Here is a 72,089-nt window from a genome sequence, read left to right as displayed (position 1 = left end):
GGAGTTGGGCCTTTTCCTTTTGGGAGAGGCTAGATAAATTTTGCCACCGAGCTCTCTCCTAGGTGATCATCAGGGCCATGGCTCTTCCAGATGCCTGGACAGCGCATCTGTGCAGACGCAGGCAGAGGTCCGTAACTACGCACAGCTCATCTCATACCGCCGTGGAAGGTGAAGCCACCATGTCATCCTCCAACTCAGCCTGGTAGGCGAGCAGCAGCGAAGAGGCGTTCAGAGCTTTCACCGATGTGGCTACCGCCTTGTAGCTCTTCTCCGTCAGCGACGACTGGAAACAGTCCGCTTTGGAGTGCAGGGTGGGGCCGGCTGAGGTCATGGTGTACCTCTGAGTCAGGTGGAGGTGAGTTTGACCGGGGGCAGGTGGGAGAAGCCTTTTCCCTCCATATCAGCCCAGTCCAACGTCGCCCCTCCCTGGACGGGGTTCTTGGCAGAGAGTGGATTACTCCAGGACCGTGTCGCCTCCTCCAGGCACTCGGGAAACGCAGGCAGAAGCTGTTTGGTGGAAGCTTTTGCTCTGGGGAGCCTTTTACCCTCATAGCAGGACATGGTGGTCTCGGTGAGGGCTTCAGGCCACGCAATTCCCAGTTTAACGGCCGCTTTCTTACAGACCTCGTGCAGGTCGATGCTGGAAGCCGGTGGGCTGCATGCACCATCTTCGGACGCCAGCCTCGCGGCTGGAGGGGTGAAAGCGTATTCCAAGCCCACCTCGTCATCCTTGGAGCCGAGGCTAATAGACTCCAGTGAGTCGGAGTCACCTCCGACGGTTACGCCCTGCCCTGACATTAGGTCGGTCTCGGGCTTGTCGGAGTCATGTAGTGGTGCCACGGCGTCGAGCTGATCGCTCCAGCTGGCACCCGCAGGACAGGTGTTTCCCAGGTGTCTTCCGCACTATCCTGTGGACGGGGGACGGTTACCCCTATCATAGGATCCACCGCTGACAAACTAGCTTGGCGCGCTAGCCTGCGTCAGCGGGTTTTTGTGGAAAGGTGTGCACAGTGCTCAAAGGTGTCCGGGGATGTTAGCGATTCTTGGGCGTGTTCCAGCCCGAGGCACGTCGAACATACAGAGTGGGTATCTGCCCCCGAGATTTTGTTTCCACATGTGCACAACCTCGGGGGTACCTTGCTCTTGTCCATGGTGAGGGCAGGAGCAGGGTCCATGTTTGCCATCTCTTCCGATAAATTGGAAGCGGTGAGTAGCTAGTATGGTGACTATCAACTCAGCCAGCTATGCAGCGTTCAGGTAACGCTGCTTAGCTGGCTGAGTTAATGCTTCTGGGAGCGAGAAGAGGTTTTAGACTGAGGCGATGACGTGACATCCGGTCTTATATAGAAGGAGGAAGTCCCTCCTCTAGTGACAGACGACACGTCTGCCTGCCAGTCAGGACTGGCGTAGTGTAAAATTGCTTCTGGGGGACAGCGCGGAGAGCGTGTCCCATAGTGAGATACCGAAACGAATGTTGAAAGAGAACCAGACTTGTGAGGATCAAGAAGGTTGTTCTGGTGAAGATAGGAGGAGAGTTGATTAAGGACAGCACGTTCGAGTGCTTTTGAAAGAAAGGGAAGAAGAGAGGTCTGAAGTTGTTTATTTCAGATGGGTTGAGGGTGGGTTTCTTAAGAAAGTTAGGGAAACAGCCAGTTGACAGGGAAGTGTTAATATGATGCTTCCTCCTCACTCCCCCTCTGACCTGTGCTTACTTTACACTTTAACATTAAACACCATCACTGATCACAAGTTATTTGGACATGTACAGTCAGGACCGACGCGTTCACTCTTGCCACACTAGGCAAAAAAATGCGCCAATATGCCTTACACTCAAAGTGCTAGTGCATTAGATCACTAGTGCAATTTAGTACAACGCTAGTGTGCTTAAAGTACCAACAGTATTAAAGTATGCATGACGAAATATATGGCACATATTGCTATCTTCCAAATAATCAAATTACAGCTCCTCAAACTAAATATCGGGGCAAATCTCCCCTATACACCACTCAGTTTGTTTTTTATTTAGATGACTAACTTACGATCATGTATTTCGTTATTAATGTGTTGGATCAAGAATGAGTCCTGACTGAGCGTCATGTCTCGTGTTGTACTGAGCGCACACAAAATGTTGCCGGCTCATTTTTCATGATGTTTAAATGCAGCCTCATAAACTCTGGAGTGAAGTTAACTTCATGTACTGATCAGGTCCTGATAACTTGTGGATCAGAGAGAAACTCAGTGTTTTCACTGTTTGTTTCCACTGTTCTTCAACAAAGTTGTTTCCCGTGAACGCTCCTCACTGTGTGTGTCGCTCATACATACACACACACACAAATTTTCCCTCACTCCTGGTATTTCACATGATGGCCAATATGATGATGACAAAAAGCGTTTACTCTCGCTGAAGTGAACGCCCCTCATGTTCACATTCATCATTTGTAAACTGATGTTACGGCCCTGGCCGTATGTGTTTTCCTGGCTGTTTTCTTTGTTGCAGGTTGTTTGTGGTTAGTCTGCTATGCCCTGGTCTCCTGCTTTGTTTTGCCGGACTTCTTGGTTCCTGGGAGACTCACTGCACCTGCAAGGACGTGTATAAAAGCCAGGCTTCATTAGACTGATCTCTCTCTCTCCCTTGACAGCCAACCTTTTGCTTTTCACCATACAACACAAGTTACACACACATGACTTTCACTACATCCCACAGCTCCACCACACACTGACAACTGACTTGACATTTCATAAACATTGTTATTCTTTTGATTATATAAAAAAAAACGTGCTTTGATTCAGGCTTTCCGTGTAGACCTACCATAATTGTTTTGACCTAAAATGAGCTGGTCATAACAAATGGGGGCTTCCCTGGATGATGTGATCGGTGTGTTTGCTGAAGCTAGGTAAGAAATGTTTGGGGGGCTCATGGCAGCTTGTGGCTTTGTTGAGAGTGAATAATTGCTTTCCTGTTATCTCTTAGAGGTTAATGGTGGAGTAGGAATGACTAGACCTTAGTTTTTATTATTTCTATTAGCATTTTGGTACCTGAGGTGGGTTAGGGTTACGGGTTGTATTTTCAAAACGGTGCATGTGCTCATACAATGTTTGGCTGTTGGAGGGTGGTGGCTGGACAGTCCTTTCATTCTGGCTGGAGCATTAATTTTGTTCCCCCAGATAGGCTGTAGCAGCATCAGGAGGGATTGTTGAGTTTGTTGTTTTTCAGGGCATTTTTTAATTTTTCTATGTTGTCCATGTGGTTAGTAGCAGTTGTCTCGGGGGAACCATCTTTAACAATGGCTGGGGCAATTGGCCTTCCCCAGTGCAAGAGGGTTTAAGGTGCATAAGTACCCACCACCAGTACACATATGAAGATTAGGGTTGAGCTTGTTAGATTTGGGTGAGGCAGTTTAGGGGGGGAAGCTCCCCTAAGAAATCAGGTTTTGTTCAAACTTTTGATTTAAACATAGAATTTTGGCTGTGAGGTGTCTAATTTAGACTGTTGGTTGGTTGCAGAGATCTTGCAGCGGCCTGTACGTAGCACTTTGTCTCAGTTTGCAAAGAGGGATTTCGTTGACTTAGTTGTGTTAGGCTGGAAAAAGCCTGATCAAGGACCAAAATAAAGCTGAATTAAGGTCTATTGTTGAGGGGTTTGCAGTTTCCGGGGGTATGTTGGAGCCTGAGAAGAGTGAGGGTTCTGATGTAGGTGATGAAGGTTCCAGGGGTACTTGAGCAGCTTTTACATTACATTACATGTAATTTGGCACATGCTATTATCCAAAGCGACTACAATTAGTAATTGCTATCTTTTTTTTTTTTTTTTTGAGCTTGGAATCGTTATTTATTTATTTATTGTTCATCTTATTGTCAAACCCTCAATCTTCAATACCATTTACTCGTCCATCCAAACCATTCAAGGCTTATTTTTTGTGTGTTATGGTTTTCTTTTCATTTATATTGTTACGGTAAAGCTAACTAGTTCTATACAAGACATGCGGCAAAGAATATACTGGGTTAGCAATGTACAAAAGTAAATCATCGGCATAAAGCAAGAGCTTGTGTGTTGTGTCCACTCGAGTTATCCCTTCAATTACCTGGCATTGACGAATAGAAGCCGCAAGCGGATCATCCGAACTGGTGGTAGTATAAATAATATCGAACAGCCTACGGATATTAGAATAGGAATGTCTGCTTCGAATAAATCCGGTTTGGTCAGGTAGCACCAGCTTGGGAAGAATATTTTCAAGCTGCAGAGCAAGGGACTTAGCAAGAATTTTACAGTCCACATTTAGAAGGGAAATCGGTCTGTGAGACCCGCACAACAAGGGGTCTTTGCCCTTTTTAGGTAGGAGACAGATGGAGGCTTGGTTCAGGGTTTCAGGGAGATGGCCAATTGAAAATGATTCATTAAACATTGATAGTAGTATTGGGGATAGGTCTTCTGCAAATTTCTTCAAGAACTCCACTGGGAACCCGTCTGGTCCAGGGGATTTGCCAGATTGCATATATTTAATGGCATCACAAACCTCCTCCAGCGTCAGGGGGGAATCGAGGGCATCTTTCTGAGAGTCCTCAAGGGTTGGTAGATTCAAATTCCGAAAAAACGACTCTGAATCGGAAGCCTCATCATCATATTCAGACGAGTATAAGTTTGTATAAAACGCTACAAAAGCATCATTAATCTCCTTGTGGTCTGTGGTCACTGAACCCGAGGTGATCTTGATTTGAGTTATCTGGCGTGAGGCTGCAGTTTGGCAGGCTTGGTGAGCGAGAAGGCGGCCTGCTTTGTCGCCAAACTCATAAAACGAATGTTGGGACTTTAATAACAGCTGCTCTGCTGCTGAGGTAAAGGCTAGATCAAACTCAGTCTGTAGGTGAATCCGCTTTTGATAAAGTTCTGGAGTAGGCGTCGAGGCATACTGATTGTCCAGCTGTGAAATTTTGACAGAAAGCTCTTTCAATTTGGCCATCCTCGCCTTTTTGGTATTTGAGGCATAGCCAATAATTTGGCCTCGCAAGTATGCTATAAAAATTTGTATGTGGGTCTGGATGAATTTTACGAAAGCGCCGTCAGAGAGTAGAAGAGGGTTCAGGCACCACTGTTTATATGGGGCAGGATGATCAGGGAAATCTAGTCCAAAGGATAGGGGGGCGTGGTCAGATATAACTATACTAAGGTATGGGGGTGGGCTAGAAGAGGGTATAAGCCGGGCATCTAGAATAAAATAATCAATCCTGGAAAATGTATGGTGAACTGGTGAAAAGAAAGAAAAAGCCCTTCCTGTAGGGAAGTGTAAACGCCAGGGGTCAACCATTCCATTATGCTCAATAAAGGTACTAATAGCTGTGGCCATTTTAGACAGTAGTGCATGTCTGGTAGAAGACCGATCAAGACTGGGGCAGAGAACACAATTAAAGTCACCCCCAACAATCAAGTGGTGGCTATTGATCCCAGGGACAGTAGAGAAAAAAGAGTTAATAAAAGCGCTGTCGTCACAGTTTGAAGCGTATACACTGGCGAGGATGACAGGTTTATTGAAAAGCTGACCGGTGACTATGACGAACCGGCCATTCGTGTCTGCAATTACCTGATCACTATTAAAGGTAACACTTTTGTGTATAAGAATAGCTGCGCCCCTGGCCCTAGCGTTGAACTTGGAATGAAAGACTTTCCCCATCCAACTCCTCTGAATACCTGAAACATCTGCCCTTTGTAAGTGTGTCTCTTGGAGGAAGGCTACCCCTACCCCAAGTTGACCTAAATGTGCCAGTACCTTGTTCCTCTTCACAGGGTGATTCAGCAATTTCACATTCCAAGAGACGAACTTCACTTTTCTACCACTATTCCTAACTGTACTCATACTTTACAGAGTTGTGCTGTACTAGCATATATAGGGCAGGAAGACAGAACATTGCGCTTTGTAGTACAAATGGAGTGTCACAAAAAAAAGGATGGCCATAGATGATAAGAGTAAGACATTCAAAAAAACAAAAAGATGCAACGTGTACATTACAAAAAGACAGCAAAATAAAAAGGATGCTTCCCCCCTCCCCCAGCACTTACCCAAACTAAGTGCATTAAAACCCCAGAAAACAAGTGCAAAGAGGTGCATCTTAGCTAAACAACGCTTGCACCTAACTCTCCTCATCTAACAGAGGATAACGAAACACGTTTAAAAAGTCAATTATTATGTTGTTTACCTCCTTTGATAACATATCTGTCTGGTATTTGTCACGAGGCTATATTCTGCCTGACACATTTTGCCATGAAACATCCCACCTTCTACAAACAGGCCATTGAGCATTAATATTCCAATATAATTAGGGCAGGCTACTATTCCCAAATTGGCCCATTCAAAAAAAAAAAAAAATAAGGAAAAATAGAAATATAGAACACAGGGCAGTAGAAATTCTGAAGTAGCATTAACGTAGACAACTGTGCATTTTGATGTAACGTTAGCCTACATTTGTCTCACGGAGTATGCCCTCAGGCTATAGATTGGGTTACATTGTCACAGTCTTGTACTGGCTGTAGTGAGCCTACATACCATCACTCTCCGTCGTTTTCTGATGTCACAGCTGGTAGAATCTTGACAAAAGCAGCCGCCTCTGTTGGGGTTTCAAACTCGTACTTCTGCTGGGTGTAGCAGAGAGTATTTCACTCCCACCTCCCGAAGCTGTTTCTTGACTGGGAGGAACGCGGTTCTTCTACGCAGTAGGTCCGCGCTGAGATCGGGGTAAAAGCTGATCTTTGCTCCTCGGTATTTCAGCTGCCCTTTCTCCCACGACATCCGCAGAATCTGCTCCTTCATCTGGTAGTAATCAAGGGGCAACATCCCGGGCTGAGTGATGAGGCCAATACGGAAGTGTAAAAAGCTGCAGTTCACTGGGTGGCCACTTGAGGCTGGCTCCAAGAAGGAGTCAATTCCCATTGACTCCCATGTTAAAAAGCCCGACTTTAGAGCAGAATTAAACCTGTTTACAGCATGGTTCAAAAAACGGTTTTAGTCTCAATCACTTAGTTCTTCCTTCATGACAACTCTGAGGGGGGTGAATTTTTTTCTAACTCACTCGTTTAAATTATATAGAGGTTTGATATTATGAATAATTATCACTTGATGGACAGGTGACGTCACCGTTAGCTCGCGACTCCAGCTCCTAGCCTGTTGCCTGCTCGGCTTCACCTGAGCTAACAGGCTAACAGGCTAACCCCCGTCACCGAACAGGACCTGAGTCTGTGGAGAGGTTTCACTCACATATCGGATGAATAATACGGTTTGATGTTCGGCTTGTTCTCCTGACGGAGAACTTAAAGACGTCTGCGTTCCCGTTTCTGTGGTAAGTAAAGTATAGTATGTTATTTATGTGTTAGTGTTAGTAGTGATGAGCAGGTATCGGTGTCTCTGTACCTGGCTTGTTAGTTTAGCTCCGCTAGCCTGCAGGCAAGATACCAGCAGTAATGGCGATGCTAACGGGACCGTACGGGAGTTATTACCGACATGAACCGAGACAGGAGACTGTGTGTTTGGAGAATAAGCTCCACCACGTAAGATATCTAATGTTATGTAAAGTTGTTTCACTCGCCAACCCATTTGACTTGACTACGTTACACAGATTATTATTAGGCAGACTGTACTGAATTATTGTGTTAAATAAGTGGACATGCAGAATAATGTATTTTTTTGTCACATAAATCAATTATAGGAAGTGTAACTTTACTAGAATAGACATTCACATAGAGAACCTGAGGCTGATGTCCACCACCTATTTCCTAAGCTGAAATGATTATGATCTGATGAACTTTGAAGTAATAAACTTTTATTTTTACCATGTAAAAGTCTGTTAAGGAGTTAACCTGGCACATGTATGACTTTACATATCTGTGTATTTGTGTTGAATGTTCCTCTAGGTGACTCAGACAGCCTGCACCTGTGGATGTCCAACCAGACTGAACACTGAGAGTCATCACTTCAACACTGACTCCAGGTACAGACCTGTTTTCATAACTTACAAACAATCAAAGCAAAGTATTGCACATAATGCATTAAATTATAAATGCAATACTATTAATGTGGAAGAACTCCATACTGTACATTCATTGTCTTGGTAGTGCACTGTTTAATCCAAAACCATATTCAAATACATAGTTGAATATCCACAGAAAATAAGGATACAAACTTTGTTCATAAGTAACACTTCCTCTACAATAATGCCATACTGTTATGTTTCCTGTCATTTTATTAGGGACGGACGAGCCTGAAGGACACAGCTGTGCTGACCGTGTTCTGTCTCTTATGGCAAAGAAGAAAAATAAAACACTGGGTTTTTATCTAAAGTGTATCAAATCAGAAAGTAAAAGACAAACATTGTTCTGATAAGTGTTAATTTTTTTAACCAACCATAATGAATATAGAAATTAACTCTATTATCCATGACACTTAGCAATGACTCTAAACAGCTGCAGGCCATCTTTAGTTAAGGGAGGAAAACATGAAGTGTTGTGCAGATGAAGCTGGTGCAGGTCGTCCTCATGTTGACCAGCCTGAAGCTGCCGATCTCCACCATGTTGCTGCTGCCACAGTGGATGCTGAGGACATCAGGTGCTGCTGTGCTTCATCTAATGAAAAGAACAAACTCACTATAAAGGATGTTTTATGTTGTGTATGTTCCAGCAAAGACTGGTTCTTACAGTTTATTCTGTGTTCAGCAGGTGGAAGCACCACAGATTTCAGACAGAACCGATGTACTGGGCTCTGGGTTTGTACCCTCATGGTTAAATGCACATATTGTAAGTCGCTTTGGATAAAGCATCAGCTAAATGAAATGTAATGTACTGAAAGAAATAAAACATTGTACAAATAGATAAAATGTCTTTCTACCTCATCTGTAATATTCAAGGTGATAATCCCCCACAGAGCTGTTGATAACAGTCCACATCAAGTCTCTCCACTTCTCTCAGTGTGAAAACATAATTATATAATAAATATGAGAACTGTTTACAACAGTGGTGTGTGGAGATTATAATCTTATCTAAACTGTCTAATTCACTGTAAATTCCATAACAGGCTAAATAAACAAGGTGGCTATAGTAATGGTGGTTATACCAGCCTGTATCAGAACATTTGTGAAACATATAGTTACTATCACATGCAACTTACACATGTAGCGTATTGATATTAACTTATTAACTTATTAAAATTAAAATCAAGTCACAACCAAACACGACTGTAGTAGTGTAGTTAATTTGCTTCAATCTGTTCATTACACGTGTTAAATAAACTTGTTACTTTTATAACAATTACATATTAAAAACCACTTGAGGCATGTAAGCATATGATTATGATAATAGATAAAGCAATGGGTTTTGTTGTTGTGTAGTTTCAAGGTTACTTACCTCTAGTGAGTTCGTTGTAAAGATCGCGACCATCCGGAACCAGCAACACCGCAGCGCTAGCCGGTTAGCAGCCGCGGGTAGCATGTAGCCTAGCTCCTTAGCCTGAGCTAACCAGGTAAATTGAGCTCTGCGGGCGTGGCTCAGCTGTCAGTCTTCACTCGCGCTCCTCCTCTTTGCCCATTTATTGGTTAGCCAGGAACTAGGAGGAGTCAGCACCGGCAAGATGGCGCCGGGTGAACGCCTACTACTAGCCTCATTTTCACTCTTCAGAAACCAACGGGTGACGTCACGGACCCTACGTCCATTATATATACAGTCTATGGTAGTAATGCATGCGCACCACCACAGCCCGCGGAGGACCAGTCGGCTGTGGCGGTCTCAGAGTGCGATGGGCACGGTCCACCACAAGTGGGCGAGTGAAACTGTCCTCTCCAAACACCTCGGTCAGGAACTTTTCTATAAAGGCAGAGGGGTGGTTTCCTTCAATTTTCTCCTCCAGACCAGTCACCCTTATATTATTCCTCCTCGAGAAATTTTCCAGAGTGTTCAGTTTAGCGTGTAGCTTGGAGTTTTCAGCTTGCAGTGCGGCATGGGAAGTTTCAAGCTCAGTAACTCTCTGATCCACATCCGTCAGAGAGGTTTCGATGCCTGCAATTTTTTCCACGTGCATGGAGACGGTCGTTTGGAGGGTCGAAACAGATGAACGTAGCTCTCATAATATCTCGTCCCTCACTGCAGCCACATCCTCTTTGATGCCATCTCGCAGTTCTTTCAGTGCCCTGTGCGTTAGCTCCAAGCTAGCACTGCCCGACGTTTGCTTGCTAGCACCGGCTTCGGGCGGCATGGCCTGATCATTCTTGCCAGCTTGTTTACCTCTACCGGCTTTGTTTGACATATTTACCGGTCAAACAGAAACGATTTATGGAGTAGGAGGTTTAAGTAAAGGAATGCGACGCGACTTTAAACGAAATACGTGTTTTTAACAAATAAAATATGAAATAGGTGAGGAGAGTTTCCAGAAGACGTCCTCACTCCGCCATGACATCGGAAGTCCCCCAGTAATAGCTATCTTTTGATCAATATATGCAGTTGGAAAGGCTGAGGATGGAGCAGGTACAAAAAGAAAGGGAGACAGAGGTACAGATGGCTTTGGAAAGGAAGAGGCCAAAGCTAGAGCAGTTAAAACTGGAATTGGTAAGAGAACAGAAAGCTAGTGAATCTCTCTTGGGTACTTGTGTGTCAGGGCCAGCTGTTGTGGTCATAACACTGATTTGTTCAGTTTAGCATTGACAAAAAATACGAGGCGGCTGCAGGTGCAGCGCAATTGACATGTTCCTCAGCAAGCCACATTTCGCTGCTCTTGCCAAACTGGCAATCGCTTAGTTCGAGTTTATGAGATACATGTTTAAACAACATGAGACGTAACATGATGTGCACGGTCAGGTCAACAGGGTTAAAGTGACCAGAATGATCCAGAGTCATGATCCAACATCATCGATGTGGGAGGGGGGTGTGATCAGCATTGGCTGCAAGAGGGAGAGAGTGGGGATGTGGCTCTGGGAACGGTGCCAGGGAGGGAGTTTGTTTGTGCACAGGTGTTCAATGTTGGCTAATCACTCTCTCCCCTTTATCGGCAGTAGTGTGATGGGACTGAGGGGCTCCCAAAGACAGCAAAGAACAGCCCATCACGAGAGAGAACCGTGTGTATGTGTGTGAGAGACGTAAGAATAAATCACAAGTTAACCTGTACCTTGAGAGTCTGGCGCCTCATTGACGGGGAACCCCGTGGTATACAGTAGCTACTGTTACAATTGATAAATAAATATATATGAATATAGGACTAGATGGTGAATATCTGTATGTATCAGTTCATCAGTGAAGAGGGACAGAGACAAGCACACACACACTTCTGCAGACAGAAGAGAAGTTATTCCCGCGGATTATGCCGCAACGCAGTGTTTTAGCTTCTTCTGCAAATTGTTGCAGAAGAAGCGACGCCTCGTTTATCCAGATACATAAATATGAATTCAGCAAGTTTTTATAAAGATCATAAGTAAGTGTGTGTGATTAGAAAACATCAGAGGAGCAGAGTCACTTGTTCACCTGCCGAGTAATGCGAGGCGCTGTCAAGGGGGGGCACCCCCCACCTCCCAGCTCCTCTCCCAGTTGTGGTGTTTTTTCTTCTCTTGTGTAATGCATTAAACGTGATACCATGAAATGGTGTGCCTTTCGGCATTCAATAAATTTGGTTATCAAAAATAAAAATATTACATATTAATATTTTATTATTAATATTAAATAATAACTTTAATTGATTAAAGTTACGTCAGGGCACCACCCTTCAAAGGAAGGGAAAAGATAGCCAATTTATTGATTAAGTCTCATAAAGGTACTAACTACAAATTTGGAACTCTGATTAACAATTAAATTAATAACTATAACCAAAATTACCATATAGATAGTTAGCTAAGTTGAAGGATATGGAGTTCTTGACAGTGTAGAGGTTGGCAAAATTCACTTATGCAACATTAATGAAAAAACATTTGTGAAAGAAAACATTTATTATGAATATAATAAAGTATAAACACACAAATTACTAACGGTGTACTTACTAAACAAAGATAGGTATGTGTGTATACATGTGTGTGTGTCTGTGTGAGTCAGCGTGCTTTCAAGATGGTGGCTGGCCAAAGAGATAACACCCTTTTCCCCCAATGTGCTCCCAAAATGGCTGCTGGCCACTTTGAAGATAACACCCTTCCCCTATTGTCTTTACGACATGTAGCAGGAGTCCGAGCTAATTAGGTGAAGGAATATGCATGTGTCTGTGTGTGTGCCAAATTAGACAAAGTTACTAGATTGGAATGCAACGAAAGACTGTGAAGAGCATAACAGACTAACATTACTTTCTCAATAACTTGTAACCACAATATCCCAACACCACAAATCAAACTTATAAACCTCACACAGAATCGAATAAACAGTCTTGCTTAGCCTAGTATAATTATTAAGCCCAGTTGTGTTACCCGTCCGTGGAAAGGGGAAAAAGGAAGTTGCTGTGCAGTTCGCAGTTCTGTGAAGTCGTCTGGCTGGCCGTGTGGCTCCTGCCTTGGTGATTCTGTTGAGTTCTGCAGCTCAGTTGCTGGCTGAAGTTTTCCAGCAGGACATCGAGTCGCTGCTTGAAGGGTTGGTAGAGCTTGGAGGGCGAGGAGGTTTCCTTGGTGAGATGAGCTGGAAGCTGCACCTTTGTGCTCCTCTCGAAGAGTTGGATGGGAAGAGAAGATGTGAGCTGGAGAAGAGGCTCGACAGCCTTCCCTCCTGTGGAAGGATTGTAGGACGAGGGCAGAAGAGACAGAAGAGGGGGAGACCAGGCCTTATATTGGCCCGGTGACCTCACAGGTCATGGGGTCCAGAGTGACCAATGGGAGTTGAAACCTGTGTCCCTGGGGGGGGTTTTCACACCTCTGTGTGAAGTTGATGCTCTGCCCTGGGAGACTGAGTCCTGGAGGGACATGCTGCTTCAGGCTTTGATGGCACATGTAGGCCGAAGTGTGGTTTCACAAAAAACCATGGCCCAACAGTGGTGATGAACAAAGGACTAAGATACAGTGCCTCGAGTATACAGCTAATTAGACAAAAACAAATCTAGTTAACTTGTGTCTTGCTTATGTACACGTATGAGCCACTAACTAATGTAATAAGTTAGGGCATACAGGCTAATGTACTGTAAGGGGAGACACTATAGGTGAATAAAGTAAAATTTGTATCAAATTATGACATCACAATCGCCACCTTGATATGCAAATTAGGCGGTAACTAAATAAAATGTGCTAAATTCTATACATTTGCCAATTGGCACTGCAGGTGAATAGGATTTACAAAATTAACTGAAATATATCACCACAGAACTTCCCCAGTTAATGACTTACATCAAGACAGTATTTCCCCAGGAAATGTTATGTTTACATATGCAGATGAGCTTGTTTAGTGAATTTAGCAGAAATGTACGTGTGTGGGTATGGATGTCATTGTAGCGGACCTCATGAGGGGTTCGAGGGTCAGCAAGTTGGAGAGGAACTATATGCTAAATATATATAAATATAATTTTAAAAGCTCTCATATCAAATTTGTTTTTTTGCTACCAATTATTCAGTTAAAATCAAGTATAGATGCACAATGTCATGGCACTACAAATTGTTGGGAGTGACAGATCAATTATAGGCCAATAAACAATTTAACAATTGTTGCATTTCAATATGAAAATTCTCATATACTCATCTGTCTATCTCAACTGGTATAGTTGAAGGTTTTAGTCATAACAATAAATGAAAGGGCATCAATTGTATGGTTATTTAATACATTTGGTCATGCATTAGTAAATTAAATTATTGTTGTCTATTAAATGCTTTTTTTTAGAGTTTTAATATATTATTCATTTAGTTAAAAGGCTGTGTGTTTACATTTTCTTGGACAGCCGGGCCCTCATCATTTGTGTGTAGGCATGGTCTGAGGAAGTTCTAGATTTGTTTGCAGAGTACGGACAAATTTAGATAAAAAAATATTGATGAATCCCAGATTTGTGTGTCAAACGTTCGTAAACACATGGTTTAAGTGTGCAGACACACTGTTTGTGAATGAGGCCCATTGTGAGAGTGGTTGTAAAGTAGTCTGCTGTGAGACAGATTATTGTCTTGAGCTGAAGAAGAATATTCAAGGCTCAATTCTGAAAGATTTTGGACACATTTATCAGGTAGTGTGTACTGAACCATCTTCTATTTTATAATATCCGCATATCTTACAATACTGTATGTATTTACAGCGAGTCCAAATATGTGATCAGTATATGGTGCAATATTTGACCCATTTTATGAGTGTCACAGCACTGAGGAAGAATTTTACCGGTGGTACAGTACCTCCAAAAATTCTTACAATGGAATGAAAAAGTAGCAAACGTGGCATATACTTATATTTTTCAGATGCAAAATCAAACAATCAGGGAATTAATTATGAAATAATCCTTATTTTCAGCACTTGTAACGTGTGGAATGATATCTATAATAGCATATATGTCGTCTGTAGTGAGTGTGCTTGTGACTGATTCCACTGTCTGGAGACTCCACCAAGGTCTGAGGCTCAGAGTTAATTCAACCAAACAGCACCCTCTGCTGGTTGGAGAGCATTTCTAAACTCTGTACCACACATTTAAGCTCAGTGATTCGCTAGACAATGTTTGACAAAGAAATCATCAAACAACCGGGTTTATATGTCGCTTGTTGTAGTCAAGAGCCCCCCCCCATTTTTCTGCTGACCTTGGAAGAATTACTCTTTTTCTCTCAGCAGTCATATTGTTGATTATAATTATTTAACAAACATGAACTGCTTACTGCCACAGGCATGTGACAATTTTAAAAGCTCAGTTGTATTTTACTACATTGACTACATTTGAATGACTTCAGGCAAAAAGCTTGAATTCCATTGTGTCTACAAAGGAGGTAAAACAATGAATTAACTTGATACTCTTTTCTTTCAGTCAAAACTGGAACAACTTCCCACAACAACAAGTGTTCTTATCTTGATTTGAAATTAAATTCCACCCTTACTTAGACTTATTTTAGTTATTATTTTAGTTATTTCTGTTTACTGTTGAATTTACAGATTATATTGTCAAAGGTGGAAAATAATGTTTTAATTTGTGTTTTTCATTTTAAATGTTTTTCGCTATACATTTTTACTTTTTAATTGTATTTATTTAAAGACTTACACTTGTTGATTGAATAAGGCTGACAGCGTTTAGCATGTTTGCAGTGTAATTGGAGTAATACGTACCCCATCCCAAGCTCCAATCCTATAGATGGCGGTAATAAGTTGTCACATTATAGTTTGTTGTCACCACAAAAGAAGAAAAGAGCAGTGCAGTTCTGACCCTTAGACCAAGCAAAGAGTGTTATGTTTGGGCAGCAAGTAAATAGAAAATAGCTAAAATTATGAGGTTACATGATAAAAGATACAATGTTCTTTATCCTGTGAATCCGACATGGTTATTTCCCCCCTCTATTCCTAGATTTTTATATTCAAGAGAAAATGAAGAGAGACAAATGAAAAGGAAATTGGGCAGACATATAGAGGGAAGAACTGAACATAATACATTGTTCCCAATATACACAGATGGATCAAAGGAGCCAAAGAATGGAAAGACTGGGTTTGCTGTTGTTGTCTCAGAATTAAATATAAATATAAAAGAAAAAACAACAGCTCACAGTATATACAGTCAAAATGTTGATAATAGCAATGGCATTACACTGGACAGAGCAAAACAAGATTAAAAAGGTTAAAGTGTGTTCAAATTCACTTTCAGCACTGTTATCATCACAGTCAATGTCATCCCACAGGACACCAGATATACTGTATGAAATATGTTCAAGAATTTATTTGTCATTTCAAAACCAAACATTAAAACTGTGCAGTGCAATCGAAAATAAATAATTTAGTCAATCATCTTAATATGAGAAAGTCAATAAATAGAAAAACTTATAGACAATAAATAGTTAAAAAACAAGAAACAAGCAGTATACACTGAGAGACCTATGATTAAAAACTAGGGATGCACCGATATGGAAATTCTTGGCCGATACCGATATTTAAAACAACAATCTAGCCGATAGCCGATACCGATACCGATATTTGTTTATTACTTGCATGTGGCCTTCTTGGTGTGTAACGCCGGGTTTACACCGGGCGCTGAAGCGCCGCCCCGCGCCGCGCAGCGTTATTCTCAAGCGCGCAGCCGCCTGGCTGTTCACACCGGACCCGCATTTCTCCGCGTCGGTCAGCCCGTGATTCTCCGCTTGTTGTTGTATGTAACCCGTTCAATGTCGGGTGTCGGGGGTAAATGACGTATTCTCCAAGCAAGCCTTTAGCCCCCCCCTCTCTCTCTTTTTATCTATATGACTGCTTGTGTGGCTGTAGTGGATGGGCAGAGGGGGACATTTAATTATGTGATTGGGAAAATTGGGAAAATTAAAACTCCAGGACAACAGAAGGGGAATACAAAGTATGGGATGCATATTTGATCATTTATATCATATCAAATATGTCATTTATATCGTTTAAAATCATTTTTCAGTCTGTTTCCTGGCGCGATACGCCTGCCGCACGCCGAAACCATCGGTGAAGGGCGCTGCCGGCGCGGCGCATCGCAGCCCATGTGAACCGCACAAAGGTTTAACAGGGGGATGGGAGGCGCCTGGCTTTCCTTGGCGCTGCGCGGCGCGGCGCTTCAGCGCCCGGTGTAAACCCGGCGTCAGTGTACCATAATCTGGATGCCAGATTGGCAGGCTGCAGAAAACATACCAATGAATATCGGCCAATGTTATCGGTGAAAGTCAAGTTTATTACCGATACGCCGATGGCAGTAAACGAGGCGAATATCGGCCGCTACCGATATACGGCCGATACATCGGTGCACCACTATTAAAAACCTTTTGCCGAGTTGAGTCGAAAACAACTGTATAAGTGTCTGGTGCATTGGTGACATGAGACAGTCTAGGGCAGGAGTCTCAAACCTTTTCGAGCCCAAGATCACTTTTTAATTCTAAACGTTAGCCTAGATCTACCACCCTGATATCTTCCAAGAAACCCACTTAGCATAAATATACACAAAGAAAGGCAGTTATTCAACTTTATCTATTCAATGAACAATATTCACATTAATATCAATTCATATTTATAGCGTCTGTTCAGTGCACAATATTTAGCTTCAGTTCAACACTGCAGCACAATGTTTTTTTACATGGGCTTTGACTTGAATATGGCCATAAATGTGACTATTTCCTTCTATGAAAGTAGTCCTTTGTACTCAAATAAATACAAGTACTATACAGTATGAAGCCGTGCATATTCTGCTCCTGCAAATATTTCACAATAAAATCTCCTTTTTAAACAAAAGAATGGATTCCGTGAACAGAAACGCTGGAGTGCTTTTATTTTGAAACGCCTACAGAAAGTGTTGCAACCATTTATGTTTGTAACATAATTTGAACAGATAAACATTAAAACTCAGCTGAAAGATAATTGTCTCTGTTTATTCTTCTGTAAAACACGATGTTTATCTATCTATGACACAAACGTGTTTACAACACTTCCCGAATCCGTTTCAAAGTAAAAGCACTTCAGCGTTTCACTTTCTGAATCCATTTATCTGTTCCAAGGTTCTAACGGGGCTTTGATTGTTATCTACACACCGGAAGATGCGCGTCTTCCTACCCTAGTGTCTTTGTGTCTAGTTTAGTACATAAACCAACTTGTTTTGAAGGCAATGCAGTAGAATCTACTGCATTCATCAGTAGATGAGCCAGCAGCTACGCCGCCAGCAGCGGACATGCTGCCATGTAAACAACCGACACACAGCTTATCTGCGGGGAAACCGCAGCCAGTGAGTTCGGGGATCGACAGTGAAGACTGCGAGATCGACCGGTAGATCGCTATCGACAGTTGGCGACGACTAGTTTAGGGTGGGGGGATTACAGCAGATTTCAGAAGGGGCAGCCATTTAGCAGTCTGACTGCCTGTGGGAGGAAACTGTTTAGGAACCTTGTTGTTCTGGTATTAATGCTTCTGTAGCATTCGCCCGATGGCAGAAGAGTGAGCAGCAGGTGGAGGGGGTGTGAGGAGTCTTTGAGGATGGCCTGAGCCCTCTTGAGGCAGTGGCTCTAGAAGAGTTCTTGAACACAGGGTAGGGAGGTACCGATGATTTTTTCTGCTCCTCTGACCACCCTCTGTAGGGCTTTCTTGTCTGCTCCACTACAGCTGATGAACCAGGTGGTAATACAGAAGGTCAACACACTCTCAATCACACCTCTGTAGAATGTTATTAGGATGCTCTTGGGGAGTGATGCTTGCTTAAGTTTCCTCAAAAAGTACAGTCTCTGCTGGGCCCGCTTCACCTTCCTTGTGGTGTTCCCGGACCAGGTGAGATTGTTTGAGATCTGCACGCCCAGAAACCGGATGTCCTCGACCCTCTCCACTGTGGAGCCACCGATGCTGAGGGGTGTGTGAACTGGCTGAGACCGTCTGAGATCAATGATCATTTCCTTTGTTTTGGTGGTATTCAGCATCAGGTTGTTTTCACTACACCAGTTGTCCAGGTGTTTGATCTCCTCCCTGTACTTTGATTCATCATTTTTCCTGATGAGCCCCACCACTGTGGTGTCGTCAGCAAATTTGATGATGATTAAGGTTTCCGTGAAACTGGCTGTACAGTCATGTGTTAGCAGTGTGAACAGCAGTGGGCTGAGAACACAGCCCTGTGGGGAGCCAGTGTTCAGTCTGATGGAGTCAGAGCTGATCCTGCCAACCCAGACTGACTGTGGTCTCTCCGACAGGAAGTCCAGAATCCAGCGACCCATGACAGTGTTTAGGCCAAGCAGCGACAGTTTCTCCACTAGTCTCTGCGGGATAATCGTATTGAACGCTGAACTGAAGTCGACGTACAGGATTCTGGCAGAGCTGTTGATGTTGTCCTGATGAGAGAGAACTGTGTGCAGTGTGGTGGCTAAGGCATCTTCACAGGAGCGGTTGGGGCGATATGCACACTACAGGGATCCAGTGATCAAGGGAGGCTGGCGGTGATGTGAGTTTTAACCAGCCGTTCGAAAAATGTCATCACTATGGGGGTCAGGGCGACAGGGCGGTAATCATTCAGACATGCTGCAACAGATTTCTTCAGGAATGGGATGATCATGGATGTTTTGAAGCATCTGGGTACCATGGCCTGGCTGAGGGAGATGTTGAAAATGTCTGTCAGAACATCTGCTAACACTTCGGCACATTCCTTGAGTACCCGACCAGGTATGTTGTCAGGACCTGCCACTTTCCGTGGGTTGACTCTGGCAAGGGTCCTCCATGTGTGCTCCGAGTCGATGGTTGGAGCAGGCTGGTCACTTACTACGAGAGGGCTGGGCCTCCACTTGATGTAGTGTTGGATGCTTCAAAGCGGGCAAAGAATTTGTTGAGCCTTTCAGGAAGTGAGGCATCACTGCCATCAGTTTTCTGCCTGGCCTTGTAGTCCAGTGCTTGAACACCCTGCCACATCCATCTGGTGTCCCCTGTGTCGCAGAAGTGGCTGTGTATTTTGCACATAAACATTTCCTTGTTATTACACTTAAGCAAACAGTCCTAGTAGAGCAAATGCTGATTCAGGGTATTTTAACTACGAGTTCACTGAGCATATTCAGGTCAAACAGTTAGATCTAAAAATGTCCAAATCATTTCCTCCCTTTTTGTTATTTTTGACAAACATTACAAACTAGCAACTGTATTGACTAAGCAAGCAAATATTATGTAACATACAAGGTTTTCAGAGAAAGACATGAGTGACGTTAATTCATAATGATTCAAAACATCACATCATTCGCTCTTCACTATAGGAACTGTTATTATACATTTATCACATAAGGAAAATAAGGACATTTTGACGATTTCAAACCAATCTTCAAGTTCATCATCATCTCGTCATAAGGAGCAATCCAATCTGGTACATGATACAGATCTGGAATATCTGTGCTTTGTACAGACACCAAAGTTGTTACAACCTTCTTAACATAAACTTTGAAGACAATTACAATCAGGATAATAACAATCACTATCATTATTCTTCCTGTTATCCAAACTAGTCCTTTAAGGAAGGAAGCTCCCCAAAACCCAGTCATTGATTGCACTCCCCTAAAAGGATTCCAGCCATGGTCTTTGTGCAGTTCCTAAATGCCCCGTTCCGTATCTGCTCCAACATCATGTAATGCAGAGGAAGCATCTGAGACATAGGTGCCACATTCTGAGCCTCCCTGTGAGGCTAGAATCAGATCTAAAGCCATTCTATTTTGGACCGCCATATATCGGATATAATTCAATTCTTCCTCCTTAGTGCGATATGTGCCATACGAAGGTATTAATACACTCATGACAATCATCACCCATCGTATTGGTAAGGAAAAAGTAAGACCAGAAAGGATGCATGGATGCACTCTCTGGGGCTTGCTGGTTTTCCACCATCGACCTGGCCAGTGGTTACAACCAGGTTCCTATGGCAGAATAGGACCAGCCCAAAACTCTATTCTGTACACCATTTGGCCTTTTTGAGTTCAATTGCATGCCTTTTGGCTTGTGTAATGCCCCAAGCACTTTCCAGTGTCTGATGCAGAGGATGTTTGGTAATGAGCAGGGTCAGTCCTTGCTACTTTATCTTGATGATATTATTGTCTTCTCCTCCTCTGTTGAACAACATCTGCAGAGGCTGGAAATAGTGCTTGGTCGGCTCCAAAAGAAAGGCCTAAAAGCGAAGCTCGAAAAGTGTGCGTTCTTTCGACGGGAGGTTGGTTACTTGGGGCATGTCATCACAAGCCAGGGAGTCTCCACAGACCCCAAGAAAATCGAGGCTGTTGCTAATTGGCAGCCCCGTCACATATCGGAACTGCGCTCCTTTTTGGGTTTCGCCAGCTACTACCGTTTCTTTGTAGAGGGTTTTGCAAAGCTGGCTGGCCCTCTGCATAAGCTGGTGGCCGAGCTGGCAGGTACCAAGTCTAAGAAGGGGCCAGGCCAGACTTTGGGTTCTGTGTGGACACCTCAGTGTGAGGCGAGCTTTGAGGCCTTGAAGTCAAAGTTCATCTCGTCCCCGGCCAGGAATGTCTTCAGACATAAAGAATTGGGTCCAAGAGTGTGAGCGCTGCCAGATCGCTAAGGACTCGGGGCACGTGCCACATAGCTTTATGAGCCACCTGCTTGCCTCCCGACCCAATGAGATCGTGGCCATCGATTTTACGCTGTTGGAACCTTCCCGGAACAGGGTTCGAAAATGCCCTGGTAATAACAGACGTTTTTAGTAAATTTACCGTAGCTGTCCCTACACGGGATCAACGAGCCTCTACTGTGGCTCAGGTCTTGGTTCATGAGTGGTTTTATAAGTTTGGTGTTCCGGGCCGCCTTCACTCGGACCAAGGAAGGAACTTCGAGAGTTCTTTGATTCACTTGCTCTGCTCTTTGTACGGTGTCACAAAATCCCGTACTACCCCATACCACCCTGCGGGTAACGGTCAATGCGAGTGGTTTAATAGAACCTCCTTCGTACCCTGCCAGTATCACAGAAACGGGATTGGGCCTCCTGTCTGTCCCAGGTGCTGTTCTGTTACAACACTACACTTCATCAGGGCACTGGTGAGTCGCCCTTCTTTCTAATGTTTGGACAGGAACCTCGGCTTCCTGTGGACTTCCTCCTGGGTCGAGTTCAGGATCCAGTACCTGGCAAGGTGCAGGACTGGGTGGTTGAACACCAAGCTCGACTCAGAGTTGCTTTTGAGGGTGCTCGTGAGCGGTTGTTGGCTGCTGCTAGCAAAAGGAAAGAGCGAGAGAGTCCGAGATGCACCTTTCCCAGTAGAGCAATTCGTGTACCTGAGGGACCACGGTGTTAGAAGTCAACATAAAATCCAAGACCTTTGGAATTCCGTGGTCTACCAGGTTGTGAAGGCCCCCGGCGGTGATGGAGCTGTTTACACGGTTGCCCCTGTGAATGACCTGCATAAGGTCAGAAACGTACATCGGGACATGTTAAAGGCTGCCACTCCCCCACCTAAGATGCCCTCTCCGCCGTCCTTGGCGGCACTGGATGATGGCTCCTCTAGTGGTGGAGACTTATAGGGTCTTGGTTCCCGAAACCCTTTTTCCACTGCTTGCAGTGGTTCCAAGTACCTTGCGACTTGAAAGTCATCCTGTCATGATCCCATTGCAGACCAGGCCCGTTTCGGTAACACCTCCCGGTTCTGGAGGTTCCTCAGCGCCAGCTCCTTCATGGTCCCCAACCGAACAGCTAAGTCCCAGTCAGCTGGCTCTGCATAGATCTGCTCGTTCCACAGCAGGCCACCATTTGAATGTCCATCATCTTCCTCAGGCTGCTGATCACCAGGATCTGGCGGCCAATAGACCTCCAGGTCTAATTGTCTAATTCCCAGTTGGCCATTTTCAGGCCTTGGTGTTAATCAGACCTTTCTGTCCATCGTTGGGCCGATGATGCAAAAGGGGGGGATAGAGGTAGCCGAAGGCGCGCTCCCTCCCTGCCGCTGCGTGGCGCTGTGCCTGCTTTCATGGTGCGCTGGTTTCTAGGCTACGTCATGCGCCCCCATATTTAACAAAGCGGCCGTGCATAGCTCTCCCTCTTTCCGTTTCCACTCGTCTCCTGTGGCGAAGTCTTTTGTTTGGTGTGGACAAAGTCTTCTCGTTGCCGTGGCGGAGTTGGCGTTTGGCGCAACAGCCAGCGCACCACTCAGACGTCCCCTATACACAGGTAATGCGCTCTGCCATCGCTTGTCATTCATGGCCATTGTGTGCGTATCGGTGACACATGCCCTACTTGTTGTAGTGTGGCTGACTGCTGGCGTGGGATTGCTCCACCAGGGACCTTTGGGGCGCAGTTGCGGGTCTGCTTGATAGGTTTCATGTCTGCCTATCTCTCTGGCCTATTTTATTCCAGCTGATGATTGTTGTGCTACAGCTTGATTCAGCTACGGCCGTGGAGACTCTCACCCTCCGGTTCTGCGTGTGGCTGTGCTTTGGCTTGACTAGGGGCGGCTGTGGCTGAGGGGTAGAGCGGTCGTCCTCCAACCTGAAGGTCAGCAGTTCGATCCCCAGTCTTCCCCATCTGCATGCCGAAGTGTCCTTGGGCAAGATGCTGAACCCCGAATTGCCCCTCATAGAACAACAAAGTGCTGCTAATAGATGCACTGTATGAATGTGTGTGTGAATGGGTGAATGTAAAACTGTACTGTAAAGAGCTTTGAGTGGTCATCAAGACTAGAAAAGCGCTATATAAATACAAAACCATTTACCATTTTACAAGGTGGTACGTATTGTGCCATTAATCTCGAAATTGTGTAATTGTCATTTTATTTATGATTTGTTTATTCGCCTTTCTAGAGGCCCTGATCCTTTGTCGGCCGTCATTGGCCACCACGCTTCGGACAGCCCTGCTGTTCTGGCTTCTATGGAAGTGTTCTGGCTGTAAAGAAAGTGCTCTGCTTTTAAGGAAGTGTTCTTTCTCTCTCTCTCTCTCTTTCACTGTGGCTCTCTATGCTCATTTGAGTGGAAGCGCTGAGTGACCACCTCAGAGGGACGCCTGACTTTTATTAATAATATTCTAATCCCATTTAAATTGTTGTTTATATTGGTTTGGATTCGGTTTATTTTGTTTTGTTTTGAATGTTTTGTTTGTTTTCACCAGCATTTGATTTAACACTGTGACATGTTTTAATTATCTTTTTATCATTGGACAGGTGCTGTGGGCCTGAGGCGGCGACCCAATCCCTGGTGGTGGCGTTTTCTTCACGACCTGTATTGTTGGTTTGCAGTGTCACGGGTGGTTAGTTTATTAATCCTTCCCTTTTTCCATTGGTTTTCGTCGCCGTGGTAAGTCCCAGCCATGTCCTTTTTCTCTTGTCTAAAGTGTTTAATTTCATATGATAATTTGTGTTCTGTTGATTGTTTGTTTCTTTTTGCTTTTTGTTGATTTATGCATTTGATTTAAATAAAAGTTTATTTTCTATGAGTAAAACACGTCTCTTGCTCCATGATATCAACGAGCCTGTGCTGTTGCACACAAAAGAGTTTAGTTATTTCCTGGAGGTGAAATTCCCCAGGTGGCATTGTTGCAATCCCTCATTTTCCCTGCTTCCCTCACGTTACATCTACATACTGTACTATCCTCATGATGGCCAGTTGTCAGAGCTGATTTCACTGGACCCACTGGAATGGGGGTCTTCCAAACATTATCTCTGTTTATCTCTGATTCGCATGCACATGTGGGAAAGCACCAATGGAAGTGCCTTCACCTAGGATAACCCTGTGTCTTCAAAGCACTTAGCCAGATAGGCTTTTATGGTGCCGTTCTCCCGTTCAACTGTACCTGCTGACTGGGGGTGATAAGAACAATGATGTTTAATGTTAAAACCCAAATACTGCGATATTTCATCAAGGGTCTGGTTAGTGAACCCAGGGCCATTGTCACTGCTGATGAGTCTGGGTATTTCCCAGCATGGAATGATTCCCTCAGGAGGGTCTTTGTCACTGTTTCTGCATCCTGATTAGAAGTAGCGAGCACTTCAACCCATTTGCTGAGCATGCATACTGTTACCAGGCAGTATTTCTTCCCTTCTGACAGAGTTAATTCAATAAAATCCATCATTTAATGCTCAAAGGGTTCATCAGGAGGAGGGTGACCTTGTTTTTGCTGCACAAATAACACATCTTTTACAAAAATCTGACACAAAAGTTGAAAAATCCTCTAGTATACCAATTTGCATTAATAGCATCACACATCCCTCCTTTGCCAACGTGGTCTCTTCCATAAGATAGCTTAGCATAAACCTGGAAGAGAGCATGTGGAAAGCAAGGCTTACTGTCAGGACCTATCCAGATGCCGCCTTGAAGGGACTGGCACCGGAGTGTCTGCATCGGCGAGAGACTGGATTGTGGGAAGGTCAGCATATGGGTCAAAGTCCGGTGGTGTTGAGATCAGGTGGGTGAGGGGGAAGAATGGGCCAGATGACGTTGATGCTTTTACTGCAAGAAATAGGATCAGAAGAGAAAGTATGAGCTTCACATTTAACCACAGAAACAGCTCGGGGTAACAAAATAGCATTGAGAAGAGCTGCAACAAGGGTATGGTGTGCAATGGGTTTACCAGATGTCAGGAACTCTGTGTTTCATGAATATTCACAGTTTTGCTTTCAGCCAGTTTACATGCCTCTGTGAGTGCATCCAACTCTGCTGCTTGTGCAGAGAGGTGTGAGGGAAGTCTGCAAATAATCATGTGTTTTATGTGGTGTAACCACGGCAAACATAACCTGACAAGTGCACGTTTTGGAGGAGAGGTGGAGCAATCGACAAATAATTCAAGATAGGCGGGAGAGGTGTGTCCACAGATCAGGCCTTGGGGTCCACGTTTGTTGCAAGACTTTGACACAGTCGTGGGTCTCACCATCATCTGCGTAGGAAGAAGTGTTGCCGGGTTAAGGACATTACAACTTTTCACAGTGATATTAGGCATTTCCAATAATCTTGTATGGTATCTCAGCTATCTCTGAGCAGAGAGGTGAGAAGTCTTCTGTGCATGCAAGATATAAGAAACAGTTTGTGGAACCATGAGAGTTACATATCAGAATAGCCCACAATGTCACGTGATGCTAACACAGCTTTTTCAGCCGCAGCCACTGCTCGCAAACAGTGGGGAAGACCTGAGGCAACAAGGTCAAGCTTTGAGGAGAAGTAGGCGATAGGCTTAAGTTTCCCTCCATGAGGATGACAGAAAACTGATGTCATGTAGCCATCTTTCTGGTCTACAAACTGAGTAAAAGGCAAGTCAGGTCTCGGCAGGCATAAAGTCAGGGCCTGAGATAAAGAAGTCTTCAAGTCGTCAAATGCCTTGTCTGCTTCTGGAGTCCAAGTCAGTTTGTCATGTGCACTAAGACATTTACCATGGAACATGCATAATTTGGCATCCATTGCCTGCAGTATGATGTCATCCCTAGGAAATGTGTCATCCTCAGCGTGTTCAGCATGCTGCAGGATATCTGGGCAGGATATGATGTCTGTAAGGGTCTGCCCCCCCTCTGCCACAGGGAAGTACAGGACGAACACCCGCACCCACTTTTCTTCTCCACCCTTGACAAAGATTCAACTCGGCTTCAGGATCTGACACAGTCGCCACCCCAGTAGCAGTGGAGGAAGCAGTGGCGACCCCCGCAGCAGCGGAGAAAACAGCGGTGACCCCCGCAGAACCAGCTGATCGTGCGGACACGAAACCCTTTTGTGACCCACGTCTTAACACTGAAAACACTTCATGCTCCCAGAGCTCGCGTACACCATATAAAACTGTTCCTCAATTCGAACATGGAAGGACACGTCCAGTGTCTGAGACGGAGAGTCTAGAAACATGAAGACTTGTATCCTCAGAGACAGCTTCATGTCTTTACATCTCAGACCAACCGAGCAGAAACCACTTGCAAACTTCCCGAAGTGCCTCAGCTCTCGCTCCAGAGCTTCATTCGGGATGAATGGAGGGACTGCTCCTCCTCAATGAGCTGAATGACACAGTTCTGATCTTTAAAGAAAATCCCCAGAGCTTTATTTATCGAGAAGCATAAGAGATGTTCCTGTGTCCTACCTGCTCTCTCACCACAAACAGCACCAGCTTCACTGTGGAGCTGAGCTGAGGCACCAGCCTGACGCCATGTCTCAGTGACATCGGTGGCATCCCAGGGGACACCATCCCTGCCACGAGACACGGAAAACGCATGGAAAAACGATACTAACAGTACATAAACACTACACAAATACTACACACAATGATCATACAATAAACACACAGTAAGAAATATAGAAAAATGTATGAAAACACTTCCCTTAACCTTCACTCTTACCCACTAAACTTCCACCACAGAAGAAGAAGAAGAAGAAGAAGAAGAAGAAGAAGAAGAAGAAGAAGAAGAAGAAGAAGAAGAAGGGCATAATCTGGATTGTGACTGGGTCAGAATGGCGTGTAGTAGTGGTTTCTGTACTGAGGATGAGTATATTGACATGGATTTTCAATGGTCGAGGATTGCGAATAATAGGAAAGGATGAGGAAGGAAAGGTAAAAAGTTAACGTTTGAAGAATTCAAGATCATTCTCAGATTTAAAGCAGGTCATGATATCTCATCTGTGAGTCTGATTGCGTTCACAAATGGTTTGAAGAAAGCTTTGGGGGATATTGAAAATTGTTTAGTGATGGCAGTCTGCTGGTTAAACGTAAGAACGCACAGCAGAGAAATAAGGTGCTTAAATTGCAAACAATTCAGGATGACTCAAATGGAGAAATCATAGAGGAAATAATGGATGAGAAGGGGTTGGTGTGTTTAAATGATGGGTCAAGGACAAGGGTGAATTTGGTGAAGGGTACAGAATCTGCAATCAACCTCACATTGGTCTCACAAGCTTTGGGTGGGATAAGCGAATGGAAGGTTCAAAAGAAGACACTATAGGGAGCGACCACTACACAATATTAGTTGCATAGTTACACAGGAATAGAAACCCAAAATGAACAGGATAAAAGAGAAGCAGTGGCATAACAAGGAAAAGATTTGTTCCATGATGGACTCAAGAATGTGCCAAAGCAATACAGAATAGATATAAGGCTTTCAGATCTATTCTGCAAATAGTGTAAGTAAACATGACCAAAGCAGCAATTATTTAGAATTCTTGATGGTGTTGTACAGTCTAACAGCAGTGGGAATGAAGGACCTGCGGAAGCGTTCCTTTTTGCACCGTGGGTGGAGCAGTCTGCTGCTGAAAGAGCTGCTAAGGTGTCATGTAGGGGGTGAGAGGTGTTGTCCATGATTGAATTCAACTTTGCTAGCATCCTCCTCTCACCCACCTCCGTGTGATCCAGATGTCAGTCCAAGACCGAGGTGGCTCTCCTAACCAGTTTATTTAGTCTTTTCCTGTCCCTCTGACAATTTAAGTAATAATGAGAAAACGGGAAGAAAAGAAACTCTGGCAAATAATATTGAAGCACTACGGGATGTAAGACAATATCAGAATATATTTAATATGATATTCACAATGTCAGTACTAAATAAGGTGCTGTAGAAAGCCAAGAAAACATCTCCAGGAAAAGATCAAGTAAATTACATTACATTTAGCTGATGCTTTTTGTCGTGTTCTTTTATCCTTAGGTATGAGAAGGGTCGGTTTTGGTTCAAAAAGTATTTATTTAGAAGCAATGAAAAGGTACAGCATAGCTATGGGCACTCAATGCACAGCCTCGGCTTTTAGTCAGTAGCTCGGGGTAGTCAAGAGTCGCCCCGAACGGATGACAGGTGCAATATTTATAATAATAGGTTGAAGGCGTGGTCCCAGCATCTTGGAACTGGAATCCACCAATGATGAGGAGCCGCTCCCAGGTTCGTCACTCCTTTGATAGTAGCTGGGCAAATCTTCACATTCTGACAGTGTTAAGTTTTGTGTATTAAAAACAAGCCTTTATCCGGCTGAAGCTTTGTGAGTCTTCAGTAGTTTTGCAGATACGGTGTTGTTGTTCATTGGAGTGAGAAACATTGTGTTTCTGCTTTATCGGCTGTATGTTCTGTGTGCGTAAGCATGCGTATTCATCAGACAAGACAACACCTTTCCTATCTGGCCTTCAGAAGCTGGGGCAGCTGCTTGATTTCTTTCTAAGGCATAGGTCACAGTGTCTTAATGAGCACAGTGCATTCATGTATGTGTGATGTTGAATAAAGCTAAAGGAATACTGTAATATATATAAAGGTTTATGTATGAGAACAAGTTTAAGTACAGTGTATTGTATGCCACGGATTACAGTCCTAACACATAACAAAACATTAATTCTTTCTGTTAAGGTACAAACATGGTGCGTGTAAAATCGATCCTTTTCGGGGCTATAGTGTCTAATTATATTATTAAAATCCTAACATTTTATCCAAAGACAACTTCAATTAGTGCATTCAACATCTATGAGGGGCTATTAGGCATGGGCTGAGATCCGAGCCCCCGTCCTTCTGTTTGGAGGACGACCACTCTACCCCTCAGCCACAGGCGCCCCTGTACACATTGAAATGAGAAGATCACAACCTACATTAACATACTCGGCATACTTGAGGCGACATAAGAATACTCATTAAAAGCCTGAATGATTTTTTTTTTTATTAAAATGTTTTAATTAATATTATTCATTTAATTTCTAATTGCTTAATGAAAATGGCTGAAACTGGCTGAATAAATCGATTGATTGAATGAAATTTGTATCCAAATAGGCTTCCTGAGGTCACCTCTCTCACCCCTACAAACAAATGGTTTAGTCTTTGCCTATGCACATGATCGAAGTGAGTGAGTGACTGTTGGAGAAGTTGTTTATAAAATGTCGGTCAGAAAAGTGCAAGTTAAGTCGGTGAGTCTGAAAAGGAAAGAGAAATAAAGGAAACGGGGGGCAGACAACTCTTAACAGATTTCTTTTCACAGAAAGGTGAGTGAGCCCAACTAGTAATGACACAGTTTATTATGACCGGGTCACACTGGCTGCGCCGCGTTTGTGTGTCGCAGATTCTCAGTTGTCTGACGTTGTCGCCGAGGGTTTAATTTGCCATTACTGAGAGCTCATAGTAAAATAAGAATGCAGACTTGAACCGGGACATGTCCGTCTATTTTGCCACATCAAGTCTTATGATTACAGGAAAACACAAATTCACCGACCAACCTTTCACAATAAGGCAACTAAATAAAATAGCTTACTTGCTTTCACACTGGGTGATGATCCACCGCAGAGCTACAGCTGAGTTTATTAAGGTTTATACAGAGGGTTTATCTTGAAGATGGACATAAATGTGTGTGTGAGATAGAGACAGGTCGAGCAAGAGAGAGCGAGAGAGATAGGGCGAGCAAGAGAGAGAGAGAGAGATAGGGCGAGCAAGAGAGAGAGAGGGAAAGAGAGCCTATTGCCCTTAACCTGAAGTTTTTTTACAATCACTTTTAATATAACTACAGCCTTTCTAAGGTTTCTGATGTATTCACTGTATTTCCTTGTAAAAAAGTAGTCCTATACACTCAAATAAATACCAGTACTATACGGTCCTATACCGTATGAAGCCATGCATTTTCCACTCATGCAAATATTTCACAATAAAAACATTTAAAAAACAAATGAATGGATTCAGTCAACAGAAACGCTGGAGATGAGAGATTACATTCATAAATTAATACTTTAGGTTGATGGGATGAAAGCTGTAAATTAAACATGATGTTTAAGTTTCTGCAAATTAAAGAGTCTAGTGAAGTCAAGTGTTGTCTTTTATTTTGCAGTAAACATTTTCTCAATGTATGTGTTAGAAAACTAAGATGGTATTTTTAAGGTTTGCTTTATACTTTATGAAATACCTGAATAAATGTTAAATAATGTTCTTTTTAGCACGATACTTGAAACAAACCTCATTTAACGATAGTAAAGTAACAGTAAGCAAAAGTCTAAGACAGGAGAATTGAAATGCGGTGAGATTTCATATGTACTCATACTAAATTTGGTATGTATTGTTCATTAGTGACTACCCCAACAAAAACTACAGATTCATTTGTACATCTGACTTTGTTATTTGTAGAAATTTCTTTTTAAATATGCATGAAGGACATCATGAATCGAGAGAGGAAGGGGGCCCACACAGTCTGCTTGTGTATAGGGCCCAGAATATTGTGCTACGCCCCTGGATGTGGCAGTAAATTATAGCAAGGCTGAGATCAAAAGTATATTCTAATCAGGACTGAAAAAGAGATGGCAGGAAGAATGGGACAGAGATACAAAGGAAAAGGTGATAGTATCAAGAATGAGGTTTGGTCATACAGATCTAAACAGCACCCTGCAGACCATGAACAGGCATGACAAAGGCAGATGTGACAATTGTAATGAGCAGGAAACGGTGAGCATATATTTTAGTAGTAGTCTGTCCACAATATTATCTACAGAGACAGACACTTAAAAACTCACTCCAAAGAAACAGTTTAACATTAAGTCAAAGAGAAATACTACTGAGGGACTCAGGTGATGCAGGATATATTATATTCAGATTTCTAAAAAACACAGGAGTCTAAAACAGAATTTAGGTAAATATCCATTCTGACTCACACTCCTTTCCAGAAGGTGGCGGTAATCCACCGATAAGTTGTTTGCCAACCGCCGTTCAACATCAGAAGAAGAAAAAAAAAAGAAGAAGAAGAAGAAAAAGAAGAAGAAGAAGAAGAAGAAGAAGAAGAAGAATTTGTTAGATTTCGGTCGGTTTCATTTTCTTCGTTATCAGTCAGAGGCTTTTAATGCACAATAATGAACTATAGTGACTACGACTCTGACGGATATTCGTCTAATGAGGACGCAGACTACGTCCCATCAGGTGAGAACTGGCGCTATACAAAACACTGGTTAGTTGCTACAGGAAAATCACCCGAGGATTCTACTGACGGTCATTGTTGTGCTGATGGATGATGACCTGAGATCATCCCAGGCACATATGGAGCGAACGGGAGAAGTACCCCTTTATCATAATGGCTCGTACTTTTGGAATATGTGCTGAAATCGTTTTTGGAGATTGGATTTCATAGTCACTCATTTCGAGGGTTATTATCTTATATGGGTTTCATTAGGTACGATTTATGTGATGATGTTGATAGAACTTCCTAAAACCTACTGTTCTCTACACTTTACACAGAGCACTTGTGCAGTTTTAGTAATGCAAAAGTGAAAAAACTTCAGGTGGCACGTAATATGGACAAGTGCAAGCCACATGTTTGTGGCTATAACAATACAAACCACCTTTCATACTCTGCTGAGGAATTCGGAGTCATAGTCTGACACAGTTGATGAATAACTAAATACGTGTGATTGTCTGTTTGTATGTGAAGAGCGACAGAAACGAGTGGACACACACACACACACACACACACACACTTCTAGAGGAAACGCTGGAATAGTAACCTAATAATAAACAATACAAACCTAAGAGCTGATATACAAAGCAAAATTGGTATTTTGCAATGAAATGTGCTTAAGTGAGTCTATATTGAATTGACTCGAATAGGAAATCAAAACAAGACTGCCTAAGTTGGAATTGCATCGATTTGGGAAGTCAGTGGCGTACCCAGCCCTAGTCAAGAAAAGGTATAATATGTGTATTATTGTGGTGCCAAAAGGTGCAGTAAAACAATTTTGGTGCACCTAAATTTTGTGGTGGTGCGCCTAAATCAAAAAGTTTTGCAAACCATTGCAACCAATGAAAAAAGTTAGTCTAGAGCCTTGCATATGTCTCGTGAGAAGGAGGCATTGTTTGATCGTTGGTGCTTAGCTCAGGAGTTAAAACTTTCGATGATCTTAAAGCTTTAGTGCTGATAGAAGCGTTTGAGAACTGTCTGTGTGAGTGAGTTGCTACTTACCTTAACTTGCAAAAAGCTGCCAAGTTGTCTGGCGCTGTGAAACTTGCACATGACTATGTTCTCACACATAATACAGTTTTGACTTGGAATCTGTTGTGTCGCCTCGATTTAATGATAATAATTCAGAGGAAATTGCAGGTTCTTCTGTTCCTCCCAAAGACGGTATAACAGAAGTGTAGATGGTAAGTGCAGAGAGGAAACGGTGTATTCTTACTGGAAAAGGCAAGGGCATATTGTTGCTAATTGTTACGCGTTGAATAAGAATAAGAAGCCCACAAAATTGGTTGCATTGGTTAAGACAGCTAGTCCTGTGTCAAAGAGGTCCTCTCTATCTTGGTCTGAGCTGGAGGTTTTTGCTCCATCCCTTCTGGATGGTTTTGTGTCTTTAACCAAAGTTAGTGACAAAGTGCCATTAAAGGGATAGTTCACCCAAAAATGAAAATCCACTCATTATCTACTCAACCCAATGCTGATGGTGGGTAACGTGTTTGAGTCCACAAAACACTTAAGGAGTTTCAGGGATAAACAGCGTTTCAGCCAAAGTGACCTCTTCTTCAGACGTAATAAAACAACAGAAAACACACACAACATGCCTCCATACTGCTCGTGTGGTGTCATCCAAGTGTCTGCAAGCCCCAACAATTATATTTGACTTAAAAAGACATAATTTACACCATGTTTTAAGCCTAAAAGTCCACTACCAGAAGTGGCGATGCTAGCGGATGTAGCCACACGAATACGCACCCCACGTGTGTCCTTGGGGGAGAGTGTGTGTGGTCCGAGGTGCCCATGGGTAAGTGAACGCGCCCCTGACGAGGCTATCAGTGGACATTTAGGCTTAAAAAACACATTAAATTACCTCTTTTCGAGTTGAATTTTAATGTCGGGGCTTGCGGACACTTGGATGACACCACACGAGCAGTGTGGAGGCATGTTAGGTTTTTTTCTGTTTTATTACGTCTGAAGAAGAGGTCACAATTGACTTTAATTGTGTTGGAATTGGCTGCAACGCTGTTTACCCCTGAGATTCCAGAAGAGTTTTGTGGACTCAAACACGTCACCCACCCCTCCACTGGCTTAGTGGTGAGTAGATAATGAGTGATTTCAAATTGAAATCAATTGATGAATATAAAATGTCGTTCTTTGAGATCCTGTATGTGATTTAAGTGTAGCCTTAATTTTTTTGAGCAGTGTATGAACATTGAACAAGAATTTAGATTTCTGGTTTTAGACTTAATTGCAATACTTTTGCATTAATTCCATACCAAAATGAATAGTGGTTGTGAAAGGTAAACAACAACACCCAAGTAAAGTGCATCTGTAGATCATACATTTTAGAATACCTGCCAGAAGGGGACAATCTTAGGATAAAGCCAAAAGGTGTGGCCTTGAGTGTCTTTTTAAGATTTACATCTGTCACAAATATCAAATACATTAGGATACATTATATAATTTTTTCTTTGGAATAATATAATCTATGTAGAATTAGGATGTGTTCCTTTGGTGGGTTTTCAAAATGTTTTAGATTATTTTTAACAAAATGTCTAACTTGTAAGTAACGGAATAAGTGAGCCTGAGGAAGGGAGAAGGTTTCTTTCAGCTCCATATAGGATGCAAAATGATTATTTATGTAATAATAATAATAATAATGTTTGTATTTAGGTAATGGCGACTTGGTCCATAAGCTTGTCTTCAAAACTTTCCGCCATTGTTGTCGCTGCTTTTGTGCCCATTGACCCCTGACCCTGTCACATTCCCTAATACTACCGCTACACTGCCCCTACCATCATGCTCATCATGCGCACACGTATGCGTAGTTAACAGCAAGTATATCTACGGCCTTATACTACTAGCCAGAGGCTCTAGTTCTAAGTTAAACAGCAGAGGACTGGCACAGCAGCCCCGCCTTGTCCCATGCTTCAGGTTAAAAGGTAATGACCTGTTCCCATTAGTGAGAATGGCAGATGTAGGACAAGCATAAAGCATCTTTATTAGTGATAGCAAATTCACCAAATCCATAGTGTCTCAATGTGGCTTCCATATATCTCCATTAAATTTGATCAAACGCCTGTTCTGCATCTAGCAAAATAAGGCTTATCATTTACTTTGTTTTGTATACATTATTTTAAATAATTTCCAAGTATTAAAAAAAGAAAGTATGCCAGATACAAAGCCCGTTGGATCAGGATGTATTAATGAGGATATTTGCCTGCCCAGCCTAGTGGCCATCATTTTTGCTACTACTTTCTGATCATAGTTTAATAGACTGAGGGGTCTATATGCCAGTGGATCTAAATCTTCCCTCCCTTTCTTGAGCAGTAGACAAATATTGGCCTCATAAAAAGATTGTGGAAATATCTCATCGGCTATTAAATGTTTAATCGTTCTAGCAGTAGCAGTTACTGTTTGTGCACCGAACCCATCTGGACCTGCAGCCTTATCGCTTGGAAATTATTTTATTGCCTCTTTGATTTCACAAACAGTAAAATTTGAATCAGGATCAAGTTTAGCAGAGTCACTTATTTTAGGTAATTCAACAGAATCCAGGAATTTCTAGATATCTTCATCAGATGCATTACAGCTAGAGGTGTATAACTTTGAATATAGCTCTCTAAAGTATTCATTTATATCACATGGATTAGTTAAAGTTTCACCAGTGGAAGACTTAAGTTTAAGAATGGACCTACTTGCCTGTGCACCCTGCAACTGCCTGGCCAACAATTTACCTGGCTTGTCATTCAATTCAAATTGCTTTTGTCTCAGCTTAAATATTTGCTTGTTAACCTGATCACTCAAAACTATGTTACATTCACTCTTCAATTTTGTAATGTAATATATATCTTTCATGGACAGAGAGGAATAGTATGCCTTCTCTGTTTCAGAGAGCAGCACCATTATTTCTGCAAGGTGTTTCTGCCTTTCCTTCTTCTTCGAAGCTTCATTTGAGATCATTTCCCCCTTAAGATAGAATCTGAGACAGACCCATTATCAATGATAAACAAAAAGATTAAGATTCCCTGATATTTTGTTTGTAATACTTTTGAGATCAGCTTAGAGTCAATGATAAAATAATTAAGGCAGGTATCTGTTTTATGCACATGTGAGAAAAATGTATATTCTTTATCAGTTGGGTGCTGTATCCTTCATATATCTACTAAGTTAAATGATTTTATCAAATTATTCAAAGTGCCCACTGAATTAATAGACAGCGGAGGGCTTGTGGAAAGGCGATCGAGATAGGGATCTAGCAACAATTAGGAATGCACGATATGGACTTTTCTGGCCGATACCGATAACCAATAATAACATGCTTTACACGTTTCTTAAAAAGAAGTTCATAGCCTGTAGTTTAATCACACCTGAGTGTAAAATTGCAAAATATAGTAAATATGGATGAATTAATATTCAATTGTTAACACAACTAAAACAGTTCTGACTCAGTTCTGTACGTAGTACAAAGTACATCAGAAAATTTAAAACAACTTTAGGTGGAGGAGGAAAATTTCTCCTTCAAAAGAATTTAAATAAAATATTTTGACATGTCAATGTATTAAAATAGTAATTCAGATAAAATAATGTGCATTCCAAAATAAAGGCTATTATAAAACTGAAAGCCTGATAAAAACTGACAAAAGCACATGAAATATTATGCTCAATAAAGAAAAGGAAAAAGTTTGAGGATCGCTTATGTACTTTTAGTGCATGCGTGTGAGGAAGGTTTCTCTATACTTTTGCCTTCATGCAACATAAATCTTATCAAATGTTTTGCCTAAAAATTCAAAATAAATTAAATGAACTGAAAATATCTCTGAGCAGAAATGTCAGTTATTAAATTAATTGAAACATTTTATAAAGTGCATCTTTCATTAAAAATGAAGGCTCTTATAGAACTGACCGCCTGCTGTATGAGAGTGCATGCAACAATGTCTCATATGGAAATGTTAAGCTATTTCGTTTAGTTGCTTTATTGTGGAAGGTTGGTTTGGGTTTACTGTCATAAGCAGCGTGTCTGTTGGGAAGGGTCACCAACGGAAGTGGTTTTGTTCTGGAGAGAGAGGAGTTGACGTGTAAAGAAGAAATAAAAGGATATGTTGACCTGGTTCACCCACACATCTTTTGTGTCCTTCGTCTAGTAATGCCTCGCAGTATAATTGAAATAAACCCTCGGCTACAAAACATCATCCAGCCACAGAGCTGTTAAAGTAACCATACTATCTGGACTGACGTCTGAGGTCCATATGTCCGTGGTAAAACTAACGTCGTTTCGGCATCTATCAGACTATGACTGTGTGTGGCCACCACATCATATGTATTTATCGAACGTTTTATCGGCTATAATTTCCGATAAATAAATAAATAATATAAAATTCCCATTATCGGGCCGATATATATTGTGCATCCCTACTAGGGATGTGTGATATATATATCGTCCATGATAATATCTTAATTGTTGTTTTAACGATGTGCAAGCTCACGTTATCGAGTATTATCGATAATGATGATCCATGCGCCACTCATTCACGCTCTGCATGTCAATATATTTGGCCGCAATTTCTGTGTCCGTATGCTAATGAGAAAGGCGGTCCTAACCTCAGTCTCATGCCGGATTGTTCACAGGAGTGTGATGATCCAGTCCTACTACTTCTGCCTTTCAATGCTGACTGTTATCCAGTAGCTGTTTGCAGTGTTGAGCCAGTTCACACTTAAAATGAACTAGTTCAAGTTCAGAGGGTTAGGGTTAGTTAAGGTTATGTTTTATTGGGATGATTTAGGTGTCAGTAGTCCTGACTGTGAGCGTCACGTCTCGTGTTGTACTGAGCACATGTTGACGAGTCATTTTTCATGATGTTTAAATGCAGCCTCATAAACTCTGGAATCAAACAAACACTAAGTTACTTCATGTACTGATCAGGTCCTGATAACTAGTGATGAGTGTTTATTAGTTAGAGTGAGAGCAGAGTGGAGGAGGACACAGAAACTCCTGCTCGGTACAAACCAACTGCAGCTTCTGCTCTGATCATGAAGCAGCGGCGCTGATCACTGAGCAGCTGTGAACTCCGTGTTTTCACTGTTTCCACTGTTCTACAAAGTCACTGACCGGCTGCTTCACGGTGACGAGCTCTGATCTCAGTGCGTGTGTCTCTGAGGGAGTAAGTGGTGGTGGGGGGGTATTTCCTTATTTATTTATGCATTTTTATTTTTTTTATTTATTTATACTTAAGTCATGTACCGTCCTCCATGATTCCGATCATTGACGGGGTTTCCCGTCAGTGAATCATTGGCGGAAGAAGATAATAAGAAGAGAATAGAGAGAAAACAGAAAATTTGAAAACAGATATTTGACGGAGCAACGCTCCTCTGTCAAATCTCGCTCTGCCTCCTCCGACGCTGACGTCTCTGACTCGCTACAGTTTATAAGTTGATTTGTTTGTCGCCACAATATCAACACTGATCATCACATAATGATCGATTCTTTTATTAATGAGTGAAATCTTTCTTCAGAGCAGCGCATTCATCAGCCGCTCGCTCGCTCTTTTCCCCTCTCTCTCTCACACACACACACACACACACACACACACACACGGAGCTGGAGGAGGTAGCGGGGAGCGCTCCGTTTGGTTTGACTCGGTCGGCGCAGTGCACAGAGCGAATGATAGAGACACAGAGAAGCAGTAAATTACTGACAGAGCCGCTAAAGACTGTAAAATTTCTTTTCACGGTCCAAACATGTAAGAAAAGACCCACATTAACACTGTAAGTGGACTTAGTGGAGCTGTCTATGGCTCCCTGGTGTCTGCTTGGTGGCGCTGTGACCAGGCTGTGCACCTTCTCCCGGCTGTGGAGCTGTCTGTGGTCTCTGCGTCCATAGCCAGGGACTGTTTATGTTTATTAGTAATAGTAATTATAAGTAATATCGTAATCGCGATATTAAACAACATTATCGATACCGCTAGTTTTCCTAATATCGCACAACCCTAATCCCTACTAACAATTATAGTCACCCCCTATAATTAAGTTAGTAGAATTCAGATCAGGTATTAAATTGAAAGTGATAGGAATATAATTGATGCTTCCTGAGACGATCACATCTCTACCACAAGGGTCGGTATTAAGGAGAGATAATTGAAATGGTACAGATTTCTAAAACAAAATAGCAATGAAAATGTAGATTGATAAACCTTTGAAAACCAATTTGACCTGAGTCTACTTTGATTAGAAGGTTTAATATGCGTTTCCTGTAAAAATATCGTGTCAGCATACAGAGATTTCAGGTGTGAGAACACCTTCCCCCTCTTAACTTGACCTCCCATACCTTTTACATTCCAAGTAACAAATGTTATTGTTCCCGTATCAGAAGTAAGAGTATTTCTAAGCCTCCCTGTCATAGCAAACATATAGGACAGATATAACACAAACAGTAGGCTGATCACATTTAAATAATATTTGAAACATTCCCCAGTCTTTTATATATAACATACCCCAGTCCCACCCTAACCGACCTTTAAGCCAAACAGGTTAGCCGTGCCCCCATCTCCTTAGGGAAACAACAAGCAGCAATGTGGATTTACCACGACTTCACACACGTTCAAAACCAATGTGGTAACCAACATTTAAGCCTTTTTGCTCAGCTTAAAAAAGAAAAAGACTTGTATTTAATCAACCTATCAAAACAGTATCTCAGACTCAGACTATTACAACTTCCAACCGATTAGTCCATCTTGCAGCTCACTTCTGTTGGATTTACCAGTACATGGTTTTGTAGCATCAGCTGGATTTGCAAAACGCTCTGAATCCTCCGCTGAAGTAAACGTTGTAGTCTTTCCATTATGATCAACGCACAGCTTTGCAGGGAAGTGGAGAATAGCCTTCACGTTAGCCTCGTGGAGTGTCTTGATGACTTTACCGAAAGCTTGTCTCTGATTAATCACCTCTAATGTATAATCCGGAAATATGTGCACCGTCATATTTCAAGGGTGCTCTCTCCCGACATAATCGCAATATCAGCTCCCTGTCCTGGTCGCGGTGTATTTTTGCAACAATTGTCCGTGGTCGTTCTCCCTCTGATGTCGGTCGAGGTTTCGGAATATGGTGGGCTCTATCCACTTCCACCAGCTGAAGAACGCAGTCTGGCCTAAAAGTTTTCAGTTCAGACACAAAAGCCGTAGGATGCCCTTTCTCCGCACCTTCTGTGACCACCACAATCTTCAGATTCAATTGTGTTGAGCGGCTCTCCAGGTCGTTCACCTTCCAGCGGAGAACGCTGTTTGTAGCCTGAAGCCCTTGGAAGACCCTCTACTTTCTCTGCAACAGCTGATTGTTCCTTTTGCACAAGAGTAAGGGAGTTTTCAAGAGAGTCCAAGCGTAGTGTATCAGACTTTTTCATGCCTGTCACATGGGCTCAGTGGGAACCTGCTCTCATCTGTAAAGAGAACAGCCCACCAGTGGCGGAGCTGCCAGTTCTGGTGTTCTCTGGTGAATGCCAATTGAGCTGCAAGGTGCTGGGCTGTGAGCACAGGTCCCACTTGAGGAATACAAAAATAGGAAAGAATAATTCAGTAAGGATAAGGAGAGAGCAATTGTCTGTGGCCGCCGTATGCAAAACAATCCCTTTTTGGGGGTTGTCTTGCTTTTGCCTCTCCATTGCACCTGTTGTCACTTTCATTCGCACCAAAGCAGGTGAAATTTATTCACAATCACTTGTGCTTCCTAAATGGACAGATTGATATCACGCACACACACACCATTTGAACAGCAGGCTGAGACAGCTGCCTGCGCCTGCGTGTGCGTGCGTGCGTGCGTGCGTGCGTGTGCGTGTGCGTGTGTGTGTGCGTGTGCGTGTGCGTGTGTGTGTGTGTGTGTGTGTGTGTGTGTGTGTGTGTGTGTGTGTGTGTGTGTGTGTGTGTGTGTGTGTGTGTGTGTGTGTGTGTGTGTGTGTGTGTGTGTGTGTGTGTGTGTGATGTCTAAGAACGTCGGCCTTTGTAGTAACAGCACTACTGTTGTGAGTATTTGGCTCTGTGGATCTTAATGAGCCATTGAGCTTGTACCTTTTAGATTCACAAGAAAACAACAAAGACTAATAACAAACGTAGACCTCGACAAGTTATCACACAGCTATGAAGAGATAGTTTCTTTGCTCCCATTGAAGCAAATATTATTTGGCCTTGATATTAAAAACTCCTATGTTTACGTCCATCTAGCTATTAACTGGCTGTTTATACACGGATGTCCCCGTAGTTGGGGGTTGCGTTGAAAGCGACCAATTACAAGAGGGCCAATGTCTCTCCACCCCCAAATTGTCAAAAGTCAGGTCGATATATATAGAACTCATCATTGAGAGCACTATTTACTTACATGAGCAAAATCCAGCAAAGCTCAACTCAAAGAGCATATTTGCCCTCTGCATGCTGCTTTTTGTGTATCTCACAGCTGACTGTATTACTCAGGTTGTTGAATTTCTGCGTGAGGAGATGAAGTTTGTACCTGTGTTGTGTTTGACAGCTGTGTTTTTCTGTTGTATTTGTTGTTGAAAAAATTTTTGGCCAGGTCTATCTTGGAAAATCTAAAAGATTTCAAGATCTCAATGTCAAGAAGACTTTTACCTACGTGTGTGTGTGTGTGTGTGTGTGTGTGTGTGTGTGTGTGTGTGTGTGTGTGTGTGTGTGTGTGTGTGTGTGTGTGTGTGTGTGTGTGTGTGTGTGTGTGTGTGTGTGTGTGTGTGTGTGTGTGTGTATATATATTAGGGTTGCACGATATGGATTTTTCCGGGCGATACGATAACCGATAATTTCACGCGTCACATGGCTGATACCGATAATAATTTCACGTTTCTTAAAAAGAAGTTCATAGCCTTTAGTTTATGCACACCTGAGGGTAAAATTGCAAAACATAGTAAGAAAATATGGATACATTTATATGTAAGTACATCAGAAAAATTCAAACAACTTTAGGTCAAGGAGGAAAATTTCTCCTTCAAAAGAATTTTTATTAAATATTTTGACATCTCAAATATGACATGTCAATGTATTGAAATAGTAATTCAGATAAAATACTGAGCTGCAAAGCTAGTGACCAGCAGCTTTAAGTTTAAGAGTTTGTAAGTTTATGTTTTCACCTGGTTAATTTAATAAAGATGCTGAAAAGCACCAGTACTGTCTCTGGCTGTGTGTGGCAGACCCCGGTGGCATGGTCTTTTGCCACAGTGGCACCCAATGTGGGGCTCGTCGCAGCCAGCGATGCGGACACGGCAGTTGCTCTCAGAAAGAGTGACAAACTTCACAACGGCAACGCATTTTTCAGTTCCAACTCATCACGCTGGTATGGACAGGGACAGATGTATGACCAAATGCGGACGTTTTATCTGTGATAATTTCCGATTCCGATAAATAAATAATAATATAAAATTCCCATTATCGAGCCGATAATATATCGGGCAGATATAGATTTTGCATCCCTTATGTGTGTGTGTATATATATATATTTGGGCTGTCAATATTAACGCATTAGCGCGGGATGATTAATTTGTGGAATTAACGCGTACATTTTTGTAACGCATGCGCAGAATGACCTGCTCCATTTACCCATACCCGCCCCCACTCACTCGCTCAGAGCGACACACGCAGTGAGATCAGAGCTTGTTCACGTTAAGCAGCCGGTAAGTGACTTTGTAGAAGAACAGTGAAATACAGAGTTTATCTGGTCACAGCTGCTCAGTGATCAGTGCCGCTGCGTCATGATCAGAGCAGAAGCTGCAGCTGGTTTGTACAGAGCTGGAGTTTCTGTGTCCTCCTCCACTCTGCTCTCACTTGAACTAACACTCATCACTAGTTATCAGGACCTGATCAGTACATGAAGTAACTTAGTGCCTCGCTCCAGAGTTTATGAGGCTGCATTTAAACATCATGAAAATGACTCTTCAACATTTTGTGCTCAGTACAACACGAGACGTGACGCTCACAGTCAGGACTCAGTGTTAAAATGAGCGGAGCGACACGCAGACATGATCCGACTCCATCGATTCATAACCAAACACATGACCGTACGTTTGTCACCTACAGTGCCTTGCATAAGTATTCACCCCCTTTGGACTTTTCTACATTTTGTCATGGTATAACCACAGATTAAAATTTATTTCATCGTGAGTTTATGTAATGGACCAACACAAAATAGTGCATCATTTGGAAGTGGGGGGAAATATTACATGGATTTCACAATTATTTACAAATAAAAATCTGAAAAGTGTTGAGTGCATATGTATTCACCCCCTTTACTGTGAAACCCCTAACAAAGATCTGGTGCGACCAATTGCATTCACAAGTCACATTTGCAAGTCACATAATTAGTAAATAGGGTCCACCTGTCTGCAATTTAATCTCAGTATAAATACACCTGTTCTGTGACGGACTCAGAGTTTGTTGGAGATCATTACTGAACAAACAGCATCATGAAGACCAAGGAGCTCACCAAACAGGTCAGGGATAAAGTTGTGGAGAAATATGAAGCAGGGTTAGGTTATAAAAAAATATCCAGAGCTTTGAACATCTCTCTGAGCACCATAAAATCCATCATAAGAAAATGGAAAGAATATGGCACAACCGCAAACCTACCAAGAGGAGGCCGTCCACCCAAACTGAAGAGTCGGACAAGGAGAAAATTAATCAGAGAAGCAACCAGGAGGCCCATGGTTACTCTGGAGGAGTTGCAGAGATCCACAGCTGAGGTGGGAGAATCTGTCCACAGGACAACTATTAGTCGTCTACTCCACAAATCTGGCCTTTATGGAAGAGTGGCAAGAAGAAAGCCATTGTTGAAAGGGATCCATAAAAAATCCCGTTTGGAGTTTGCCAGAAGCCATGTGGGAGACACAGCAAACATGTGGAAGAAGGTGCTCTGGTCAGATGAGACCAAAATTGAACTTTTTGGCCTCAATGCAAAACGCTATGTGTGGCGAAAACCCAACACTGCCCATCACCCTGAGCACACCATCCCAACAGTGAAATATGGTGGTGGTAGCATCATGCTGTGGGGATGCTTCTCTTCAGCAGGTACAGGGAAACTGGTCAGAATAGAGGGAAAGATGGATGGAGCCAAATACAGGGAAATCCTTGAAGAAAATCTGATGCAGTCTGCAAAAGACTTGAGACTGGGGCGGAGGTTCATCTTCCAGCAGGACAATGACCCTAAACATACAGCCAGAGCTACAAAGGAATGGTTTGGATTAAAGAATGTTAATGTCTTAAAATGGCCCAGTCAAAGCCCAGACCTCAATCCAATAGAGAATCTATGGCAAGACTTGAAGATTGCGGTTCACTGACGGTCTCCATCCAATCAGTCCATCTCTAGATGTGCAAAGCTGGTAGAGACATACCCCAAAAGACTTGCAGCTGTAATTTCAGCGAAAGGGGGTTCTACCAAGTATTGACACAGGGGGGTGAATACTTATGCACCCAACAGATGTCAACTTTTTTGTTCTCATTATTGTTTGTGTCACAATAAAATTTATTTTGCACCTCCAAAGTACTATGCATGTTTTGTTGATCAAACGGGAAAAAGTTTATTTTAGTCTATTTGAATTCCAGTTAGTAACAGTACATAATGGGAAAAAGTCCAAGGGGGGTGAATACTTATGCAAGGCACTGTAAATCATCCCAATAAAAAATGGACTATGAACGTGAACTAGTTCATTTTCATCTGCATGAACTGAACTTGGAACTGGTTCTTTTTAAGTGTGAACTGAACTTGGAACTGGTTCTTTTTAAGTGTGAACTGGCACAACACTGCTTCTGCAGATGGGTTCGGGTTCAGGTTCAGATTTTTTTTTATCTTAATAACTCTATCATTTGGACTTGCCATCAATAAAAAAAAAAAAAAGTTAAATGTATATATCCTGCTTCTGTCATTTATCCTTCCGTTCCCACAACAATATATATAGAAAATTGGGATTTTTCGGGCATTTAGAAATGGTGATTAATCTGATTAAAAATGTTAATTGTTTGACAGGCCTAATATATATATATATACACAGTGAAGGAAATAAGTATGTGATCCCTTGCCGATTTTGTAAGTCAACAAATAAATGAACGGCCTATAATTGTAATGGTAGGTTTATTGTAACAGTGAGAGACAGAATTTCAAATAAAAAAATCCAGAAAATCACAACATATAAAAGTTATAAATTGATTTGCATTTGATTGTGTGAAAAAAAATATTTGAACCCCTAGCAAAACATGACTTAGTACTTGGTGGAGAAACCGTTGTTGGCAAGCACAGAGGTCAGACATTTCTTGTAGTTGGTCACCAGATTTGCACACATCTCAAGAGGGATTTTTGTCTACTACTCTTTGCAGATACTCCAGATCCTTAAGGTTTCGAGGTTGTCGCTTGGCAATTTGAAGCTTCAGCTTCCTCCACAGATTTTCTATGGAATTAAGGTCCGGAGGCTGGCTAGGCCACTCCATGACCTTAATGTGCTTCTTCTTGAGCCACTCCTTTGTTGCCTTGGCCGTATGTTTTGGGTCATTGTCGTGCTAGAAGACCAATCCACCACCCATTTTCAGTGTCCTGGCTGAGGGAAGAAGGTTGTTCACGTTTCATGGCCTCGTCGATCCTCCTCTCGATGCGGTGACGTCGTCCTGTCCCCTTAGCAGATAAACACCCCCAAAGCATAATGTTTCCACCTCCATGCTTGACGGTGGGGATGGTGTTCTTGGGGTTATAGTCATCATTTCTCTTTCTCCAAACACGGCAAGTTGAGTTAATGCCAAAGAGCTTGAGTTTGGTCTCATCTGACCACATCACCTTCTTCCAAGCCTTCTCTGAATCATTCAGGTGTTCATTGGCAAACTTCAGACGGGCCTGTACATGTGCCTTCTTGAGCAGGGGGACCTTGCGGGCGCTACAGGATTTTAATCCACAATGGCATAGTGTGTTACCAATGGTTTTCTTGGTGACTGTGGTCCCAGCTGTCTTGAGATCATTAACAAGTTCCTCCCGTGTAGTTCTGGGCTGATCCCTCACCTTTCTCATGATCATCAATACCCCACGAGGCGAGATCTTGCGTGGAGCCCCAGACTGAGGGCGATTGATGCTCATTTTGTGGTTCTTCCCCTCCGAATAATCGCACCAACAGTTGTTACTTCTCACCAAGCTGCTTGCCAATGGTCTTGTAGCCCATTCCAGCCTTGTGCAGGTCTAAAATCTTGTCCCTGAAGTCCTTAGACAGCTCTTTGGTCTTGCCCATGGTGGAGAGGTTAGAATCTGATGAATTGATTCTGTGGACAGGTGTCTTTTATACAGATAAAGAGTTGAGATTCGGAGTACTTTCTTAAAGTGAGAGGACTAATCTAACCAGTCTGTGGGAGCCAGAATTCTTGCTGGTTGGTAGGGGATCAAATACTTATTTCCCTCAATCAAATGCAAATCAATTTATAACTTTTATATGTTGTGATTTTGTATTTGAAATTCTGTCTATCACTTTTAAAATAAACCTACCATTACAATTATAGACCGTTCATTTCTTTGTCAGTGGGCAAACTTTCAAAAGTGGCAAGGGATCAAATACTTATTTCCTTCACTGTATACATACAAACAATAGAAATCATCCTACTCCTTAATTTGATCTTCAATTTCTCTAACTTGTTCTTCTCATTCTTCTTTCTCCTTAGATGATAATTTAAGCGAGGATGACATTAATGAGTGTTTAAAGGAAGACCCTCTGTACGCAGATGATGTTGTACCACATCCTGATGATGTCAGCAAAACAAAAAGGAAGAAGAAGGCCATCAGCATGAGGTGAATGTGGTTTCATTGACTCTCCTCAATGTGTTTAATAATTGATTAGAGTAAAGTAAGAGAAATCTTTGGCTTTTCTTATTAAAAGTAGGTGGTACTAATCAAAAAGACTTGCATTCACTGAGGTCCTTGAAATATACAATTCACAGAAAGAGGAAGAAAGGAGTACTAAAAATCGAGATGGAAGGAAGGGATGGAGGTGAAGCACAAGAGTCCCATCCAGCACAGGAAGAGATGGTCAAACCCAGAGGGGAAGGGGATGTTGCTGAAGAGAAACTGAAGAAAAAATCTGATGACCTCTGGGTGAGATTCCTGTCTGATGTTGGATCCAGACCCAAACAATCCACAGATAATGCACAGTCAAGTACCATACAGAAGGTAAAGATACCTGGTGTATATTCTAAACCCAAATGTATGACTAAAGCTGCTTTTAGACATACAGTGAACTCTAGACATCCTCCGCATTTTCTCAGGATCAAGTGTAAGCATGAACACAAATGTCCGAGTGAGAGCCCCCTGCTATAAAGTACGCAGAAAATCTGCAGAAGTCGATGGGAGAACACAGCAAGGGATCCCTCTCTGCATTCATGATAAGCAAGAAGGGGGGTTGATGACATTTCCAACACGCGACGGATGTAAAAATGATATAGAATAATATAGCAGTAAGCAGCAATGAGCGAGTTAGAGTTTTAATGCGCTCAATATGAGGAAGCAGCTCAATTGGCCAAATTTCAAGTGAAAAGAAGCAATAAGCAGTTTTCAGGCTTCGCATAGTTGAGGAAAGTTACTTCAGTCGGTTTACTTCAGTCTAAGTGAGAACAATCACTCGTGTCATCATTTCAATGCAAGTAGCAGTGCAATCAGAGTTACGCCATTCGTCCACCCTTCATCAGATCAATGTGGCACTTTTTGTGATTTTGGTTCATTCTTTCCCAGAGAGCACTGGTTCCAAATTTAGTGAAATTCTGTCCAGCGGATACTGCATTACACGTTTTTGGAATTTTCGGGGCCCCCTATTGGCAGAACTGAAAATGCTTAAAGACGCTTAATCTGCAACATGCTATGAACTAGGGATGCACGATATATATAAGTCTGATATATTATCGGCTCGATAATGGGAATTTGATATTATTATTTATTTATCTGAATCGGAAATTATTACCTATAAAACATCCGATAAACACAGTGCGCCTCGTCGCGCTCATGACGTCATACAGCTGTGCCTGTCCATAGCAGCGTGATGTGTTTACGTTGGAACTGAAAACTGTGTCGCCGTTGTGGAAGTTTTTCAAACTTTCTGAGAGTGACTAGGATTGTAATTTGCAACAAATGTGAGGTTCCTAGAGGGGGAAATTTTTTAACACTACCAATCTCATAAGTCACCTTAGAGTCCATCATTTGGACGACGATGTATGGCGAGAATACGAGGCGCTTGCAGCCAGCGTTAGTGAGAGAAAAAAAAAAAGGACAAAAGCGAGTGTCAGTGAAGCAGTGCCGCAAGGGGATGCAGAACAGGAGCCACGCCCACCATCTGCCCGGCTGACTGCTCCCGGTATGCGGCTGCGAAGTCCTCCGCCAACCATACAAGCGCCATCTCCGCTTGCCGGTCCGGGTCTCTGGCTGCGTGGAGCCCCACATTGGGTGCCACTGTGGCAATAGACCATGCCACCGGGGTCTCCCACACACAGCCAGAGACAGTACTGGTGCTTTTCAGCATCTTTATTAAATTAACCAGGTGAAAACATAAACTTAAAAACTCTTAAACTTAAAGCTGCTGGTGACTAGCTTTGCAGCTCAGTATTTATCTGAATTACTATTTTAATACATTGACATTTCTTATTTGAGATATCAAAAATATTTAATTCAAATTCTTTTGAAGGAAAAATGTTCCTCTTCCACCTAAAGTTGTTTGAAGTTTTCTGATGTACATCACTAAAAAACTAAATGAACAATCAGAACTGAGCCAGAACTGTTTTTGTCGTGTTAACAATGGAATATGAATTCATCCATATTTATTATTTCGACCACTGAAGGAAGTGTACAATATAACATACAGAATTTAAAGATCCAGTACTTCAATCTTTTTCCCCCATTTTTAGTAAATACCAATGAAAATTTAAAACGCACATACAATAAAAAAGAAAACAACCACAACAGTACAAAAAATAAGCAAGCCCGTTCGCCCACCCTCCCACCCGGATAGCCTAAACAATTAGGTAAGGTTCTGTAATACAGTAGTTGTGCTGTGAAGCTACAGGTTGATATCAGTTAGACAGACAAGGGACAGACAGAGGACCAGCTAAATTAATACATAGCAGACAGGTCAGTCTCACTCAGGAGGCAACGTAGACAGATTGTTAAAATAAAAAATGAAAGGTTTCCATTTCTTAATAAAATGATCCTTAGATCCCCTGAGTGCATATTTAATTTTTTCAAGGCTCAAGAAAAACAAAATTTCCTTTAGCCAGCCAGACTGAGATGGTAAAAAGAGATTTCCACGCAAGCAGAATTCTATGGCGTGCCAAAAGAGTGGTGAAGGCAATAATGTCCCTTGCTTTAGTCCCATATTGGGTAGATTTGGCTGGCACTCCAAAGTAACTAACCCTAACCCTAATGCAATTGCCACCTGGATCTCCTCCAATTCTACAGTCCGGTTTAGCTCAGCAATTTCTGATATAAATTAAATAATTTCCCCTCGCAAAAATGTTTTTAGAGGATCCCACAGAAGGGAATAGGAGACTGAATTAGATGCATTAGTCTCAATAAAAGTATCTATGGAGGCTGAACCCCTTGTTACAGAAGTCTTTATCAGAAAGTAACAAGGGGCTCAGCCTCCATGGTGGTCAGTTCTTCTGATTTAAGGTGAAGGAATTGTCTAGTTTCAAGGGGGCATGGTGGAAATTACAATGGCTAAATATTTTACAGACTTAATATGTGGTATAAAGGCTGTGTCAACGAATAATCAATTTGAAACACTTTCAAATTTGGGTTTGAACGCCTTCAGGGGTCTATATATCCATTTTTTTCATAAACATCGAAAAACTTTGAGACATTTTTGAGGGAGGAATAATTTTAGGGCTTGAGCGGTCCAGGCTACGATCCATAACACAATTAAAATCCCCTCCCAAGATCAATTGATGTGTATTTAAGTTTGGAAGGGAGGCTAATAGTCTGTTGGCAAAGTCAACATCATCCCAGTTTGGAGCGTACACATTCACCAATAAAACCGGTTTGTGGAATAGAGAGCCCGTCACTATCATATCAGCCGCTAGGGTCAGATACAACATTTGTTGCAACAAATTGTGTTTTTTTGCTGATTAATATCGCAACTCCCTGTGTCCTGTTTTTTTGGGAGAAATTGGAGTGGAACACATTACTAATCCAAGCTTTATGCACTCAAACATGATCAGATAACTTCAAATGTGTCTCTTGGAGGAAAATCACATCAGCTTTTAGATTTGTTTGATGAGCAAACACTCTTGAGCGTTTTATTGGTCCGTTTACCCCCTTTATGTTCCATGAAATGAATCTAAAAGAGTTATCTCCCATCCTTAAAGCATCACAGGAGTTATTAGTGTTAACCATTTAAGGTTTTGGGGTTAAAGTATGGAGACACAGACATAAAGATTGGAAAGGAGGGGGTCAGAAAATGGTCCAAAAGAAAGGTGTTCCTGACTCCGTCATTTTGATCTGTCCTTTAACGGCTGTAGTAATCAGTTTGCCCATACTACGGTTCCGATTGTAGGCTTACCCCATACAAAGACAAAACAAAAAAACAAAAAGTCCTAGGTTTACTTCCCCAAACGAAGAGAATCCCAGGAAAGAACTACTCTTAAACTTCTGGTGCATCCCCTCACTCATTACCCAAAACATGAACTAGAACAAGAGTGGCAGATAATAGGAAGTAAATTATAACAACAGCATTTATAACAAACAAAATTATAATAAGGATATCAAATAGAACTAGGGCTACGTTGTAGCACTGACGGGCCCAAGCACACGCATTTCGAAGCCTGTTGCGGTCGGTGGAGAGAGCGATCAATGACCAAGCGCATGTCTCCGCGTTGCATGCGTTTTGCGCGATGCGGCAAAACGCTTCACTTCCTGCGTCCGTCACGCGATGTCGATCCTTGCCTGCTAATTGCTCATTACGGTCCACGCTATCAATTGCACATCACACTGTGAACATTTTATGTAAATCGAATGATAGTTGTAAAACAAAGCTTACTTCCTGTTGCCAGTAGGTGGCGCCATCACTATTATTACCTACAGACTAATATATCTGTTCAAGTAGGGGCTCTGATGTAGCGTGAGCAATTTTGTGTCAATTGGACAATGTTACAACAACTTAATTATCACACTGATCAGTAGGTGGCGCTATGACCCTGAACTAATATTAATATATGGAGCTGTTCAGGTCAGGATTGTGATCATAGGTCAGTAGTTCGGAGCCGGTTGGATAATGCAGAGTGGATTTACAAAGTACTTCCTGTTTCATGGCGAATCAGTAGGTGGCGTTATGACACTGAGGAAATATTGACACATAGAGCTGTTCAGGCTTGGTCTCTGATCATGAGACAGCAGTTTGGCGGTGATAGGACTATGGACTTATGCCCTATGGACTTGCCCTCGTACACTGGACTTATGACAACATCGTGTCCTTTGGCGAAGGATGATCCTTCGCCGCACCTCAATGTTTACACAGTTTGAGGAAATGTCACAATTCTGACCATGGTCCAATGACTTGTCTCAGCTCATTTGAGCTGTTTATTGTAAAGCAGCAAGGAGCAGTTCATCAAAGTATAAAACATGTCACTTCCTGAAGCCAGCAGGTGGCGCTGTGATTTTAAGTCATGATTTCTGTGTAGATGTCATCAGGCCGGGACTCTTGTCTTACATGTCTAGTTTGGACTCGATTGGACCAAATATGTCTGAGATACAGAACCTCGTGTTTTGATGGCGTGTAATCAAACTTTGACGCCACGCCACGGTCACACCGTTGATCTTTGAGGTAGTTTTCATCTCCATCTTGTTGTGATGACACGCATCTCCATATGAAGTTGATCTGATGAAAGCCCTGGGACAAGTACATCAAAGTAAAAATGTGGAAAATGGCCAATATGGCCACTAAAGTCAAAATGGCGGGCTTCCTGTTGCTTTTTTCCAATTGCACCTCCGACCTTTTTTGTTTGTCTGGTCATGATACACCTGGGCTACGATTTTTGTGAAGATCGGCGAAAGCTAACTGAGGGGCTTTTCCTTAGATGGCGCTGTTGAGCCATTTTTCCACGCCCATTTCAAATTACTCCAGAATACAATTACTTTTTGGGGTTTTGAATTCCCTGCAAACTTTGGTAACAATTTGAGCATGTCTAGGCCCTGAAAAAGCCCCAAAAGGGAAATACAAATCCTTCGAAATACAATAGGGCCTCCCACCGGAGGTGCTCGGGCCCTAAATAGTAAATATGGAGATTTATTATTACAGAGTTGCACCAGTAATGTCAGAGCTGAAATGTTCCATTAGAAAAAATTAAGAAAAGAGATTAATTAATTCATTATAAAGCAGTGTAACAATGTCCTGCACCTGTCCCATGTCCAAAAGCTTACATTAAAGGTTCAGTGTGTAAGATTTAGGTGAAAAGGATCTATTGACAGAAATTTTATATAAAATAATCTTAGTGAAGTTTTCAAGAGTGTGTTTCATCTAAATTATACAAATTGTTGTTTTATTTACCCTAGAATTGGCCCTTTATATTGGAATACTTTCAGCGGGGGTCCTCTCTTTGGTGGCCGCCATGTTTCTTGTAGTAGCCCAGACTGGACACAGTAAACACCCTTTGAGTTTTTATGAAAACTGAAGGTTACCACAGGTTCTCTTTCATGTTTGGAAGGGGCGGATGAGGTGAGGGGTATTCAGCTGCAACATGATACTTCACCACTTTATGTCACTAAATTCTACACATTGCAACTTTAAGTACATCTGCCATTAACCATTGCTAATAAGATATTCACTCAGACGTGATCACTGTTGGACCATGTATTCTGTCATTGATAAATACCTGTCTTTTCTCTGGTTGTGTCCCAGCTACCTTTAAACATGCTGTTGTGCAGCCCTTGTTTAAAAAGGAAAATCTCAATCCCTCTGTTCTTTCTAACTTCAGGCACATTTTTAAAACTGCCTTTCTTGTCTAAAGTCATGGAGAAAGTACAATGCCTATAAAAAGTATTCACCCCCCTTGGATGTTTCACCCTTTTGTTGCTTTTATACATGAAATCATGGTCAATATAATTTGGCTTTTTTGACAAGAATTTGCAAAAAAAGCTTCTTTCATGTCAAAGTGAAAACAGATTTTTACAAACTAATGTCAATTAATTAAAATTATATTGTGTAAAATAAGTGTTTGCATAAATATTCACCCCCTTTAAAGTGACTGACCTAATTCAACAGAGGTCCAGCTGGTTGATGCCAGCAGTGTCACAATTAGTGAAATGGAGATCACCTGAGTGCAGTTGATGTGTGTCAAGTGACTGGAGTATAAAAACACCTGTGTCTGGGAGGTCCAGTCTCTGGTTCATCAGGATTCCTGCTACAATTGCAACATGAAGACAAAAGAACACTCCAAGCAACTCAGAGAAAAGATCATTGAAAAGTATAAGTCAGGAGATGGCTACAAAAAGATTTCCAACTCACTGGACATCCCACAGAGTTCAGTTAAATCCATCATTAAGAAATGGAACTTGTTTAAATCTGCCTAGAGCTGGCCGTCCTCACAAATTGAGTGACCGGGCAAGAAGAAGACTGGTGAGGGAGGCCACCAAGACACCTACGACCACTCTGAAGGAGTTCAAAGCTTCAGTGGCTCAGATGGGAGAGACTGTACATACAACAACTGTTGCCCGGGTTCTTCACCAGTCGAAGCTGTATGGGAGAGTGGCAAAGAGAAAGCCACTGTTGAAAAAAGCTCATATGAAATCTCGCCTGGAATTCGCCCAAAGGCATGTAGGAGACTCCAAGGTCAATTGGAAGCAGGCTCTTTGGTCTGATGAGACAAAAATTGAGCTTTTTGGCCATCAGACTAGACGCTATGTTTGGCGAACACCAAACACTGCACATCACCACAAACACACCATCTCCACCGTGAAGCATGGTGGTGGCAGCATCATGCTCTGGGGATGCTTCTCAGCAGCAGGCCCTGGAAGGCTTGTAAAAGTAGAGGGGAACATGAATGCAGAAAAATATCGCCAAATCCTGGAGGATAATCTGACTCAGTCTGCAAGAGAACTACGACTTGGGAGAAGATTTATTTTCCAGCAAGACAACGACCCCAAGCATACACCAAAAGCTACACAGAAATGGTTCAAAGACAACAAGGTGAATGTTCTGGAGTGGCCAAGTCAAAGCCCAGATCGCAATCCAATCGAGAATTTGTGGCTGGACTTGAAAAGAGCTGTTCACGCCCGATCCCCGAGTAACCTGACAGAGCTTGAGCTGTTTTGCAAGGAAGAATGGAGACAAATTGCAGTGTCCAGATGTGCCAGCCTGATTGAGACATATCCACACAGACTCAGTGCTGTGATTGCAGCCAAAGGTGCATCTACCAAATACTGACCTGAAGGGGGTGAATATTTATGCAATCATTTACTTTACCGTATATATTTTTAATTAATTGACATTATTTTGAAAAAATCTGTTTTCACTTTGATATTAAAGAGGTTTTCTTTGCAAATTCTTTTCTTTTCTTGTCAAAAAAGCCAAATTATATTGACCATGATTTCATGTATAAAAGCAACAAAAGGGTGAAACATCAAAGGGGGGTGAATACTTTGTATAGGCATTGTAGTTATCATGCAGCTGCAAACATTTCTAGTTACAATAATGTATATGTAAAAATTCCATTCTGGGTTTAAACCTCGTCATTGCACTGACTGCTAGTCTGACTGCTTTCCGGATGATGCACCAATATACTTGCCCTTAAAATTTAAAACTAGGAGTTCACTGCAGCCTCTTTTTGACTGCCAAAATTGCATTAAATCATAGATGAACTTAAATTGCTCAAACTAAATGAAAACAAAACTGAGGTTGTGTTCAGACACCCTGAACTGCTCTAACCCCTAATATTCACTCATGGTGTTTATTTTGCCAGTGTTTTTAAACCTGACATGCAGATTTCCTCCGTTGTTAGGTCTAGCTTCTTGAGTTGAGACTTATAGCTAAGGTAAAGGCCTATATTCCACCTAAATATCTAGAGAGGGTGTTCCATGACTTCATAATTTCTCGACTTAATTACTGTAATTCTTTGTATGTGGGCTTAGACAAGTCATCTTTTCAATGCCTGCAATCTAAAATGCTGCTGCTCGCCTCCCGACAGAAGGAAAATGAGGAACCATATAACACCTGTGTTGTGCTCCCTCCACTGGCTTCCTGTTCGTCAAAGGATCGATTTTTTTGTTTAACTTTCAAATCTCTTAATGGACTGTCACCACCTTACCTAGCTGAACTGAGGTCAGCCGCTCCTGGATTTGCTTAAAATGAGGCTCATAACAAGAGACGATCAAGCCTTTGCAGTAGTCGCCCCAAACTTGTGGAACAGCTTACCACTCCATGTTAGATCTGCCCCCTCTCTTGCACACTTCAAATCATTGTTAGAACACATCTCTTCTCTTTGACCTTCAATTTGAGTTGAGAACGTTTTTATCCCCGCAGGTTTTATTATATTAAATTTTGTATCATTGGTATTTTGATGTATTGCGTGTTGCTGTTTTCTTGTTGTACCTTTTACTACTATAAAGCACTCAACCAAGTTGTTTTAAATGTATAATTGAATTGAATGTTCTCAGTGTCTCTTTTTTTCAATTGGATTATTGTTTTGTTTTTATCCTCAGGCAGACTCTCCAACAATGAAGACTGCTCTTTTGACTACAGAAACAACAGCATCAGAACCTGCCAAAGTCACCATCACTAAAGTTTTTGACTTCGCTGGAGAAGAAGTTAGGTATGCCTCTGAATCATCCTCACATTTTGAGACAGTTTGATTTCCTGGAAATAGATTTGCTTACAGACATCACAGACACGATTCCTGAAGAAAGGAATCACAAACTTGTTAATGGGGCAATGTTAGCTAGGGTGACAGAACAACATAACATTAGTCTTTGACAGTATTCAGGCATAGACATCTCAACACTCACAGTTGCTCAGGCAGTTCCTCACCAGGTGAGATGACAAGCACATCCTCCTTATTTGTCAGGACTTGTGGAGAGAGAACAGGTGGTGTAGGTGATTTGCCAGGCCATTGATCAATAACCCTCATCTCCTCTATTGGGGGTTGCTCATCAATCAATTAATCAATCAAATTTTATTTCTATAGCCCATATTAATTTGTGTACCTGATGAAGGTCCATAGGACCAAATGTTGTACATGTAATAAAGTTTTCTTGCAAGTACAGGACAGTGTGCGGGATTCCTCTTCCCTTACCTGCATGTGCTTTTTCTCCTTTTTCTCCTACACACCTGTCCACTGTATTTTTGAAGGTGTGCATTGGCCTTTTCAGTTTTGTTTATAGCCCATATTCACAAATCACAATTTGTCTCATAGGGTTCATAGGTGCGACACCTTAACCCTCAACAAGTGTAAGGAAAAAGTACCCAAAAAACCCTATTAAAATGGGGCAAAAATGTAGAAACCTCAGAGAGAACCAAATATGACTGAGGGATCCCTCTCTTAGGACTGACAGAAAGTTCAAAGGCTTTATTGTCATATGCAGAAATAAACAAGTTTCTAAGGTAGATAAGGTGATTTAGGTGTGCTTAAAACAGTAAAAGACAGTAAAAAAGCCAATGCATAATTATAACAGTTTGTGCAAAAATACAACAAGGTGCATAATGTTCACTGTGTGCAAATTGTTCAATGTGCATAAAGTTGCCTTAAAGGGGACATATCATGCAAATTCCACTTTGTTAGTGCTTCTACACGTTAATGTGGGTATCTGGCATGTCTACCAATCCAAAAACTCTGGAAAAAAAACACTCGCGCGTTTTGTTATGGTTCCTCTAAGTCAGAAATGTCATGCTTGAGTGACTCGAATGAGCTTCCTGTGTATTGTGTCGTAACAATACACTGGAAGTCTCCCTACATGGCCTTGGCCCACCCCCCACCTTTTTTAAAAGCAGGACTGAACTGTGGCCTGTGCGAGGGACAGGTTAAAAATGGTGGTGAAGACATCAGTGAGTTCTGCAGCACATACCCTTATGGCCTGTCCTGGCATGTTGTCTGGGCCCATGGCCTTGTGGGGGATGATTTTCCTCAGGGTTCTGCATACGTCAGCTGCTGACACAGTGAGCAGTGTTCATGGAATTGTGTGTTCCATATTCTAAGGACTTCTGTGGCTGATGGGATTGTTCGAAGCGAGCGTAGAATGTGTTCAGCTCATCCGGTAAGGAGGTGTTATAGTTTGTTATTCCTGAGTTAGTGCCACCATAGTCTGTGATGTGTCTCAGGCCCTGCTACATCTACCTAGCATCAGCTGCAGAGTAGAAACCTTCCAGCTTTTGTCGGTACAGTCTTTTGGCCTGTTTGATGTTCTTCCGGAGTCTGTATTTTGCCAGCCTTTATTCACCTTCACTGCCTGATTTAAAAGCGTCAGAGTGAGCATGCAGCATATGTTGTACCTGATCATTTATCCAAGGCTTTTGATTTGGATATGCACTGATCTGTAAAGTGGGCACTACACCATCAAATGCGCCAGGGTGTGCAGTTTCCTGCACGCTTATGGTATCATGGAGCAGTTGGCGTGCGGGGGAATGTAAACACACACCAGGAAAACAGCGCTGAATTCACATTGTAAATAGAAGAACAGTCCTTAGATTGCAGTGGTTAAAATGAGCCCTAAAGCTGTGTAATGCCGTAGGTCTGAGGCTTGGTGCGTTTGAGTTCTGGTTTTTAGCGTTAAAGCAGGAAAAATACATTGTGGTCAGCAAACCTGAGTGGAGGATATGCCAGAGCGCTGAAGGCATCAGTAATGTTTCTGTAACACAAACTCAGAATGTTAATGTGGAGGTGAGGGGACTGGGAGAGCACCTTCACCTGTACCAGAGGATCAATCAGCGCAGGTGAGAGCCGTTAGCTGATTGATCTTTTTTAAAAGGCAGCAGCGGAGCTGCCTCGAGAACACTCGGAGAGACTCAGAGACACGCTCAGGAGAGACACTAGTGCTGAGCTTCAACGCTAACACGCCAGCAGAAACTACTGCCACAGTTATCTTTCCTTGTGGGAATGTACACATATTGGTGGAAAGACAGCAGAACGCTGTGAAGTCTGCAGCTGTTAAAACCTCTTGATATTCTGGTAAAATTCGCCTAAAACGCCTATCTAAGGCATACCCAAAGTAAATTGAAAGCTGTTCTTGAACCATTTGGAGTACATGCCTGGTTTTGGTCTCTTTTGAAAGGTAACACTCTGAATTTCCCCCCCAACTGTCAGAATCACTGTAAGTGCTACTGGCATTGAGTAATAGAAGTTGGAACACACTGAAGTAGAAGGTTTTTATTTCCGCCTGAATATTTTTTGGTAAACAGATGCCTGCAGTTGACTCTAGCTGGGACTTATGAGCTGGAAAACACCATGGGACCACAGCATGAAGCCTTACCTAGCCCAAGTTCAAATTTGATAACAATTCCACAGAAAATGAATATTTTACACATGTTTTTCTAAGGGTATGTCTAGGCGTTTTCCAAAAAAGGCCATTTGGAGACTCCAAAGGACCCTTGGTAACCATGGTCACACACATACACAGAGAAACAAAGACACACACACACACACACACACACACACACACACACACACACACACACCTCCCCCAGATCAGCAGTAACACCTAAAGATACACACACACACACACAGTGAAACAAAGGGCTTCTTCGGTCGAGTAATTTGTTTTCTCCAAACGTTTCGCCATTGTGTACCTTCTAAAGCAGACATGGGCAAAGTACGGCCCCCGGGCCGTATAAGGGCTTTTTAATCCGGCCCGCCGAACTTGTCCAAATATTATTATTATTAAATTAAATTTTACCTTTCTCCTGTAATGCCCCCATTTCCCCATTAGATGGCGCACTTTGACGGGGAGTGTGGTGTGTAGCAGCGGTCCCCAACCTTTTTTGCACCACGGTTGGATGTCAGACAATATTTTCACGGACCGGCCTTTAAGGTGTGGCTACGGAGCCTCACTATGGAGGCCCTCTGGTACGGCCTCTGGTGACATCGGTAGATTTTTTTTTAATTTAACGAAATTAACAAATTGTTAATACGCGGCCTCAAATTAATTATTGCGTGGCCACGTATTAACAATGCGTGGACACGAATTACTACTACTACTAATAATAATTAATATTTTTCGAACGAATCACAATATAATTATGAAACGAATTAACGAGATGACGCCCGTGCACGTCTTGCTGGTAACTTACCAGCAAGACGGAGACAGACGGATACCAAAGCTCCATTACGCACACGCTGCGCCTCTGTGCGCTTTGGAGAGGTTTTGGAAGCGTCTTTACGCATATTAATATATTATTGGTTTATTAATATATTATCAATATATTATTAGTAATATATAAAGCTTTCTTAACAACAGCATCACGATATTGCCTTTTCCCCATCGCAAAAAAACTTCCCAGAGACGTTTGTTTTTTGCTCATTTTTGCTACCGTGTGGGTTTGTGTTTAGCGAAAAAGTCACGTGACCGAGACAAGCGTCTTGACATGCGTAAAGCATGAGTCATAACGGAGAGGATCCGGTCATTTTTCAAAATAAAACACCGTTCAGAATCAGATAATAAATAAAACAGAAATAATGTAAGTTGTTTATTCTTTCTGTGCGGCCCGGTACCAAATGACCCACAGCCGTACCGGTCCGCGGCCCGGGGGTTGAGGACCCCTGGTGTATAGGGCTCGAAAGGGGCTTCACTTTTTCGCTTTGCCCTGTGAGCCCTTCTGTAAAATGAGCGGATCAAGGAAACGAAAAGTGGACAATGAGTGCCGAGTGTTTAACAAGGAGTTGACAACAAAATACTTTTTCACTGAAGTCCAATCGAAGGCTGTATGCCTGATATGCCGAGAAACTGTCGCAGTTTTCAAGGAGTACAACATCAGCCGTCACTTTGCTACGAAGCATGCTAACTACACTAGCAAGCAGGCAACGCAAGAACGGGCGGCTACGGCTCAGAGGTTGGCGGCTAATTTACAGACTCAGCAACATTTTTTTCACCGACAAACTGCGATTCAAGAGTCAACTACCAAGGCAAGTTTTTTGGTGGCATTCGAAATAGCAAAGGCTAGCAAGCCTTTCACCGAAGGCGAGTTTGTAAAAGAATGCATGGTACAGACAGCAGATATCTTGTGTCCGGAGATCAAAAGCAAATTTGAAAAAGTCAGTTTATCACGCAGGACTGTGACTCGCCGTGTGGAACTGATTGATGAAAATATAGCCAGCCAATTAAACAAAAAGTCTGATTCCTTTGAGTTATATTCACTAGCACTGGATGAAAGTACGGACGTAAAAGACACTGCTCAGCTCCTCATTTTTATCCGAGGCATTGACGACAGTTTTGCGATAACAGAGGAGTTTTTGACCATGGAGTCCCTGAAAGGAACAACGCGGGGAGAGGACTTGTATAACCAGGTGTCTGCTGTCATCGAAAGAATGAAGCTACCTTGGAGTAAACTTGTCAATGTCACAACGGATGGATCGCCAAATTTAACTGGAAAAAATGTTGGGCTGCTGAAAAGAATCCAGGATAAAGTGAAAGAGGAAAACCCTGACCAGGATCTTATTTTCCTTCACTGCATCATCCATCAGGAATCCCTGTGTAAGTCTGTATTGCAGCTTAATCATGTCGTGAATCCAGTCGTAAAACTTGTGAACTTTATACGAGCAAGGGGACTTCAGCACCGTCAGTTTATTACGTTCCTGGAGGAAACTGATGCGGATCATCAGGACTTGCTGTACCACTCTCGTGTCCGCTGGTTAAGTTTGGGGAAAGTGTTACGAGTGTGGGAGCTGAAAGAGGACATCATCGCATTTTTGGAGTTGATGGGGAAATCTGACGAATTCCCTGAGCTAAGCGACAAGAACTGGCTTAGTGACTTTGCGTTTGCTGTGGACATATTTTCACTCATGAATGAGCTGAATGTGAAACTGCAGGGGAAAGATCAGTTTGTTCACGACATTTAGAAACATGTGAAAGTCTTCAAATCCAAGCTCACTTTGTTCTCCAGACAAATTGCGAACAAATCTTTCGCTCATTTCCCCACACTTGCCATGCAGGAAGAGGCACCGCGAAACGCAAAAAAATACAGCAAATCACTTGAGGACCTGCATCGAGAATTCTGCCGTAGGTTCTCTGATTTCGAAAACATTGAACAGTCACTTCAGCTGGTGTCCTGTCCCCTGTCACAAGACCCTGAAACAGCACCACAGGAGCTGCAGTTGGAACTGATAGATCTTCAGTCTGACTCCGTCCTAAAGGAGAAGTTCAACTCTGTTAAACTGAATGACTTTTATGCTTCACTTAACGGAGCCACGTTTCCAAACCTCCGGAGGACTGCACAGAAGATGCTGACTTTGTTTGGCTCGACTTATGTGTGTGAGCAGACATTCAGCGTCATGAACGCCAACAAAGCCCGTCACAGATCAAAGTTAACGGATCAGCACCTCAGATCTATCCTGAGAATTGCCACAACCAAAATAACTCCAGACTTGGATGCACTGGCAAAAATGGGAGATCAACAACACTGTTCCCACTGAAACTGAAAGTGATGATGTGTTGCTGCAGCGAGGTTGGAGCCAAATCTCCGACACACAGCCTGCGTGGCTGCTCTAACCTGTTAATGTAGATAATAAAGAAGTTCAAGTGAGGTAATTGGTTTGGGCGCAGGCCTCAGATGTTTTCATGATGTTTGGTCAGTCACGTTACGACATTTTTTTGTATTGTTCATGTTCGTGCAATTTGTTAAATTGCCTTGCAAATAAATGCTTTGCTACCTGTTAAAGGCCAAATCCTTTCATGTAATGATTTTTACATGTCGTTTATATTAGTTCACACAAACACTCCATCCATCTGTTCCTGGCCCGGCCCCTCTGTCAAATTTTAGAACCCATTGTGGCCCGCGAGTCAAAAAGTTTGCCCACCCCTGTTCTAAAGTCTCAGAAACTCTCAAAAACAACACTTTTTGCCATTTACGCACGGACACACGAGAAACTCGTACCAGCTGTTCGTGTTTACGCAGTGACTTCCTCGTTGTGGCTTTATATTTACCCCCTGAAGCAGCATATCTGCGTGTTCGAAATTTCATTGGCTATATGAAGCGCCAGTCATCAGAACAATCGGTTGCAATTGGCTCAGTCTTTACACGACAGAAGAGGGGCAGGCACTGTCCTTCAACGAGGTCTCTTGTTGTCTATTGTAGGCTGTGGACAGGACATGCCAGCTCCTATTGGGTCAAGTGAGATGTCAATCTAAAGTTCAGAGTGCAGCCTCCATTTTGATGTCAAGATATTGGCTATGTTTACATGCAAACGGGAGTTACGAGGGAAAATACATCAATAATTACACATAGCTGCCGGCTAGTTTGAAATGATGCAACAGCAGTCTGTGGGTATTTATTGATGTAATAATGTGTTTTGGACTAAATATGTTACTGGATTGGATCGTCTGGACCTTTGGCAATGTAACAAGACCGTTTTTGTTGGAATGTTATCGATCTGTGGATTACGATGAGGCGTCTTAGGTGAGTGACCTCGATTTTGTTAGGGTTTTTTTGGTGGTGGTCTGACAGAGGCGTTGATTGTACCTGCTGTGTTGATCGTATTTTGAAATGGTTTGCATCAATCGAATCACAAGAATCTTAACTTTCCAAAGATATGTTGCATCAGTACCTAGCTATATGAAGCAGTTGTGTAAATAACAAAGTTTGATGCTTAACAGGTGTTAAAGTCACCAACCATGTACAGCAGGGCTTCGAGGTATTTGGCCTTTCAGCATGTTTTATTCACACCACACACACGGGATCAAAAATAACTTAAATTAGCTTAAAGGGTCTAGCTTTACAGCTCAGTTATTTGCAGAGTCTCTCAGTCCTCTGTGTGCTCGGTCCTGAGTGTCTGAGAGTTTCCTGTCGAGGCAGCCCAGTCGCTGCCTTTTAAACGTGAGGATCAATCAGCTAACAGCTCTAACCTGTGCTGATTGATCCTCTGTGGTGCAGGTGAGGGTGCTCTCCCAGTCCCCACACCTCCACAGGAAAAAATACAAAAATAATACTGGTAACCAAAAACTAATAAATATAAGTTAAGCTTGGGTGAAACACATAAGAAAACTCCCTTTAACTATTGGGCCCTTGCATTTTCCCTGGCTTGTCTCTGTTCCAGTTAAGACCGGAACTCCCGCCTCCTCCCTTATACTGGCTGGGTCTTTACAGGGCACGGGATAACCCTGTGACAGGACAAAAAATATATGTAATCACTGAAAGCTCTTTTCCTCATCCTTTCATTGACGTTTATCCATCATGCAGCATTACCCACGAGTGTCACAGCTTTATTTATATTTAGAGCAATCGGACCAATTACTTCACTCATCAGTGGGATCCTAACATCCACTTTGGAAATAGAAGTTTGAAAGTAAATAGTTTCTTCATTTTTTGTGAGTAATCTCCTGTGCGCTGTGCGCCTGATGGCAGAGTCACGTTCACTGCAGCGATTTTACACACAACTAAATGATCCGTATCCATACTCAGAAGGGGCAGGGCTTAACCCGGAAGTTGGTATTTTAAGCCTGACATGGAGGTGGGTTGATCAGGAATTGCTATATTTATTGTTTATTAGAAAACTATTTACAGAACAGCCTTAGAATTGAGCTATTCAGAGAACTATTCAGAACAAGTTTTTTATAAACTTCAGTGAATCAATGAACACAACACATGCAGTATTAAGAAGAATTAAGTATATTGCAGGTTTTCATACTCAACATACGCCACTCAATGAGTTTTCATAGCTAACATTTTCTTTTTTATTGATTATTTAACTTTTTAAAATTACATTTAAACAGTGTGATGTTTGTGTATGTGACTGATCACAGTGCTTTTTTAATCCCTGTCGTAGTTATTTTTTTTGGGGGGGTGCTGTATTTTGTATTTCTACATTAAAGGGGACATAGCATGCAAATTCCACTTTGTTAGTGCTTCTACAGGTTAATGTGGGTATCTGGCATGTCTACCAACCCAAAAACTCTGGGAAAAAAACACTCGCGCGTTTTGTTATGGTTCCTCTAAGTCAGAAACGTCATGCTTGAGCGACTCGATTGAGCTTCCTGGGTTTTGTGTTGTAACAAGGAACTGGAAGTCTCCCTACATGGCCTTGGCCCACCCCCCACCTCATCCCCCCCGTCCCCCCACACTCGTTACGCTGGGTTTACACCGGACTCAGCGAGGCTGCGAGGCAGCGCAGCGCCGTTCCCAAGCACGCAGCCGCCTGGCAGTTCACACGGGACGAGCATTTCTCCGCTGGTCAGCCCGCGATTCACTCACATGTGGCATTTGTCTGGATCGTTGGGACTGGGAGGCTGCAGCAGTTGCTCGGGCGCGACCGCTCGCTCTCCCATGCGTGAGCTGGAATTTGTGTCAGCGCCACACAGCCAGCAGTGTGGAGGACTTCCGTAGTGTTCAGCACTACTGTAACACACAGAGCCCCCCCACTCGTTACGCCGGGTTTGGACGCGGAAGCGCCGCTGCGAGCAGCACAGCGCGTTCTCCAGCACGCAGCCGCCTGGCTGTTCACACAGGGCGTGCATTTCTCCGCTGGTCAGCCCCATAGACTGTATATATAAGGTCAGCCCGCGATTCTGCTTTCTCCGCTTGTTGTTGTACCCGTTGAATGTCGGGGTTCGGGGTAAATGATGGTCTTTACCCCCCACCTCTCTTTCTCTCTCTGTCTGTCTGCTTGTGTGCTTGTAGTGGATGGGCAGAGGGGGACATTTAATTATGTGATTGGGAAAATTAAAACTCCAGGACAACAGAGGGGAATATAAAGTATGGGATGCATATTTGATAATTTATATCATATAAAATATGTAATTTATATCGTTTAAAATCATGGGGGGAGAGGGGGAGGGGGGAGCTGGCTCATTAGCATTTAAAGGAACAGGCACTCAAAACAGGTCACTCTGTGGAGGGCTGTTTTATACAGGGTAAAAAGGGTGCTGTTTTATATGATCCTTGTGGTATTTTGACCAAAGTATGTTACAGACATTTCATTGAGACCCCAAGGACCCATATCAACTTGTGGTAAAATGGGCATGCTATGTCCCCTTTAAGTAAAACACAATGTTAATTATGTGGTGTGAGTGAGTGAGTGAGAGAGAGGACCGCTCGCTCCGTGCGCGTCTGGCCGGGCATGGGGCACTCTGACTCAGCCAGTGGAGCTTGTGCACGGCATGTGGCTCTCCCGTACCCACTACACACTAAGATTTATTTCTGGAGATAGTTATGGGACACACCATTGCCAAATTGTGCGTGCGTGCGTGTGCGCGTGCACACCTGCGTAAATTACAGTCCATACTCTCTCGATTGACCCTTTCATAAGAATGAAACGAACCATAGGTTTATTTTTAAAATAGAAGACAATTCTGATCCTCCTGAGCAACAGTCCCAGAAAGGGCTGCATTTGAAAAATTGATTCTCTCATTAAAAAAGTACAGCAACATTTTAGCGAGCTGTGTAGCTACTCTCATCACTCTTTGTGTCTGGGAGCGATGTGGAGTTTACACTCGCACGCACACAGACCCTGGGCCCCGCCCACACTCACATAGTGACACAGACAGTGAAGCAGAGCCCATTAACACGAACGAGACGCTATGTCCTATTTGTTGAACCGTGGCAGCAATGAGTGAGAAAACAGGGTTTTCACTAAGGCCTGTCGCTGTTTCAGGATCAGGGCAGGAGGAATTAATGGTTTGAACCGTACTGGAGTTTCCTGTGTCCTCCCTCCACACTCCCCTGCACAAACACACTAACCCAACACAACCTAATACAATACAAACCTAAAAGCAAAATTTTAAGCATAACCAGTTCACTAAGTTGGTAACATATATCCTTTTCCAAATGTTTAAAATGTATTCAAGAGCAATTTTTGATCAGTTAAAATTGTCAATTACATTTATTGTTTTGTTTGTGTGTGGTTTGTTTTATTTATCTAGAATATTTCTATATTTTTTATTCTAATTCAAATGTCCGACTGAATATTCTTAATAATTCAAAGTTTATTGTTATTTGAAAGGGTTATTATTATTATGCTGTAATTATTCAGGGGGATGTGCTCTAAAAGGAGGGGAAGGAGAGCTCTACTGCAGGAGGAAGTTCCTTGTTTACATGTTTTGTTGTGGTTGTGCTGTAATGACAGTAATGAGCTGACCACATATCTTATGTTGACATTTATCATTGTTTTATTCGGTGTTAATGTTTTAAAAAGCACCATTTAACTCAGCACTTAAATTACCTCTTAAAGCACTACTTTACTTTGTGACTTTAAAATTTGACATTTTTGTAGTTTGTTAATTGTCTTTTGCCATAACATCATCACATTTGACATCAGTCAAACGGTAAAGATGGGAAAAAATATTAATATTTCGCGTTGCAAGTAGTTGTAAGTGGTGTGCCTAAATTTTTACGAGGCTATTTAACAAAAACTCCCCCATATTTCTAGCCAGTTCAGCAAATCACAAACATTGCATACCTTTCCACACACTTGGAATAGACTTCAAGACAACTTTAGGTTGACTGTATTAATACAGTTAAGGCAATTCTGAGAATTCATCGACAATACTATTGATTGTAACTGTCAGTGCATTGAATTTTACTGCTGGTTTTATTTGATTTTAATTTTATTTATTTATAGATTTATAAATGTATTTACTCACAATCACACAGGAAAAAGAGCCTTGTTATGTCAAATCTTTCATTAGTCCGTAAGTCACCAACAGTGACAACACAAGAAGATTAAGAGTTTCTAATCAATGTAACCAGTTTAAACCCATTTCCAAATACCGGGAGTCATTGTTTTCTGCTGAATGCCTGTATCACCACCATATAGTAGTTGTTTGAAACTGCTCCATATACATACTGTAAAGTGTCTGATAATCCATCTTAAGTTTAGCAATTTGTGTATTTATGTTTCCCTTTGTCAGAGTGAATAAAGTGGTGTCAGCAAACTCCAGAGAAGGTAAGAGTTATCTGAAGAGCCAAAATGCTGAACCGGAGGAGAATGGAGAAGAAGACACAAACTCATCACCCGGTCAACAACCTCTTCCTGGCACCAGGTATACACACAGATCCACAAACATATATTTATCTCCTTGGCATAATGAGTAACCTTAACCATCATAATGTCCTCACTCCGTCTGTCTATGCTCAAAATGGTCCTCACAAAGATATAAGTGTAAGTACACACATCATTAAAGTTGAAGTATGTGTGTGTGTGTGTGTGTGTGTGAGTGTGAGTGTGTGAGTGTGTGAGAGAGACTGAGTGAGAGAACTCCAAATGGCTCCGAGCTCACACACAAGTGTCCGCTCACGTTCATCATTTGTAAACATATTCGTTCAGTTCAGCGTTCACAAAGAATATAAACAAACTGTCAATAACTGTCTCTGAAAACTCGTCAACTCGCTGGGACTCTTTACTTTCTTTTTCTCTCTCCTCGCTCTCTGAGTCTCTTCCCTCCTCTCCTGAGGAAATACACGTGCAAGCAGGAGAGTTTTGTGGATGGGCTGGAAAGTGAGCTGTCTGCTGTGAGAGGGGCATGAGAATAGAGAAGCGAAACTCACGCCAGGGACACACTGGAGGCGGAAGCGCCGCAAAGCGTCAATTCTTGTGCGAGCAGCCGCCTGGCTGTTCACACTAGAAGCGCATTTCTCCGCGCTGGTCAGCCCGCGATTCTGCTTTCTCCGCTGGTTGTTGAATGCTCCTTTCAATGTAGGGGTTTGGGGCCTATAGCCGCCCCACCCCCTCTCTCTGTCTGTCTCTCTGCTTGTGTCTGTGTGTGTGTGTCTGTTTAGACACAACTGACAAATGTGTGGAATAAGTACATAATAAAAAAAAACAATTACAGTGGATGGGCAGATAGAATTTCATGTCGACAGCTTAAAACATTCACATGGAAATTTATACTCGACGGTCGCGATATAGTTATTTTATACATTGCACGTGGTACAAGCTGCGATACAGTGAGTGCATTCGATATATCGCCCACCCCTAGTTTGTCAGCTTATATATGACACTATTGTCCAGGTGACAGATATTAACACAGCATCCCAGAGGCCACCTGTTGAGTCAGTGCTCAGCCAGATCTATATAATGGCATTGTGTGCTTTTTCCCTACCTCTAACTTTTGTTGCAGTAGCAATAAATCATTTGGGATGTTTGCATCTTCCCTCCAAAACCCTAGTAAGGAAACAGGAAATTAACTGCCAAGAGGCGGGTCTGTCCAAAAAACATTCCCAGTTTATGTCATTCCTGTGTGTGCTTGTGTGCTTGTGTGTGTCTTGTTTCGTACACCACCCCCGCTCCCCACCACCATCCCTCCACACCGAATGCGGAACCAAGCAGACTTGTTGCTGAGCTAGCAGCTTGTTAGCTACCACAGGCTAACCACAACAAACAACACTGAAGAAACACTGCAGCGTGGAGGGATGCAAGGAAGAGAATGTGTCCGTGCACATTCCTCCTAAGAACGTTACTGTTAGAAACTAGCGGTTACGCTTTATTTCTTCTCACGTGCCGTGTCGGTGTGCTCACTACGGAGTAAAGTCTACGTTACTTGAAACTCCGTTGTGAGACTCCGTACTGTAACTCTGTACGTTACTCCTACATTGGCCAACTGTTCTACTAAAACTTGAAAAAACATGAGGACGGTGTAACTTACCTTTCAGAAACATCCTGTTGTAACCGACTGTAAATATGTGGGTTTTCAGTGTCTTGCCCAATTGGCATTTCGCAATGCAGACTGGAGGAGCTTGGGATCAAACCACCAACCCTCTGGTTAGTTTATGACCTTCTCTACCTCCTGATACAGCAGCATATATCCGTGGGACCACTGCTCCACTCCACGATCAGTACCTCATGACCAGGCTTAATTTTTGTACTGTGGCAGGAGGTGGAGAAACGTTGTCCATCTTTATAGACCTTCTATTGCTTTGAGTGGTTGATTAGACTAGAAAAGCTCTAAATAAATGCAAACCATTTACCATTTACATGTTGTTGACTCTCTTCAAGCATGACAGCTCTGGGGCTACTACGAATTCACATCTGTTTTGCCCAGCATAATTCTATATGTTTCATACCTTTTCACTGTGATGAACATTTGTACTTGTTGGTACTGTACTGTCTTAATGTGATATGTAAATGTTTATGATTAGAAGACTCTCATTGATTAGAAAACAATATTATAAACAATATTCTTTATTATAGAGTTCAATGTGTAGTGTGTGTATATGTAGTGGAAAACCTTCTTTGGTTCCCTCTCTTGTGCTTGCAGTGCTAAGCGGCCAGCCAGCATGTCGAGCCTTCTGAGTCGTATTGGGGGAAAGAAACAAAAGATGAGCACACTTGAAAAGTCAAAGATGGACTGGGACGCATTTAAATCAGAGGAGGGCATCACGGAGGAGCTGGCTATTCACAACAGAGGCAGAGAAGGGTAAGAGACTGTTTTGGTGCTGTTGGTGGTTTGATTCTGGAAACACAGTGAAATGGATTCCATCAGTGTTAGTTCCCACATAAATCTCCATCATTTGCACTGACAAGTTCTGTTCTCAGATATTACGCTCTCTAGACTTTGTCTTATACACAGAAACACCAGATTTGAGAGGTCCTACAATCAAGTGAACAAAATTGGCACAAGGTTTGACACTCTGGTTAGGCTTCCCGTTGAGCTGACAGGTGTGGCACGTTCTAATATAAGCAGCCACATCATGCTTCAGCTGGAAAAAATACAGCAAAAGGCAAATGTCGTCTGCACCCAGCTTAATCATGAGACATCATGAGACAAGATGCTGGAGCAGAACAACACAGAAGCTGGAGAATATTTCCCCTTAGAGCTTGATTTATCAAAAAGCGAATGTTTAGACCTAAGGATAGGGCATTCATCCCTCCAATGCCCCTGGCCACGACAATAATGGCAAGTCCACGCAGAGTCAGATGTAACACTTGAGCCTCTATCCAACCCTGACACCGACATTGGCCCACTGTCATCCTGGGAGCGCGCATCACCAAAATAACCCTTATGTGTCAAAATATAATCGTCAGCTAAAGCTGCTGCCTCAACAGCAGAACATCAACAACTTTAAGCTTGTTTAAATATGTAACGATACATTCTGGAATAGAACTCTTAAACGATTTAAATGAGACAACAAATCCAGAGCAAATTCGACATTAGTTTATTCCCGCGTCTCCACGATCAAAACCGTGGACCATATGCCTCAGAGTCTAACTCATGGGCTTTGGGGACATTTTCCATTTCCCATAAATCACATCATTGTGTGTGTGTGTGTGTGTGTGTGTGTGTGTGTGTGTGTGTGTGTGTGTGTGTGTGTGTGTGTGTGTGTGTGTGTGTGTGTGTGTGTGTGTGTGTGTGTGTGTGTGTGTGTGTGTGTGTGTAAACATGATGTGTGAGTGCTGAATGTAAACCAAAAGGTAATAATGCAACTGAAGACAACTAAGGCAGCATTATAACCAACCGGTTGCCGGCAGACAAGAGGAGGGAGACTGTTAGTGAAGGCCCCACTTTATAGACTGTGGACACCGGGCCCAGGTGCCCACAGTTGCTCCAGTGCCTCCCACCAGGACACCCACATGACAAACTGACAGGAAGGAGCAGGAGTTTTCACAATATGTACATATATATACAGTATGTTTGTATTTATAGTGTTGAGCCACAAAGGGCTATAGTCGTTCCTACAACTGGTAAATGGTATTGTTTATGTTATAAATATCAATTTATTTATACTATAATCATTATAGGATTTATATTGCGCTTTTATAGTCTTGATGACCACCACAGTCTGATCAGACCAGGGTGCATGTCCCTAGCATCTTGGGGCCCAGTTGGGATCTTTTGTCCTGATCCAGAGCCATTGGCTGCAGCGTTCTGCAGTGTGTGATGCTTCTATTATGGTCTGGCGCAAGGCTTGTCCATTGATCACCAGATCTTTGAGCAACCTGATCATGGATATAGCAAGGAAACCCATGAAGCCAACCTCCACAGGGCAAACTATTGCTTTCCAGCCACATATCTCTACTTCAAATGCTACAGTATGTCAGCCTTTCTCTCTCATTTGCTTCATCAACATTATCCTCCCAGGGTGCTGTCAATTCTATGAAATAGACGACGCGCAGGGTGTTGGACCAGATTATCAGGTCAGGTCTTAGGGTGGTAGTGACAATATGTGATGGGACTGTAAGCTGCAAGCCCACGTCCACCAACATCTCCCAGTCTCAGGCTTGCTCCAACTGACCACTCCTGGTCAGTGGAGGCGGCCCTCTCTGTCCCTGTTCCCACTCATGGACATATGTTGTCCTTTGGACCCAAGTTGATGTTTTGAATGGCAAGGCATTGGTAGAAGTTCTCTTTGTTTCTATTGTTGCTGCAAGGCATTTGAGTACCTGGTTGTGTCTCCACGTATACCTACCTTGGGAGAGATTTATTTTACAACCAGTGAGGATGTACCTGAGGGTAGCTGGAGTTGAGCATAGTGGGCAGGATGGATCTTCGTTCAGCCACTCCTGTGGGTTTTTGAGTGAGGGAAGGACGTCATAGGTTGCTCTAAGCAGGAAACTAATCCTGCTTGCTTCCATTCCCCACAGGTCCTTCCAGCTGATCTTTCTTTTCAGTGTGTGTGTCTGTAGTTGTAATGATTAAAGTCGATCTAATGTTCTCCTTTTTGTCTGTGTGTGTTTTAGGTTTGTGGAGCGGAAGAACTTCTTGGAGCGGGTCGACCATCGCCAGTTTGAGTTAGAAAAAGCTGTACGACTGAGCAACAAGAAACAATGATAGAGTTGCCGTTTCCTCAGTAAAGTGGCCTCAGACTGGTGCTGTGGCTTGGGTCTATTTCAGGACATGGATATTAATAGGCGTAGTTTGTGTAATGGTCGGGGGTTGAGTGTTCTGTCCTTCCATCATTGTGAGAACCAATTCGATTTTCAAATCCTCACTCTGAGAACATTTTTGAATTGTGAGGTCATTCTTGTCTGTTCATGGGGCTGATTTAAGACCAAGACTAGAATTATTTGCTATTATTACAACTTTTGTTTTTAATTTTGTACATTACTTTTATTTGTTATTGTAACATGTACTCACCACTTTAATTGCTGAGATTTGTATCTAACTAACTCTGAAAGTCAGGCCAAGAAACACAAGCACTCGGACAATGGTAAAGACAGACTCGATTTACAGATTACAACAAAAAAGGTCAAAATAGAAACAAAAAGGAGTTAGACTTAAATTGGGATCTGGTTAAAGTTAGGTAGAGCAGTAGAGCAACTGGCTCTGGAAATATTTTTTTCTTAAAGAGTTAAATGTTACTGCCCATTAAAAGCATTGGGGTCAGAATCAAAATAAAGCTGTAAATGCAAAGGCCTTTGGTCAAATCTGGAGTGGATGTGTTTATGTGGGCCCTCATATACCAGAAAGAAAAAAAGCGGGGACCCGTTCATCACAACATAGCTACATTGTGTGTGGTCTGAAGGATACCTTAAACTGGGTGTCACCATAAGTCCTGAGCTATTCACCAACATTACCAATGAACCTTTGGAAGCTGCAGAAGATGGTAAACATATATATGGTGCCATGCATTGACGCTCTGCATGTAAATGTATTTGGCCAATCA

At 42.5% G+C, this 72,089-nt stretch overlaps 1 protein-coding gene across 1 annotated transcript; it reads left to right on the top strand.

Moving 5' to 3' along the window:
* Positions 1–31,154: 31,154 nt before the first annotated feature.
* Positions 31,155–71,850, top strand: cfdp1 (craniofacial development protein 1). The gene is made up of 7 exons (XM_035157059.2): positions 31,155–31,347; positions 46,045–46,171; positions 46,321–46,549; positions 55,055–55,164; positions 66,398–66,529; positions 68,744–68,902; positions 71,164–71,850. Exons 1-7 carry the CDS (start codon positions 31,281–31,283, stop codon positions 71,252–71,254), a joined length of 915 nt encoding a protein of 304 aa, XP_035012950.1. The 5' UTR covers positions 31,155–31,280; the 3' UTR covers positions 71,255–71,850.
* The last annotated feature ends 239 nt before the right edge of the window (positions 71,851–72,089 follow it).

Source organism: Hippoglossus stenolepis, chromosome 5, assembly GCF_022539355.2.
Source record: "Hippoglossus stenolepis isolate QCI-W04-F060 chromosome 5, HSTE1.2, whole genome shotgun sequence".
Classification (NCBI taxonomy): domain Eukaryota; kingdom Metazoa; phylum Chordata; class Actinopteri; order Pleuronectiformes; family Pleuronectidae; genus Hippoglossus; species Hippoglossus stenolepis.
This window is presented reverse-complemented; position numbering and strand designations above follow the sequence as displayed.

Coding starts and splice junctions, on each gene's coding strand:
- cfdp1 (XM_035157059.2), top strand. CDS start 31,281: ATGAACTATAGTGACTACGACTCTGACGGATATTCGTCTAATGAGGAC. Junction 55,165..66,397: donor TTCGCTGGAGAAGAAGTTAG/GTATGCCTCTGA, acceptor TCCCTTTGTCAG/AGTGAATAAAGTGGTGTCAG. Junction 68,903..71,163: donor CACAACAGAGGCAGAGAAGG/GTAAGAGACTGT, acceptor TGTGTGTTTTAG/GTTTGTGGAGCGGAAGAACT.